The 72,089-nt window shown below is 44.6% G+C and overlaps 2 protein-coding genes and 5 gene segments (V, D, J or C); 5 read left to right on the top strand and 2 right to left on the bottom strand.

Moving 5' to 3' along the window:
- Positions 1–323, bottom strand: part of MYO18B (myosin XVIIIB) — a 220,840-nt gene extending 220,517 nt beyond the window's left edge. Inside the window, exon 1 of the mRNA XM_036823428.1 lies at positions 299–323. Within this exon, the coding sequence (XP_036679323.1) occupies positions 299–305 (7 nt within the window). The 5' untranslated portion in view covers positions 306–323. The remainder of the gene's footprint in view (positions 1–298) is intronic.
- Positions 324–27,907: 27,584 nt separating this feature from the next.
- On the top strand, positions 27,908–29,585 carry LOC118880064. The segment is given in 3 exon segments: positions 27,908–27,983; positions 28,112–28,411; positions 29,554–29,585. Coding segments are annotated over 3 exon segments (378 nt in total).
- A 1,326-nt stretch (positions 29,586–30,911) lies between these two features.
- On the top strand, positions 30,912–31,548 carry LOC118880065. The segment is given in 2 exon segments: positions 30,912–30,981; positions 31,079–31,548. Coding segments are annotated over 2 exon segments (540 nt in total).
- A 6,817-nt stretch (positions 31,549–38,365) lies between these two features.
- On the top strand, positions 38,366–40,881 carry LOC118880066. The segment is given in 3 exon segments: positions 38,366–38,443; positions 38,544–38,840; positions 40,574–40,881. Coding segments are annotated over 3 exon segments (651 nt in total).
- A 2,140-nt stretch (positions 40,882–43,021) lies between these two features.
- On the top strand, positions 43,022–44,563 carry LOC118880067. The segment is given in 3 exon segments: positions 43,022–43,091; positions 43,189–43,617; positions 44,490–44,563. Coding segments are annotated over 3 exon segments (573 nt in total).
- A 2,244-nt stretch (positions 44,564–46,807) lies between these two features.
- On the top strand, positions 46,808–47,283 carry LOC118880068. The segment is given in 2 exon segments: positions 46,808–46,853; positions 46,946–47,283. Coding segments are annotated over 2 exon segments (384 nt in total).
- An 18,995-nt stretch (positions 47,284–66,278) lies between these two features.
- The window catches only part of LOC118879868 (zinc finger protein 280B-like), a 15,988-nt gene continuing 10,177 nt past the window's right edge, over positions 66,279–72,089 (bottom strand). For all 3 annotated transcript variants that reach the window (XM_036823009.1, XM_036823006.1, XM_036823008.1), the window contains exon 3: positions 66,279–68,093. In XM_036823009.1, the coding sequence (XP_036678904.1) occupies positions 66,393–68,024 (1,632 nt within the window). In that variant the 5' untranslated portion in view covers positions 68,025–68,093 and the 3' untranslated portion in view covers positions 66,279–66,392. The remainder of the gene's footprint in view (positions 68,094–72,089) is intronic.

Here is a 72,089-nt window from a genome sequence, read left to right on the forward strand (position 1 = left end):
ATAGAAGTGAGAGCTAAAATGATCAAGGAGGTCAAGTGATAGTGGGGATTAAATGATATAGAAATGACATTCCTGGTGGGAATAACTGCTTTAGTGAAATCTCAGAGGTGGGGAATGATGTGACTGGAATGACCCAGGCAGAATGGGCCACACAGGGAAGGCCCTGAGGTTTATCAAGGGATGGGTTAAGAAAAGGAGAAACAGAAATCAAACGAAAGAGGAGTTTGTCCTATACAGACTCCCAGACAAGCATACCTAGAGTTCTGATTTAAAAGAAAAAGCTTATGATGCCACTTACATTCCATTCAAATGCTGCAATGGCAATTCCCGAATCCGCTCCCATCCCTGTCAGCCCCACGAAGTGGCACACTGCCGATATTACTGGCAAAGAGAGAGGCGACCATCTGGAATCCAAGAGAACAGACTAGGATCAGAGTTAAAAGTCCCAAATCAGACTTCATGAAAGCAGGTGAATGTTGAGATGTTTCCATCACTTCTCCTTAGGGCAGGAGTCAGCGAGCTAGAGCTCATGGCCTAAATTTAGCCAGTCACCAGTTTTTGCATGGTTGGTAGATAAGAATGTTTTCATACTTTTGAATAGTTTTTAAAATCTTAAGAAGAATGATATTTTGTGAAATGTGCAATTATATGAAATTCAAATCTCAGTGTCCATAGATAGTTTTATTGGAATACAGCCACACTCATTGGTTTTACATATTGACTAAGGTTGCTTCTGTGCTACAACAGTAGTTGTGTTGTTGCAGCACACTGTATGGCCCATAAGCTCTAAAATACTTACAATCTAGCACTTTATGGAAAAGCTTTCTTTATTTTTTTAAAAATAAATTTATTTATTTATTTATTTTTGGCTGCATTGGGTCTTTGTTGTTGGGTCTTTGTTGCTGCGTGCGGGCTTTCTCTAGTTGCGGCGAGCGGGGGCTACTCTTCGTTGCAGTGCGCGGGCTTCTCATTGTGGTGGCTTCTCTTGTTGCAGAGCTCGGGCTCTAGGCACGCAGGCTTCAGTAGTTGTGGAGAGCAGCCTTCAGTAGTTGTGGCACGTGGGCTCAGTAGTTGCGGCTCGCGGGCTCTAGAGTGCAGGCTCAGTAGTTGTGGCACAGGGCTTAGTTGCCCTATGGCATGTGGGATCTTCCCAGACCAGGGCTCAAACCCATGTCCCCTGCATTGGCAGGTGGATTCTCAAGCACTACAACCACCAGGGAAGTCCCTGGAAAAGCTTTCTGATCCCCTCCTTAGAGGAACATTAATCTATCTACTTGGATGCTCTGAGTTGAGCCTGTCCTTGGCCAAGAACTGCCAGACCTCCCATCGGACCCTTCAGTCAGCCTCAAGGACTCCAAAGCTGGGTAGGAGGGAATTCCTCTCCATCCTCCTGACCCTAAAGACCCTCTTCTCATCCACCTCCCTTTCTGTCGTGTTGTCTACTGTTCTTAAGTCTCAGCAATCAAGAGAGATCTCTTGAGTGAGCACGGGTGAGCACTAGTCCTGCCAGAACTGAATTGAGGTGTGGGACCCCTGCTGTGCTCTTTCTCCTGTTTTCACCTCTTCAGCCCTCTGTAAGATCACCGTTTCTCTTCAGGTATTTGGGGACAGGGGATGGGATTGAGCTTGTTTGTAGCTATGGGATTGGTTGAGCCTTGAATGTTTCATAAAAACAGTCCTAAGAAGGCACTGTCTGATTGGATACCATGATGAATACCCATTTTGAGCTTGCAGTCGGTCTGCTTCAACCACCTGGCCAGGTCATTTCCTAATCTCCACTTACCTTCATACTACCTAGTCAGCAGATCTGTGAAGGAAGCATGTGCTGAGCACCCACTGTACACCCATGTACCCAACCCACTGATGACACTGTATGGGTTCAGAGAAGAAGATGCACCCTTTGCTGCAATGGCACTCTTGCCAAGGAAGCCAGACATCAAAACCCAGCAAGGAAGACACCAACTGGGAAAGAATCAAAGAGGCATCACTGTTCGACCGCCCTCATAACTGCATAGAACACATATCCGCCATCATATATCTGCCATCATAACTGCATAGAACAAAGGACTAGACATGCCGGTGGTTGTACAGGGGGAAGCTTCTCAGAGAAAGCAGGGCTTGAGCTGGGTGTTGAAGGAGGGAAGCAGAGAGGGACACGCATCCAAACAAGAGGGCAGCAGTATTAGCTCAGGACTGGGACCAAGGAAGGAGTGTGCTGGGGATCATAAGGAGCCAAGGCAGAAGATTTTTGATGAGGACCTGGATTAGAGAATATGAAGCAGAGCCAAACTGACTCTTCCCAAATGCCGCTCTGCATCTGTTCTCATAATTGTTGACGTACTATTATTTACTGGAATGACAGGGCAGAGCTCTGAGGTCAGGGGTTTAGAAAAAGAGACACCAGCAAGTAGGCAACCAATGCACCTGATCAGTGATCAGTATTCCCCATGCTGATTTGCCCTTAAACACACACACTGGAAATTTTTCTCCAGGAAGCTCTGACCCACTCACCAGCCACCAGGTCGCATCTCAACCAGCCAGGAAGAAGCCTCCAGCAGTGCCCCGGTTAGTCCTCAGCATTGCCTGAGCAGAAGGGAAGACATGTAAGGGTCAAATGTCAGCAGGTGCCCCGAGATGCCCCAGATGCTCTGGCCAGGGTGCTGATGGAAGTGACCTTTTCCAGCACTCCTAAAGAGAAACATTATCCTGGAAACTGTGATATAGCACCAATTTTAAAAGGACTTCAAAATCACATCTTCATAGAAACCAAGGAACTTTAAGAAATCATATTCCTCAACTTCTGTCCTAATTGCTTTGTTTATTTTCGTTGATGAAAACAATGTGAGGTATCGCTAAAGCTGTGCTTGGAAGAAAATTTGCAGCCTCCAGGTCATGACTTAAAAGAAAGAATGAACATAAATGAATTAAGCATCTAACTCAACTAAGTTAGAAAGTGAGCAAAGGAACATAAAATAAATGAGGTAATAAAACAACATCTTTATTCATTATGCCAGGTGCTGGAGATGCCGAACAGAATAAGTCTGAAGTCCCACTGCTGGCCCCATTCACACGATGGGGTTGTTAGTAGAATAAATTAGCTCAGTGCAAGCATTACTGATGTCACACATGAGAAAATGACTGTGAGAGAAGGACAATGAAACATGTGACAGCTGGTAATGTCCTCTCAGCTTCATCACATCACACTTTTCCCTCCCTCAGACATTTTGCCCCCCAAGACTTGTGCCCACCCTGAACACCCCACTAAGCTCCTACATACCCACAGCCCAACAGCCATCACCACCGCGAAATAGACAACAATGACGGAGATGTCGGCAGCATTTCGGTTGCACTCTGATATCTCAGGAGGGTCCGGCGTCTCAGTCACAGTGCTGGGGCTGAACATGCTGGCCATGGCTGCAGGAACTGTTTTCCCCATCCCAGGGACGGCCGTTTTCTCATATGAGCTCTGGGTTAATGACCAGGCTTGAGCAGGTGGGGAGCATTATCAGAGCCATCTCCTGGCCAGGAGGACCTTTAAACCTCTTCTCTGAAGCTCTGAGACTCTGGCCCTCCAGCAGTCTTGTTGGACCAGGTGGAGTGTGGGAAGGAGGGGTGAGAGATGAGAAATGGGGTGAAATTGGAGGTGGGTAGTGTGGTGTACACTGAGTGGAAAGAAAGGGTCTTTAAGAAGATTTGACCAGGCTGAGTGAGGATTAGGGAGAGGTAAAGGGGACAGAAAGGGGGGAAGGAGAGAGGTGAAGTGTCCAGAAAAGAGTCACGAGGACAGGGGGTAAGGGTCCCTTACAGAGCAGATAAGATTCCTGACCAAGGAATTATATTCCTTGAAGGTGAAGTAATTTTGCATTTCCTAGGTTCCCAAGCTCTATGTTTCTTTGGAACAGGTAATCTAAATCAGGCTTTATATTACACATGAGGACAGAGGTGGCCCATGCAGGAAAGGGGAAGTGATTCTATGAGCACTGCATACTGAAGGGTCGGGGCAGGGCTGTGGAGTGGGCTGGGTCAGAGGTTTTGACAATGGGTGAATCAACCTAAAAGCATGTGATAGTGATTCTCAGGACTCAGATATATACCCAGATGTGGGCTTGCTTGATCATATGGTAGTTCTATTTTTAATTTTTTGAGGAAGGTCCATAATGTTTGCCATAATGACTATATCAATTTACATTCTCACCAGTGGTGCGTAGGGGTTCCCTTTTCTCCAGATTCTCACCAACACTTGTTAAGTGCTTGTCTTTTTGATAACAGTCATCCTAACAAGTATAAGCTGATGTCTCATTTTAGTTCTGATTTGCATTTCCCTAAAGTTTAGTGATGTTGAGCATCTTTTCATATACCTGTTGGCAATTCATACATCTTCTTTGGAAAATTTTCTATTTAGGTCCTTTGCCCATTTTATTTTTTAAAAGATTTATTATTTATTTATTTATTTATTTAATTTTTATTTTTGGCTGTGTCGGGTCTTAGTTGCAGCATGCAGGATCTTCGTTGAGGCACGTGGGATCTTTCCTGTGGCGCACAGGCTCTTTCCTGTGGTGCACGGGCTTCCCTCTAGTTGTGGCATGGGGGCTTTCTCTCTCTAGTTGTGGCGTGCAGGCTCCAGGGTGCATTGGCTCTGTAGTTGTGACGCACGGGCTCCAGAGCACGTGGGCTCTGTAGTTTGCAGCACGCGGGCTCTAGTTGAGGTGCGTGAGCTCAGTAGTTGTGGCACCCGGGCTTAGTTGCTCCGCAGCATGTGGGATCTTAATTCTCTGACCAGAGATTGAACCCACATCCCCTGCATTGTAAGACAGATTCTTTACCACTGGACCACCAGGGAAGTCCCATCTTTGCCCATGTTAAAATCAGGTTGTCTGTTTTTGCTTTTGAGTTGAAGAGTTCTCTGTATATTTTAGATATTAACCCCTTACCAGATGTATGGTTTGCAAATACTTTCTCCTATTCTGTAGGTTGCCTTTTCATTTTGTTGATTGTTCTCTTTGCTGTGCAGAAAATTTTTAGTTCGATGTAGTCTCAATCTAGTTTTTCTTTTCTTGCCTGGATTTTTGATGTCATGTCCAAAAAAATCACTGCCAAGACCAAGGTCAAGGAGATTTTCCCCTATATTTTCTTCTAGGAATTTACAGTTTCAGGTCTTACATTTAAGTCTTTAATCCATTTCAAGTTAATTTTTTGCATGTTGTAAGATAGGGATTCAATTTAATTCTTTTGCATATGGTATACACTTTTCCCAGCACCATTTATTGAAGAGACTATCCTTTTTCATTGTGTGTTCTTGGCATCTTTGTCAAAGATTAACTGACCATTTTCTGGGGTTTATTTCCGGGCTCTTCTTGATTCTTTTCCATTGGTCGATGTGTCTCTTTTTATCCCAGTATTATACTATTTTGATTACTATACTTTGTCATTTAGTTTGAAATCCCAAAGTGTGATGCCTCCAGTTTTGTTCTTTTTTCTCAAGATTTCTCTGTCTATTTGGAAACTTTTTTTTAAAAATTCATTTATTTTATTTTTGGCTGCGTTGTGTCTTTGTTGCTGCATGTGGGCTTTTCTCTAGTTGTGGCGACCGGGGGTTACTCTTTGTTGTGGTGCCCGGGATTCTCATTGTGGTGGCTTCTTTTATTGCAGAGCACGGGCTCTAGGTGCGCGGGCTTCAGTAGTTGTGGCACACGGGCTCAGTAGTTGTGGCTCACGGGCTCTAGAGCGCAGGCTCAGTAGTCGTGGCACATGGGCTTAGTTGCTCCATGGCATGTGGGATCTTCCTGGACCAGGGCTCGAACCCATGTCCCCTTCATTGGCAGGCAGATTCTTAACCAATGCACCACCAGGGAAGCCCCTGTCTATTTGGAAACTTTTGTGGCAGGATTTTTTCCCTATATCTGTGAAAAAATATCATTGGTGTTTTAATGGGGATTTCATTGAATCTACAGATTGCTTTGGGTAGTGTGGATATTTTGACAATATTAATTCTTCCAGTCCATGAACATGGGATATCGTCCCATTTATTTATATCTTCTTCAGTTTCTTTCATCAAGGTTTTACAGTTTTCAGTATACAGATTTTTCACTTCCTGGGTTAAATTTAAATTTATTCCTAAGTATTTTATTCTTTTTGATGCTATTGTAAATGAGACTGTTTCATTTATTTCTTTTTCAGATAGTTCATTGTTAGTGTATAGAAATGCAACTGATTTTTGTGTGTTGATTTTGTAGCCTCAACTTTACTGAATTTGTTTATTAGTTTGAACAGTTTTTTTGTGTGTGTGTGGAGTCTTTAGGATTTTCTAAATTTTAGGATTTCTTGCCTAATTGTTCTGGCTAGGACTATCAGTACTATGTTAAATAGGAGTGGTGAGAGTGGGCACCCTTGTTTGATTCCTGATCTTAGAAGAAAAGCTTTCAGGTTTTCACCATTGAGTATGATGTTAGCTGTGGACTTGTCAGATATGGCCTTTATTGCATTGAGGTAAGTTCCTTCCATACCTGAGAAGTATGAGAGTTGAGAGTTGTTGAGAGTTTTAATCATTAAAAGGTGTTGAATTTTGTTAAATGCTTTTTCTGCATCTGTTTTCACGTCTGTAGATGGGACTCCAACCAGTGAGTCAGCTACCTGGGCATGGGCTCACCTTCTAAAAATTTCCCTCCTTGGTCTTGGACTCCATCAGGGATTCACACAATTCCCAAAGGCACTTTTGCCCATGGAAGGTTACCAAATTATTGTTTCTGAGGAGGGATACTAGCCAGGGACCTCCTATTCCACCATCTTGCTGACGTCACCTCATGAACTCCCATACCATTTTGAAGATGTCTTTTTCTTTGTTGAACATTTGCTTGATTGTTGTCAACCATTGACTGTTTTCCATTGTTCCCACAATGTTCTGGTTGGTTTTTTGATGTTTCTGTTGGGGAATGAAATCTTGGAATGTCCTAGTCCACCATTTTGCTGGTCATCTCATGTTTATAATGGAGTTCTGTAGACTGAGACATCTCATCAGGTCATTACTGCTCCCTCCCACACTCTCCCAGAGATCCTATCCTGCGTAAGGCATTCGTGCACATCTGTCCTTTGCTCTGCAAGCAACATCTGTGTGCATTTCTGACCATTTAAATACAGGACAAGAAGTAAAATTGATGAAATAAGAGCCTCAATAGGAGCCGAGAGGAAAATCGAATGGGTCCCAATACAGGAAAATAGGTGTAGAGCTAAGTTAACTAAACCTTAATTTAACATAAAAGAAGTTTGCGGCACAGCTGTATCTCACTAGGAAAAAAATTTAAAGCTCGACCTTAGAATAAGGCAAGAAAAAGTCACTTTTTAGAGAGCTCTGTGAACCTGAGTCCAAGACCCTCATAAAGCATGAGGAAATCTGCACGAGAGAAAGGACTTGGTTAGCTCCCACCAAAGGACACATATTTATAACTTGCTTTTACCAAATAAATAAACACATCAAGCAGCAGGTCTCCTTTGGATCATTTTTCTTTCTGAGTAAGAAGTTTCTGTTGGGCATCACATTGTCTTCCACCTATAGGCCTGGAGTTTTGACCCTCTGAGCTCCTACCTCATCCTGTGGGCAGGATGGAGGCTCAAGGTGCTGCATCCCTGCCTTCTGAAGCCCTTGCTCTGCTAGGCTATGTGGCTTCAGCTTCTCTAGTTCCAGCAGCTGCACTCACATACTCTCATCTTACGCCCAGGGACAGGGAGAAGGAGGAGGAGGGAATCTGGGCACGAGGACACCTCAGAGACCTGTGGGTATACAATTCCTGAACATTGACCAGTCTGGAAAAATTGATAAAGTAACTTTATTAGTTTATTACTCCAGAAGAGGAACAAGCTCTACTGCCTTCTCTGGGATATCTATAGAGAAGAGCTGGTTTGAAAACTGTTTCTGCATATATATGAGTCTGGGTTAGTCCATGGGAATGGTTCCATCCACCTCCTGTGTCCTCATCTCCCTGCTGAAGTCACAACGCCTTCTGTCTGCTACCTGTCATATAAAGCACCCCTCCTCTCCCCCACCACAAGCCTCTCTTGTTCCTTTCCTCATCTGCCTAGGCTTTCCCCACCTCACCACCTTCGGCAGTTGGCACACACATCAGACTTCTGCCACCTCCTGGATGTCCCTTGACCTTAAATGCTGCAGAGGTTTTATGCCTTCTATTTCTCCTCCTTACAATGTCCTTTCTGCTATCCCTTTAGAACTAGAACAAGTTCTACCTTCTCCAGGAGACCCAGATATAAAGAGTCGTATGGTAAGGGGCTGTGTTAATTGTTGTAACATTAAGGCTAGGATAGCGTGTGAACATGTAGGTGTCATGAAAACGATGTGCATTGCAAACTCTCGTAACCCAGTTAGAACAAGAAAAGCCCCAGGATTAATCAGGTCTTTGGAGGAGAGGGAGTTCAACTTGAACCAGCAGGGGGTGCTGTGGGACTAATCGTGGGTAGTCTGCTCTCGGCTGCTCCCAGGAGGATGAACCCCAAGCTTGAGAGCAGGAGACTTTTGCTCACCATCGGGGACTTTGCAGCTGTGTCCCCCTGGGTGGGGCATCAGTGGAGTCATACGTGATGATCTATGAATTATTCAGCAGAAGCCTGGGAGCCCTACTCAATTTTTCTTGAGATTTACTGGTTCTAAATAGTTAGCTTGGTTCTGTGGTCTTCTGTGGTTCAGAATTTTATTTCTTTGGATCCCCAAAGGCATCATTTTTATATAATATTATATATATAATAAAATATATAATTTACATTATACCATATCATATTATATATAATATACAATTTATAATATGTAATCTATGTTATAGTATAGTATAGTATAATAGAACAGGGGTCTCAGAGTGGTTCTTGGGCTCCAGATCAGGCAGGTGGCCTTCCTGACCATCTCTGGGCTCCAACCTGAGGAGGAGGCCGATTATTACTGCTCAGTGTGGGACAGCAGCCTCAGAGCTCACACAGTGCTTCAGACACAAACCCTGAGCTCCCCCAGCCTCACCCAGCACCCGAGGGAACTCACAGAGCACAGTTTAACTGGCCCATGAAAAGACAAGGGCTGGGTTCCAACTGACAATAGCGTGTGCTATTCAGGAGCATTAAAAATAATATGAGACAGAAAAAAAATATGAGTTAAAATGACTGGACCTACACAATCGGTAAATGTATATTTATCATTGTGAATATATTTGTGGCAACTTAAAGATATATACATTCACACACAGTAAAAATTGGTAAAAAGGAATACAAGGTTTAACTAAGGGAATATATTTATTTCCAGATTTTTCTTTTCTATTCCAATTGGAGATGCTGGATTCACATGCTTAGAGGGTCCACCTCTCTGAGCTTGAGTGGCTGTTTACCAGGGTCATCAGCCACCAGCCTGCCTTCTTCTTCTGCCCTTGGCACATGCCCTGATATCTGACTCTAGGATCTTTCTTCCTTTCTGCCATGGAGACCGCTTGACATCCTACAGATCCAAACTTATGCATCAGACTTTTTTGAGGCTTCTTTGACCCAACTTCCCCGTGCTCCTCAACATGCATAAATTCCCATGTGTGTGTTCCTGTTGCACCCATTAACTGCCCTTTCACATATGTGTGCAGTGTCTGGAAACAGCAGGCAAAGTTGGAGCTGTAGGGGTACAGTTGACAGAGACTGACATTTTAAAAAATTGATATTTTTCCATCGAAATAAAAATCCAGATGTGAAAGCATCACTGTTCCAGTGGTGGATCTTCTGAGACATCTACTCACTCTGTTATCTGAGGTAATGACACCAGGAAAAAATTACAGTACAAAAAGGACATATGCTAAGTGTTACCACAGTGACCAGAGGATGTAGCCCCTGTGGCCAGCAGGCGGCGCTTGTGATGTCCAGAGAGCGCAGGTGTGCTAGACAGCTGATAAACCACTCAGCTTGCTCAAGAGTATTTGGGTAAACTGTGTCCTCACTGATGTGTGACTTTTCTCCACCTGTGATGCCTCCTTATCACCCTACGAGCTCCTAGGTCTGGCTCTCCCATTGCTTCAGATTTGAGTCAGATCCTTTTCTTCTGAGTCTTTGCCCAAATCTGGTCCAGGAAGAACTGATAGACAGTGAGGATCCAGAATGTGGATAGAGTAAGTCTGTTCCTAGGAGAGTCTGGCTAGAGAAGGAAACACAGCTTGTGGGCATAATCCCCACCATGGAGCTTCTGGAGACAGAGCTCTGAGGCGTCTCCAACATGCCCCAGAGCATTTTACCCTCAGTCTTTTATAAATGGGGCATTTTCCAGGGGTTTAGGTGAAGGGGCTCCCGGGGTCAGACAGGTTCTACCTTTATCTTCTGGTCTACAAGAAGCAGTCCTCTGATACTAGACTCACACCCCTCTGTCTCAGTGTATTGGTCACTTGGTTAGAAGGTCACCACCTTCTGCAATGGAAGCCTTAGAAATGTAGGCAATTTTGATGCAGTCTTGCATCAACAGTTGTCATTCTGAAGCACTGTAAATGTGATTGATGTTTGTTGTTCCCTGGACTATGGCCTGAGGGGAAAGACTGATTATTACTGCAGACCTGGAATAATAGATTTGCACTACAATCTTGGCCTTAGGAAAGTAGGCCAAGGCATCCCCTCTGCACCCTTTGCTCAGTCATTTACTTCCCTATCACAGCATGTGACCAACACTAGCTCACTGGGGATATTTCTGCTGTCACTTCTGCCACCAGCACCTGAAGAACTAAGGTATTTGGGTCTTTAGAAATGTCTACTTGTGTGGTCCCATCAAAGCTTAGACCTAATCTTTTTTTTTTTGGCCGTGCTGTGAGGCTTCCAGGATCTTAGTTACCCTGACCAGGGATTGAACCCGGGCCACGGCAGTGAAAATGCCAAGTTCTAACCACTGGACCGCCAGGGAATTCCTGATTACTCTTCTTAAATTGCATTGTCCATGGTTACAGAACAATGTTGAATAATAATGGGCAAGTTTACCTTTTCCTGATCTTAGCGGAAGGATTAAGTGAGATGCTGACTTTAAGACTAAATTATGCCGAGACTGAACCAGGAAGAAATAGAAAATATGAACAGACCAATCACAAGCACTGAAATTGAAACTGTGATTAAAAATCTTCCAACGAACAAAAGCCCAGGACCAGATGGCTTCACAGGCGAATTCTATCAAACATTTAGAGAAGAGCTAACACCTATCCTTCTCAAACTCTTCCAAAATATTGCAGAGGGAGGAACACTCCCCAACTCATTCTACGAGGCCACCATCACCCTGATACCAAAACCAGACAAAGATGTCACAAAGAAAGAAAACTACAGGGCAATATCACTGATGAACATAGATGCAAAAATCCTCAACAAAATACTAGCAAACAGAATCCAACAGCACCTTAAAAGGATTATACACCATGATCAAGTGGGATTTATTCCAGGAATGCAAGGATTCTTCAATATACACAAATCAATCAACATGATACATCATATTAACAAATTGAAGGAGAAAAACCATATGATCATCTCAATAGATGCAGAGAAAGCTTTTGACAAAATTCAACACCCATTTATGATAAAAGCCCTGCAGAAAGTAGGCATAGAGGGAACTTTCCTCAACATAATAAAGGCCATATATGACAAACCCACAGCCAACATTGTCCTCAATGGTGAAAAACTGAAACCATTTCCACTAAGATCAGGAACAAGACAAGGTTGCCCACTCTCACCACTATTATTCAACATTGTTTTGGAAGTGTTAGCCACAGCAATCAGAGAAGAAAAAGAAATAAAAGGAATCCAAATCGGAAAAGAAGAAGTAAAGCTGTCACTGTTTGCAGATGACATGATACTATACATAGAGAATCCTAAAGATGCTACCAGAAAACTACTAGAGCTAATCAATGAATTTGGTAAAGTAGCAGGATACAAAATTAATGCACAGAAATCTCTTGCATTTCTATACACTAATGATGAAAAATCTGAAAGTGAAATTAAGAAAACACTCCCGTTTACCACTGCAACAAAAAGAATAAAATATCTAGGAATAAACCTACCTAAGGAGACAAAAGACCTGTATGCAGAAAATTATAGGACACTGATGAAAGAAATTAAAGATGATACAAATAGATGGAGAGATATACCATGTTCTTGGATTAGAAGAATCAACATTGTGAAAATGACTCTACTACCCAAAGCAATCTACAGATTCAATGCAATCCCTATCAAACTACCACAGGCATTTTTCACAGAACTAGAACAAAAAATTTCACAATTTGTATGGAGACACAAAAGACCCCGAATAGCCAAAGCAATCTTGAGAACGAAAAATGGAGCTGGAGGAATCAGGCTCCCTGACTTCAGACTATATTACAAAGCTACAGTAATCAAGACAGTTTGGTACTGGCACAAAAACAGAAATATAGATCAATGGAACAGGATAGAAAGCCCAGAGATAAACCCACACACATATGGTCACCTTATCTTCGATAAAGGAGGCAAGCATATACAGGGGAGAAAAGACAGCCTCTTCAATAAGTGGTGCTGGGAAAATTGGACAGGTACATGTAAAAGTATGAAATTAGAACACTCCCTGACACCATACACAAAAATAAACTCAAAATGGATTAAAGACCTAAGTGTAAGGCCAGACACTATCAAACTCTTAGAGGAAAACATAGGCAGAACACTCTATGACATAAATCACAGCAAGATCCTTTTTGACCCAGCCCCTAGAGAAATGGAAATAAAAACACAAATAAACAAATGGGACCTAATGAAACTTAAAAGCTTTTGCACAGCAAAGGAAACCATAAACAAGACCAAAAGACAACCCTCAGAATGGGAGAAAATATTTGCAAATGAAGCAACTGGCAAAGGATTAATCTCCAAGATTTACAAGCAGCTCATGCAGCTCAATAACAAAAAAACAAACAACCCAATCCAAAAATGGGCAGAAGACCTAAATAGACATTTCTCCAAAGAAGATACACAGATGGCCAACAGACATATGAAAGAATGCTCAACATCATTAATCATTAGAGAAATGCAAATCAAAACTACAATGAGGTATCATCTCACACCGGTCAGAATGGCCATCATCAAAAAATCTAGAAACAATAAATGCTGGAGAGGGTGTGGAGAAAAGGGAACATTCTTGCACTGTTGGTGGGAATGTAAATTGATACAGCCACTATGGAGAACAGTATGGAGGTTCCTTAAAAAACTAAAAATAGAACTACCATATGACCCAGCAATCCCACTACTGGGCATATACCCTGAGAAAACCATAATTCAAAAAGAGTCATGTACCAAAATGTTCATTGCAGCTCTATTTACAATAGCCAGGACATGGAAGCAACCTAAGTGTCCATCATCGGATGAATGGATAAAGAAGATGTGGCACATCTATACAATGGAATATTACTCAGCCATAAAAAGAAATGAAATGGAGGTATTTGTAATGAGGTGGATGGAGTTAGAGTCTGTCATACAGAGCAAAGTAAGTCAGAAAGAGAAAAACAAATACAGTATGCTAACACATATATATGGAATCTAAGGGAAAAAAAAAAAAGGGTCATGAAGAACCTAGTGGCAAGACGGGACTAAAGACACAGACCTACTAGAGAATGGACTTGAGGATATGGGGAGGGGGAGGGGTGAGATGTGACAGGGTGAGAGAGTGTCATGGACATATATACACTACCAAATGTAAAATAGATAGCTAGTGGGAAGCAGCCGCATAGCACAGGGAGATCAGCTCAGTGCTTTGTGACCACCTAGAGGGGTGGGATAGGGAGGGTGGGAGGGAGGGAGATGCAAGAGGGAAGAGATATGGGAACATATGTATATGTATAACTGATTCACTTTTTTATAAAGCAGAAACTAACACACCATTGTAAAGCAATTATACTCCAATAAAGATGTTTAAAAAAAAAAAATAGCAATTAGCTATCAGTAGGAAAAAAAAAAAAAGACTAAATTATACATGTGTGAAAGAGACAGCGTATTACCATATTATAAATGTATCTGTCTGTTTTTATTTTCTTAACTGGTTTTTCTTAGGAAAAGTTGTTAAATTTGGTGAAAGGCTCTTTCAGTGTCTATTGAGACAATCTGATTTTATCTTTTGATCTATTATTATGGCATATTATATTAAAAGATTTCTTAATATTGACCCAAACTTGCATTTCTGGAATAAATTCCAGTTGGTAATGGCATTTCAATTTATTAATCTGGTATTACATTCCATTTGTTAATATTTTACTTAGAAATTTTATATCCATATTTAATGATATTGATCTGTAATTGTCCTCTTTTTGTATTTCTTTGTCAGGTTTAAGTAGCAGTGTTATAAAGCTTTCTATGAGAAGTAGGAAATTTTCCCTCTTTTCCAGTGCTTTGGAAAAAATTATGAAGCAAACAATTTGAAATCATCTGATCTTTGAAGATTTGTTAGAAGTTTTCTATTAAGCTACGTGGGCCTCATGTATTTCTGTGGAGTAGTTCCATAACAACATTCTCTATTTTTTTCCTAAGGAAAGTAGTCTGTTTAGATGTTTTATCTTTAATGGGACCAACTTTGCATTTTCTGAGGATGTATACATTTCATCTAGTTTTTTTTTTTTCAATGGAAGTTATCTCTTTAGGATTTTTTTCATTTTAATTTTTCAATATTTTCCACATATTTGACTTTATACATTTTCATTGAAAAAGTTAGTAAGTGGTTTTCCTATTCTGTCATTTTAAAAAAGATTTTGATGTGCCAGTTAGATTTACTATTTTTTATCCTCTACCACATAACCTGTTACTTTTCTTGTGATGGGGAGATGGGTTGTTTCTCACTTGTCTTTTTAATTTTCTTGTACTTGGCAGAACTCTAAATTTCTTCCTCTTGCTTGTTTTTTCCTTCACAAGATGGTTCCCACAGAGCTCTCCAGCCTTCCTTTTAAGGAGGAGATGGAATCAACCCAAATGTCCATTGACAGATGAATGATAAACTAAGTATGATATATATACATACATCAGAATATTATTCAGCCTTAAAAAGAAAGGAAATCCTGTCACATGCTACAACGTGGATGAGTAGAGGATATTATGATTAGTGATTTAGGCCAGTTATAAAAAGACAAAGACTGTGTGAATCTACTTATATGAAATATTTAAAGTAGTCAGATTCATAGAAACAGAAAGTAGAATTGCAGTTGGGGGAGTTGGGGGGATAGAGAGATGGAGAATTATTGTTTAATGAATATAGAGTTTCAGTTTTTTAAGATGAAAATTTCTGGAGATCTGTCATATAACAATGTCAATATACCCAACACTATTGAACTGCACGCTGAAAAATGGTTAAGACAGTGAGTTTTATATTATTTGTTTTTTAGCAAAATTTTTTAAAAAAGAAGCTGGGCCAGAGATGACGGGTGCTGCTGAAGCATTGGCATGGAGTATGTAATGGAAGTCAGGGTGTGTGAACACTGATAGGAGGTAATACCATCTACATTTTCACTCACCCTGTGTGGCAGAATAGCATCCATCCCCTCAGGGTATTGGCAACAAGCCACAGCTGTGGTGACACTGGCTGTGACCACGCCACCAAAGGAAGTCATAGGTGTTTTCATAAGACAACATAGTGGCCATAGAATCTCCAAATACCATTTAACCTCATCCTACTTCAGAATCACCAACTCTAATAATATAATTTCCTTAATAGAAAGGCCCAAATTGGGCTTAAACTCTTCAACATAAAAATAAAAGTAGTAATACCCAACTGGTCCACAAAATGAGAAACTAAAATGTATATGGACTCTTCTTTCTACCCTACCCAGATATCCAATTGATCACTAACTTCGTAGATTCTCTCTCCAAAGCTCTTTCAAATTCATCAGGTCCTGTTGACTTTCCATTCTAATGTCTTATTTCAAACCTTCATTGCACTTATGGATTATGGGCTATGATTGAACTGACCCCTGATTGACATCTGGCCCCTCCCCTCACTGCATCCTCAGATTCCTTCTCCTTTCTGGGTGTCTGGCATCTTCTGATGGTGAAGTCTGGTCCCAATTCCAGGATTCCTAGCTCTTCTTGCCTGAATAGCTGGGCTCCTTTCAGTGAATGGCTCAGAATCTCACCCCACATGGTCCCTCCTGGAGAGGGGAGTGTCCTTGCTTCCATTTCCTTCCAAACAGAGCTCATTCTGGTGATATTCATCACCTCCTTTAACACAAAGTGACTCTAAATGTCTGGATCAGAGTAGTGGCCCTTGGTGCATCTAGAGAGATGTGAAGGTTTAAATGTACTTTGATCGTAGCATGCTGCACAGACACACCCTGGACTCACCGCTGGAATTGTGAGGGGTGCAGATTGGGGAAGGCAGGAGTCCTGAGCAACAGCACCTGCCCAGGGTCGGCATGTGTCCTGCATCCACCAGAGGGCGCTGTGTCCTATGCACCTGCTTGATGCTCTCCAGTTTCTCAGCTGATTCCCTCCCCTCTTGCAGGTGTTCCTGTGACCTCACTGGGGTGAATAACACCTCCCTTCTACAGTCTCTCTTCTTATCAGGTGGAGCCAAGGCTAAGGTTGAAGGAGGGATTTGAACAGCCTCCAGAAAGGGGAATATTTTCATGGAGACCTCCTACCCTCAGGATCAGGGTGACATATAAGAAGGGTTGGTGGGCTCAGGCCTGGCTGTGAGGCTCAGAAAGCAGAGCCTGGGGGTGTCTTCACCATGGCCTGGGCTCCTCTCCTCCTCACTCTCTTCGCTCATTGCACAGGTGGACGCCTGCAGGGAATTCTGGGAGGGCTCCTGTTTGTCACCTGGGAGGATGACCTCTCCCCCCTCCCTGGGAATGGGATCTGTCTTGTCCTCACTGGGTCTTGGGCAGAGGTTGTGTTGACTCAGCCCCGCTCTGTGTTGGGGTCTCTGGAGCAGAAGGTCACTATCTCCTGCACCCGCAGCAGCGGTAACGTTGGGAGTTACTATGTGCACTGGTACCAGCAGCGCCCGGGCAGTGCCCCCACAACCGTAATCTACAAGGATGACCAAAGACCCTCCGGGGTTCCCAATCGTTTCTCTGGCTCCATTGACACCTCCTCCAGTGCTGCCTACCTGACCATCTCTGGGCTGCAGCCTGAGGACGAGGCCAACTACTACTGTCAGTCCGGTTATGACAGCAACAAGGACACAGTGCTCCAGACCCATGGAGAAGTGAGATCAAAATTCCCCAGAGCCTCCCTGTCCAGGGTCTGCCTTTGACCCATCCCCACCAGGGAGGGCTGATTTTTTCCCTGTGTTCTTCTTGAAGGCTCAAGCTGGAATTTTCATGAGTTCCTCTCTTTTCTTTCCAAAATATAATGTTTTCCTCTCATGTCTTGATAGATGATCTCATAATCCTTTGCAATCACTGCATGGAGGAGATTTAGCTCAAATCAGGGTTTCTGAACCTCAGTATTCCTTGTGGAGGGGCTGTTCTGTGTATCGAGGACATTTAGAAGCATCCTTGGGCCCCACACATCAGATGCCAGTAACAACCTACTCTCCATATTGTGACACACAAAAAACCTCCAGCTATTTTCAAATGTCCCTTAGGAGGGCAAAATCACCCCAGTTTCAGAACTACAGGTTTTAAAAGAGCATGGTCTCAGCTATTAGGAAGGCTTTGGCTTTGAATCCTGTTTACACCATCAGCTGGGTGTACGAATGTATCTTCGCCCTATCCTTCTGTTTTCCCAACTTAGGCAAAACAATAACACATAATTCAAATGATTATTTTGATGGATGAACAACATTCTAAGCATCATGAGATCAGAGAACCTATGACCCAATCGTATGGAATATCCTTCCAACTGGAGTGTGATTTTTGGCCAGATTAGGTGTGTGATTCATATTTTAAAACTTTATACAAAGCACATGAAAATCTCTCTTCATTTATTCCCACAGGGAGTATTTTTCAAGCATGGGATACAAAGATGAAGACATGAAAAGGTCCGGTACTCTAACAGTTTACATTTTAAGATGGGTATAAGAAAACAGACCAGAACAGCAGCAAAGATGAGTGTATTAAAATGTCCTTTCTTTTACCACAGTGTTTAGGTTCAAATTTTGGCTCTGGTTCTGTTCGGTTCTCTTCAAATTTTGGTCTTTGGACTTCCACTGTTCAGTACATATAGTCTCCACTAGCAGAATGTGGGTATTTATGTTTCAATTTAAATTAATTAAAATTAAGTAAAATTTTAAATTCTATTTCTCAGTCACACTTGCTGCACTTCAACTGCTCAATGGCTGCGTGTGCCTCATGGCTACCATTTTTGAGAGTGCAGGTATAGAACATTTCTACCATGGCAGGAAGTTCTACTGGACAGTGCTGACTTGAACAATTCACTTGTCACTCAGGGATAAAGGCAGCCCATTTAGTAAAAAGCATTCTTGTGAAAACTCTTCTGTGTGCTGTGAGGCATGGTGCTTTTGGATACAACTCTAGGGTATCATTTTTTATGTGCATGAATTTTAACCAGGGAGTGATGATAATAAAAAGAGTAAAAGAGAGATCTGGATATGCAGACTGAAAAGGCTCCCAACCATCCTGGCAAGTATCCTATGGGGGGCAGGTGGGATTTCTAATGCTCCTGCTGGCCTTTAGGGTTTGCTCCACTCTGTGTCAATGTGGGGCCTTTAAGATCCCAGACTTGTGTATCGTGTGGACTGATCTGGTGTTGGTAGCCGATCTCCAAGATGCTCTTAATGGTCACTGACTCCTGGTATTCTTGCCCTCGTACATACTGATTAGAGATGACCTGTGAAACTAATGGAATATTGAGGAAATGACCGTGTATGACTTCCGATGCTACATCATAAAGGACTTCCATTGTGCTGTCTTAGACCACTCACTCCGGGGAAGGCAGTTGCCATGATGTGAAGACTCTCAAGGAGCCCTATGGGGAGGTTCACGTGTCAAGGGACTGAGACCTTGTGCAACCAGCCTTGTGACTCAGCCAAACTGGAAGCTGGTCCATCAGCCCCAGTCAAGCCTTTCTATGACCATCACCTGGTCAAAATCTTGACTGTAACCTAACGAACAAACTTGAGCCAGAAACACCCTTCCAGGCTATTGCCAACTCCCTGATTCACGGAAACTGTGGAATCATACATGTTGTTGTTCTTAGCTTCTAATTTTGGAGAAATTTGATGTGAGGAAATAGATAATGAATACATTAAGAGATGGACGTGGCGATGTGGAGAGGGTGTATGCATTGGTGGGGTTAAGCCTTGATGTCTACCGTTAGTGAAATGTGATGAGACCACACTGGACTCCCTCGCTGCATATGATGTCAATGGATTGCCTAATGGCTTTTCCTTATAACCCATGGCTTCATTATAAATGTCCCATATGAATTATGCACAACCATTACGCCTTGTCAAGCTTCTTTGGGTAAATCTTTGACTATAAAATAATCGAAGGACATGGGCCTCTTCCACACTTTGATATTTCAGTATTGAATTCCTTAAAACAAGGTACCTGACCCTCTTTATTATCTTTATTTTTCACTCCCCCACCTTTATCAGATGTAAAGATTTATGTAGACAGTCACCTCATGTATTCCTTTGAATAATAAGAAGCATCTGTGTACATTTCTGCCCCTTAACTAAAAGATAGAGATGTTGCTTTAACAAGAGGGGTCACCCAATGGAAAAGATGAAAAAAATATATATAGCAGGTCCTAATTCAGTAGAGCTAGGGAGTGAAGTGAACTTCCCAAACTAGATTTTAGAAGAGACTCTCATCTTTTTGTCTAACTAATCAGGAGAGAGTCAAGTCCTGGATTTTGATGGAATATGTCCATAATAGGAGGAAAAAACAACACTTTAGAGCTCATCAGCCAATGTGGCATTGAAGACCCTCTTCAAGCCGGGAGAGAAAAGGAAGAGGAAGGAAGAGAGAGCCTCTTGTGTTGGCAATCTTACCACAAAGACAACGGTGAGTTTCAGCTCGTGAATATCCGGGGGCCTCATGAAGTGAACTGATGAAGAACATTCGTATCTTCTGTTGACAAAGGCTGGTGTTGCCCCTGGGAACATCTTCACCTCTCTGTTCTCTCTGTCTCTTGCCTCAGCCACAGCGGCCTTCTGTTTTCATCTTTCATCTCCCTCACGTCTGGCACACTACTGGCTTGTTCCATTCTTTTTATAAATATTTCTGGAACGGATGGAAGCATTTTTCTAAGTGAGAAGTAGCCGTTATGCTGATCTTTTAGGGTCCTTTGTCCAGACTGTGCTGACTCACCCATCCATGGTGTAGGAATGTTAGGAACAACATCTTCTGTAGCAGAGAAAGAGCAACAAAGAAACATGCTGTGGCCTGACAACAAAAGCATCCAAAAAATGTCAGACCCAGAAATATGAGACGTTTTGCCATTTCCCAATACCCTACACTATTTGGTGTCTCTGAATATTTGAACACTCTGCTACACCTTCTGAGAACCCTGCACCTTCTCTAGAAGTGTTGCTTGCTTTGTTGCTCCACAAACAAGACCACTACTCTCCACTCCATTCTGACCCAGATGACCAGTCACCTCCTTCCTGTTGCCCTCTTGAATGAGCTGCTCAAGGCTTTGTTCCCAAAGCCGTCTGCTTTCCCACCTCACTGCAGCCGTCATCACGTGGTATGGTGGTCATATTTCTTTCACCTTAAAATCTAGAAAGAACTCAGTTGAAAAGGATGTTTCTTAATATCAATTATCAATGGACACTGCAGGGTGTGGTCCACAGATATTTCTGGAATGACAGTGACCAGGCTTTCAGACCAACGCCCTTAACATAATTTCCACAGAGAAACTGAAGTTCGAATTCACTGCGCAGTAGGGGGTGCTGTGGGATTTCCCCAGGTCTGCACAGTGGGTGCCCTCTGCTGTGTAATCCCTCACACTCTCCAGGGCTGGGGCTGTGTTTGCTGGTGGAGACTCAGCCGCTGTGTCCTCTCTGGGCTGGGCAGGGTCTCCTGCTCAATGGTTTGTGTCAGGTCCCAGCAGCTGCTTCCTCCCTAGTCACTCCCATGGGGCAGACTCTCAGTCTCACCCATCAGCCCCTCTGTCTAAAGAACCAAGTGCAGACCTCAGCTGGTCCTCAGGGTGGAACAGAGGTCTCCAGTATGGGAAACAAATTTACATGAATAGCCCCTCCTCCCCGAGGCCACTGAAAGAGATAAGAGATGTCTGGGCAGCCCAGCTCCAGTTCAGGTGTCTCAGGAGGGCTGCATTCACCATGGCCTGGACTCCTCTCCTCCTCATGCTCCTGTCTCACTGCACGTGTGGGGACATTCCTCAGAGACACAGAGCAGCCCCACAGTCTATGTTTGCCTCTCTGGCTCAGAATCTCAGGCAACTCAACTCTGGTCCCTGCCCCGGCACCCACATGTATCTACGTTTGCAGGTTCCCTCTCCCAGCCTGTGCTGACTCAGCCATCCTCCCTCTCCGCGTATCCGGGAGCGTCAGCCAGACTCACCTGCACCCTGAGCAGTGGCTTCAATGTTGGTGATTTCTGGATATGTTGGTACCAGCAGAAGCCAGGGAACCCTCCCAGGTATCTTCTTACTTTCCACTCAGATTCAGACAAGTACCAGGGCTCCCGAGTCCCCAGCAGATTCTCTGGATTCAATGATGCATCAACTAATGCTGGGATTTTGCTCATCTCTGGACTCCAGCCTGAGGACGAGGCAGATGATTACTGTGCTACATATCACGGCAACTCAGAGGCTTTCACAGTGCTCTGGACCCATGGGGAAGTGAGACAAAACCCTCCCCACTGCTCTGCTCTGCTCTGCTCACAAAGGAAGCCTGGAAGTTTCTTCCACCTCCCCCAGCATCGGGTGGGCCCTCAGAACTGCACAGACAGAACCTCTCAGACATCCCTCAGTCCTGGGGCAGAGACCCTCAGGTTGTGGCCACATCAGGGTCAGAAGAGACCTTGGCCCACAGTTCCTATCCCCTTGATTCCCCCGGTTCACTTCCTAGCTCCAAAAAGGCCTTAATCTTTGAGTCCTCACCTGTGAAAAGGGAGATCAGGACATTGTCTACTTCACAGGGTTGGGGGAGGATTAAATGAAGTCACAGATATGAACTCATTGCAGTGTGTGGCCCAGACCAGCTGCTGTGATCACCGTCACCACTAATTCAGCCTAGTCTAGGACCAGATGCTCCCAGAATGTTCTCTTCCTATTCCCATACTCCTGCTCCTCCCCTGCTCCCCATTCTCAAGACTCACCCATCAAGAGAGGGAATTTAAAGAGAACTTGTTTTTCACTTGGAAAAATCTGGATCTTTCAAATACTGGACATGCATCGTGGACCTGCTTCTGAATTTCCCAGTGTGTCAGTGTCATTGTCTGTAGCGTGGACACAAAGTACCCACCTGATCAACGTGGTGGGTAGAGTGCATGGGATGAGGTACACAGAGTAGTGACAAGAATGGTCAGTGCTGTCTTCCCTTCGTGACCTCAAATGTCCACTGAACAGTGCTCTTAACTTGAGCCAGCCCTGGCTCCACTATCCAGAGAGCCTGGAAGAGACACCTCCTAATCATACAGACACTTTGGACTCAAGGAAAGAGTCCCAGACCAGGTGGGAGAGGGCGGCAGAGTATGGGTGCAGCAGGTTGGGGCGGGTGCTGCTGGGCGTTCCCTGTGCTTCACCTGCAGTGTGCACCTGGGGTGACGGGTTTCTCACCCCCAAGAACGACTGTGGGAACTGCAACCTGCTGATGAGAATTATGACCCAGAGGCTCTAAAGAGAAGAGGGCACCAGTGTGATTTCAGGGTTCCCGGCAGTATTTCCAAAGCTTAGAAATGGAACCTACAATGGTGAATCCTGAATAGAAAATCCAAAGACCCACCCCCCCTCCAAATTATAGATTTTCTCAACAGCTGCACTGGCCTGTCCCAGAAAGAGTGTGAAGATGCCCTGCAACAAACGGAGTGCTGATAGCCTGGTCTTGTGGGGTTATGTGGAGTGGGCAATTATGCACAGGGGAAAATCTTGTTCCCTGACCTTCACTTCCTTGTGACTGTGACCTCTCAAGGTCTTTGTGGGAACAGAGTACAGGCTTCCCTTGGGCCACCATTTATCACAGATTGCTCCACAGAATAGAACACTGCAAAGGGCCAGAAAAAGGAGAGAGTAGGACAGAGATTTGGGTAAAGGGCTGTGTATGATTTAGGGTTCTCTTGAGAGACAGAACCAATGGGATGCAACTCTATCTATCTATCTATCCATCCATCCTCAAGTGGGTTGGGCTGTGGACGAAGTGAGCAGGGATCCCAAATCTCACCTCCCCCTATTTTTTATATCTTTTAGGTTTCTGTTTCTTTCTAGGCTCTGCTGACACATCCGTCCATGATGTTGGAGTGAGATCTCAAAAACAAGGTCATTTATAACAGAAAATCAGCAACATATAAATGAACAAGAAAAGCTTGCTATGGCCTGGCAAAAAAAGCATCAAGGCAAGAGTCCTGAACATGTGGACTGGGGAGATCTCGACTCAGTGCCATCTGAGATGGAAACTCTGGCTTCAGGTTGGCCAATGGATGGTTCCTAAGGGTCCCTTAGACCCTGTCCTACAAAAAGGCTGATCATTAGGACCAGACATGGGATGATCTTGACACAGAGTTCCAGACCCTGGAGGATTGGAGACTCAGCCATCCCCTGTCCTCCCACCGTCAGGCTATAAACGTTGGCTGCCTGTGTCTAACATTACATCAAGGGTGACCTTGCTCCTAACTATGCCACCACCACCTGAGGACCTGAAGACTTTTCAAGGACTTGTGGCTTTGAGGGTGGCTGGACCATTTCTCACCCTCATCACTGCTCCACAGGCAGAAACTTTATCTTTAGGACACAGAGTCCTTCAGGGCAATTGCTAGAAGGGCCAGAGGGAGGCTGACACCGGCCGTGCCCAGCACAGGAGTTAAAAACCTACTGGAATTGACCATAGGTCATCCATTCATCCAGTCCCCGGTCTTCATCTGTCAAGAACCCAAAGCTATAACTACTTTTTCTTGTCTGTACTCAAACCCTTCCTGGTGGCCCTCTTCCTGCCCTCCTGAGGCCACAAGACTTCACCTACTATCCTGGTCTCCTGGGCCTGACCCTCACGTCTGGGTTAACATGTTCCTTGTCAGTTCCCCGCCCTTAGATGCCAGGCTTCCTTGTGAAGACTGGCCCTCCTGCAGACACAGGAAACCAGGGGTGAGGCTACTCTGAGAGTCAGCTGGAGGGAAAGGAGGGAATTGTGACGGCTGTGGATCCACATCCTTAGTACTGTGTGTCCCTGATCTCTGGGCTGCCAGGATTGCAGATGTGTGGTTCTTTAACTAGGTCAGGAGAACTATGCAATGGTTCATGAGGGCAAAAAGGAGACAACAGTCCCCATTTTCTTATCATTCAACCAAGGCACTGGCCTCAGGGCTTTCAGTTCCCAGGAAGATTCTAGAAATGGAAGATGAAGGCTGTATAGCAGGAGTTGGGAATCAAACGTGAGAATCAGTAAATGTTAAGTTTTATAATAAATCAAAGAGAAATAAAAGGGAGGATCAGTCATGGGGGCAAAATGAATTTGTTTCAAAAACCACCTTTTTTGGGCTCCTTTCTCAATGCATAAGATCTGAATAGAAAAACACACTTTCCATTTTCAATAAATGCTTCAGAAGCTGCCAATTAAATTCTATCACCATTTCTGCCTTTATAAAAATAAACATAGAAATGAAGAAATACAGGAAACTTCCTTAATGGCTTAATGATTATGTATCTTTAAACTGGAGAAAAGCATTGTTCCTCCAGGCGAAATGCTAGAACTGCTTCCGTTTTAATCTGACCACACATAATGGCTGCTGGCCTCTCCTGTGAAAGATTTTAACCTGGGATTTGCATCAAATCAATAATAGAAGTAAAAAAATATGAACATATTTTAAAACAAAGAATCAATTTACATAGAAGCCTAGAGATTGTACCGAAAATTCATTGGAATGCATATAAACATTTTCAAATTCTCAATTAATAAAAATACTATATAATTTTAAAATTATATAAATTTAAAAGTACTTCAAAGTGTATGTTGTTCCGGTCCCAGTATTAAAAAAAAAAAGTAGAAACTTTGACCATATATGCAGGAAAACAAATAGAAATTCAGGAAGGAACATAAAGGAAAATTTGAACAAGGGGTACAATATTTTCTTACAGGAAAGCACTGAGTAAAAATGTCAGAAGTGAGTAGATAGGTTATACAAGCACTTTTATTATTTATATTATTGCTTATTTATACATGTTTTCCCTTGAGAAGGTACATGGGTGGGTGTAAGCAGAGGTGACGGTGCAGAGCCCTCCGACGTCAGAAGGAGGGATGGTAAGTGATCAATGTCAGTAACTGACACCACACAGGGGTTACTGTACCTTCTGGAATGTAAGTCCTAATAAAATTTTAAAATTTATATTTTGTATGAATAATTATTGATTATCATCTTGTGTACAGAAAATCTTTTCAAACATAATAACTGTTTATCAAATTCAAAAACTGTAAGTTTAACTTAGAGGGAAGATCCACCCTCATTACTCAGGACTGAAGGGTGTCCTGGAACATGGGACTTCCAGTGGTGAAACCAGGAACATCCAGGGTAAACAGGGATGAGTTATTTATCATATTATAGTTGAACATGTGTAATAGGTCTTCAAAATGCTTTTCCAGAAATTTCACTTCTGGATGGTAGAATAATTTATCTGCTGAGAATGATAAGGTAGGTGACATATTACAAGTTACACTTAGTTATAATTCAAATTACATGATCATCTTTATAGGACATGAGAAAGATGCCAATATAACGCAAACTGAATTGGGCTAGCGCTCTGTGGGGAGAGCTATTGCACTCATCTCTGCAGGTGCTTATGCACGATGAGAATTTCCTGAATGAAAACTTTGCAGCATCAGAGAGCCACTGTCCAGGTCTGAGAAAAAAGCAGAGATGTGGTGGCGTAGATGGCTTATGGAAGCCAAGTGAGTAACTAGAATAGACCTTAGGAATTTTATTAAAAAATGTGTAGGATGCCTGAGTTTTAACCTGGCAGAGTGGAGAGACCCTGTATAGCACATGGACTAAACTAGTAATAGAGCTAAACTAGTCATTTAGTAACTCTCATTCATTTCTGGTAGTCATGGAAAATGGTGTTGGCCAACTATGGAAGACAGACGAGGAGAGTTTTAGAAAGCTAAGCATACTCTCACTGTACGATCCAGCAGTTGAATTAGGTGTTTATCTACATGAGTTGAAAAGGTGTGTCCACACAAGAAGCTGCACACAAATGTTTATAGCAGCTTTATTCATAGTTGTTACAATCTGGAATCAAGCAAAATGGCCTCCAATAGCTGAATGGATAAACAAACTGTGGTACATCCACCCAATGGGGCATTATTCAGTGATTAAAAATAAATGAGCTATTGGGTCACAAAAAGAAAGGGCGATACAAAAAGTAAATGCATATTACTAAGTGAAAGAAGCTAAATCTGTAAAAAGTAATATACAGTTACTGTGTGATTCCAACAATATGATACTATGGAAAAGGCACATTTACTGTCTAGAGACAGTAAAATGATCTAGAGTTGCCAGGAGTTCGGGGATAGGAAAAGAGGGCTGAACAGGTGGAGCAAAACGGATGTTTAGCGCAGCGAAAATATTCTGTATGTTATTGGGACGGTGGGTAGGTGACATTACGCACTTGGTAAAACCCATAAAACTGTGTGACACCAAGAGCGAACTCCAATGGAGTTTAGTTGATAATAATGTATCAGTATTGGTTTATGCAGTTTTACCAGTTGCCCGAAACCAATGCAAGATGTTAAAATGGTGGAAATGTGGGGAGGAGTAGGAGGAATATGTGGGAATGCTCTATAGAACTGGATTTTTATCTGAAGGAATTACACATCTCTTTGTAATTAAAACCCAGACCAAAATTATGTCAACTGTGTATTTACAGCTCTAACCCTGCTCATGGTTTCCAGCCCCGGAAGAGGTGAAAAACTAAAGAGTGAGGCGGCCGGGTAGGGTGGGGGGGGTTAGATTGGTCCAAAGAGGCCTAATCAACAGGAGCTGCATCTCATTTGGGATTTTCAAAATCCCGAAGGACTGAGACAGATGAGATGGTAGAAGTAGGAGGGAGGGCGTGTAAGAGGTAAGAATTCAAAGAAGAAGATATTGGCCATTCAAGTAACTGAGAACAGTTGCTTTTAGCCTGTGCTGTGGGTTGCTGGGGTAGGGAAGGCTCCTAGGAGGAGCTCCTTGGAAAGTGGCCAGAGAGCAGGAGAGGCAGGTAGAGACCAGACCATTGTAGTGACCTCAGGGGACGTAGGGTCATTGTCGGACTGTAAGGTGGGGGTAACACGCTCCCGTTGGCGTTTCTACACTAACTCTCCAGCTGCAACGGGGATAAAACGCACAAGTCAGGGAGGTGGGTCTGTGGGTCTCATCCTGGGAGGAGAAGGTGGTGGCAAGATCCAGTTAGTTTGGGTGGAGACCGGGGTGTGTGAGGTGGGGCTAAAGGCGGTCTCACCCGCTGGGCTCAGCTCGGGAATGTCCATCCCAGTCCTAAGGGAGCCTGGGTGTGGACCGCAGGGGACGCTGTGCGCCTGTCCCTGAGGGTCTGTGGGGGGACTCTCAGCTGGGAATCCAGGCCCTGGAGCCCTGCCTTGTGCCCTCTGCTCTGTGTTCATCGGTCCAGCCTGGGTCCACCCAGGGCCCAGGGGAGGCTCCCCAGCCCCACCCCGTGCTCAGCTCTCACCCAATTTAGGGCCAGGGTCACCGGGGGAGGGGTCATTTGCATGGAGGGGTCCTCTGCTCTCCCATGAGGGACAAGGTAAGAGAGACTCTGTGCAGGTCCCCTGTGGGCTCAGAAGCAGAGCTGGGGCGTCTCCACCATGGCCTGGACCCTTCTCCTCCTCGGCCTCCTCGCTCACTGCACAGGTGAGAGGTGGTGGAAGGTGGGAGAAGGGATTCGGGGACACCTGGGCCGCTTTATTCCTTCCTGTGGAGAACATGCTGTGGACAATGGCCCAGACTCAGTTCTCTGTGTGTCCCCTCCTCTGTTCCAGGGTCCTGGGCGCAGTCCGGGCTGACGCAGGAAGGCTCCGTGTCAGGTTCTGTGGGACAGGAGGTCACCCTCTCCTGCACCGGAAATGGCAACAATGTTGGAGCTAATACCGTTAACTGGTACCAACAGATTTCTCACGGGGCCCCCAAAACCGCGATGCTCACAGATTCTCTGCCCTCAGGGATCCCAGACCGGTCCTCTGGCTCCACGTCTGTCAACACGGCCTCTCTGACCATCTTGGGGCTCCAGCCTGAGGACAAGGCTGATTATTACTGTTCAACGTGGGATGACAGCATCAGTGGTAACACAGCGCATCTGACCCACGGGGAACTGAGACAAAAACCCACCCCCTCTCCCCGTGATCACCCCCGTGACTGCCTGTGACAAATAAGGAGGGTGACTGTGGCCCACCTTACAGTGTGAGGGTCTGACTGTCCAGCACCCACCCACTTTAAAGGGTCAGTGACACAGGCTTCTTCTCATACTGTTTTCAACATAGTTTCATTGAGATATACTGCGCATGCCAACAGGTTCACTGGTTTAATGTGCACAGTACAAGGGTGTTTAGCATATTCACAGAGTTGTGTAACTATCACTATATTATATATTCTTTTTTTTGGCCTTGCAGCGGGGCATGCAGGATCTCAGTTCCCAAAGCAGGGACTGAACCCGTGCCCCCTGCAGTGGAAGCTCAGAGTCCTAACCTTTGGACCACCAAGGAAGTCCCGGATCACCATATTCTAATTTTAGAAGCTGCCCACATTCCTCAGAGAACGTCCCCACCCATTTGTGATCACACCTCATCACACCTCTGCTCAGTCCTAGGGAACCACTGCTCCACTTTCTGTCTTTACAGATTTGCCTATTCTGGACATTTCATATAGATGGAACCAGAAAATAGGTGTCCTTTGTGACTGTCTTAGTTCAGTTAATTCTTTTGCATAACATTTTGAAGTTCCATCCGTGTGGGTCAATATCCATTTTTTATTGCCAAATAATACTCCATTGTATGAGCTGACCACCGTTTGTTTACCCTTCAAGGACATTTGAGTTGTTTTTGTTTCTTCTCTTGGCTATTATGCAAAATGCTGCCAGAAATATTTGTGTACAAGTAGTTAGGTGTTGTTTTGTTTTTGGTGGAAGTATGCTTTCACTTCTCTTGGGTAGATACCTAGGAGTGGCATAGCTGAGTCTTATGGTAACTATGCTAACAGTATATTTTGAGATTTGAGGAACTGTCCGATGTTTTCCAACACGGCTGCCCTGGTTCGCATCTCTACCAGCAATGTATGTGGGTTCCAATTTCTCCCCGTCTTCACCAGCAACTGTTACTATCTCTCACTTTATTTTACAGCCCTTCTAGTCTGGGTGAAGCAATATGTCATTGTAGTTTGCATTTCCCTAATGACCCCCTGATGCTGAGCCCCTTTTCATGCTCTGTAGGAGGCTCTGAGGCCCTCCCCGTGGATCACTGACTTTAAGAACCTTTAAAATGAGTCAGTGCTGAAATCACACACTCAGCCTGTTCCCCTGGACTCAGCAGAAAGCCCTTGTTCAGGGACAGAATCGCTCTCAGAGACGAGGGAATGGGCGGCATGAGGCTCCCTCCCATGTGAGGACCACTAGGCAGGAGTGTTCTGGGATCTGCCTGGGGGGCACTGCAACTTCAGGCTCACACCTTCCACAGGGCTGTTCTGGAGCCTCCCCTCTGAGCACGACTCTCCCTGTCACCACTTCAGGAAAACACCAGCCCAGCAGGCGACTCCCTGATGCCTCAGCAGAGGCTGCTCCCCTGGGAACCAGGACTTGGACGCAGCTTGGATGCCCTTCACCTCCCCCACGCAAGACCGTTGTCAGTAACCACTCAGTCTACACGGACTCCGACAACCTCCTGACGAAGAAAACGTACAGACATCCCAGGAAAGATGAACATTCCATACAGGGGGTAAAACAAGACTTGCATACACGTAGAAACAGATCCATTGATGCTCAGGATGGATTGCAATGAAGAAATCTGAAAATTATGCTTATTTAGCTTATCAATAGTTTCTATTTATTTTTAAAAATACCTGTCAGAATTTTGGAGAAATGAGACCTTTTTTCTAACATTTGTGTGAAAAAATTTAAATCCAGGAATAGCCTAGGACATTTTACATATGAACAAAAATGAAGAGGGATATACATGACTAGGTAGTGACACATACATACAGCAAAAATAATTTAAAGATTGTGAGTCTACTATAGAAACCACACAGAACAAACAGACAAACAAAAATCAATGTACACTGTGTGGGAATCCCAGGAACTGGGAACCACCCTGGATGTGCGAAAGGAGACAGGGACCGGGTGAGCTGCAGAACCTGCTGAGCCCACAGGTCCTCAGGTCACCGTGAAGTTGTGCTCTGTGACCCGCAGGGGGCGCCATGGGACTGCCCTGGGGTCCCTGCACGGCTGCTCAGGGAGGACCATTCACTCCAGGAGCTGGACCTGGGGGCGGGGCCTGTGCTCCCTGGTGGGGACTCAGCAGTGTGTCCTCTCTGGCTGGCAGAGGCCCCTGAGCAGGGACCTGCGTGGTCTCAGCAGGTGCTTCCTCCCAGGGGGTCCCAAGGGGGAAGCCGCCCTCCATCCCCTTGAGTCTGGGCTGTGAGCTGAGCTCCAGCACCAGGGCTCAGGGAGGGGCTGGGCGGGCCCTGGGTGGACACCCATTTGCATGGGAGCCCCTCCTCTGGCAGAGGCTGGGGGAGAAAAGGAGGCCTGGGGCAGCCCAGCCCCACTGTGGGGACCAGGGGGCTGTGAGCACCATGGCCTGGACTCCTCTCCTGCTCGTGCTCCTGTCTCACTGCACAGGGAGGGACCGGCCCCGGGGACCAGGTCTCAGTCCCCAGCCTGCATCAGCCCCTATGGCTCAGACTCCTGGAATCTTTCCTCCAGCTCCTGCCCCATCCCCCACCTGTGTCTGTGTCTGCAGGTTCCCTCTCCCAGCCTGTGCCGACTCAGCCGCCCTCGCTCTCTACATCTCCTGGAGCATCAGCCAGACTCACCTGCACCCTGAGCAGTGGGTACAGTGTTGGCAGCTACCACATATTCTGGTACCAGCAGAAGCCAGGGAGCCCTCCCCGGTACCTCCTGAGGTTCAGGTCAGACTCTGATAAGCACCAGGGCTCCGGGATCCCCAGCCGCTTCTCTGGATCCAAAGATGCCTCGGCCAATGCAGGGCTCCTGCTCATCTCTGGGCTGCAGCCCGAGGACGAGGACGACTACTCCTGTGGTGTAGGTCATAGCAGTGGGAGCAGCTATCATTCCCACAGTGTCTCAGATGAGGAGGAAGTGAGACAAAAACCCCTGGGCCCACAGACCTTGGCTCTGAGCCTCTTTTCAGTGAGAAGCTTCTGTGGAGGGATCTGCAAGGGAGGCTTCTCTGCACCGAGATCTCTGTGAATGGAGGGAGGAGAAACACAGGGTCGTGCCTGTGACCCGAGACAGCGCAGGTGTCCCAGGAACCCGCACAGGTGAGGACAGAGCCCACCTGCCCCTCCTTCAGCGTCTGGAGTAAATTCACCAGAGTAGGTGCTGTGTCTGACCCAGAAATGCTCCCAGCACAGCCACGTCCCTCCTCATTTCCTTCATCTCATCCCACAGATTGTGAGTCCCGGGCTGTACAGATGTCCCCACAGCTCAAATACTGACACGAGCTCTGCTTTCTGCTCCCTCCTCCCTCCTCAACCTCTTTACTGTGCTGTAAACAGGGCTGCATTTTCCTAAAACTCAGGGGTCATCCAGCCTCTGAGTAATTGCGCGGGGAAGCTATGGATTATTTCTTCCTTCAGAATTAACTGAGACCCCACACGAGGTGAGTCCTGAGGATTTAGCAGAGGAAGCCCTGGCTCCATGTCTCAAGATGGGCTGTGTTTTCTTCTGCCCCAGGTGATGTTTCTATGAATTCTCCGAAAGCACCTCAACTGCAGAAACATTTTCCTCAGGTCCCTAAAGTCCGAATCCTCCTCTCTTTTCCAAAATCAAACTAGACAATCTCCTCTGGTCCCCTAGCTGCAGACACCTGGACCCAGCAGGGCCTGCGAGCCTCGGCTCTGGTGAGGGCGCAGGACGATGGGGCTGTGGCCCCCACTGCCCTGTGCTTCCTGGGCCTGCAGACCCGCAGCTGTGGTGACAGGGCTCCGTCCTTCCCAGTCCTGCAGGGAGGACAGGGGACAGGCGTCTCCACTCCACGTGACCCGGGCTTCTGTTCTGTGGAGTTGCTAACAGAAGTGTCACCCTGATTCCTCCTTCCATCTGAAGGAGATCCTGCTCCAGGGACGTGGCTTCCTGCCCACGGCCTTCCTCAGCCCCAGCCCCAGAGCCTGGAGGCTCGTACCGAGAAGCCACCCCAGGGATGGGTTTGCTTGGAGAAGCCACCTCAGGGGTGGAGAAGCCACAAGAGGGACAGGGGCCACTGGGGCTCAGGGTGGACTTTGAGGGAATGGCTTCTTGAGGACACACGGGCACAGCCTCTGTCACACACACACACACACACACACACACACACACACACACTGTCCTGGACTCTGCAGGTTCCAGGCTTCTCTGTCCCTCCAGGAATCAGGGGTCAGTCTGTGCTCACCCAGCCGTCCTCAGAGTCAGGCTCCCCAGGAGGCAGGATGTCCCTCCGCAGAGCACACCAGTGACAGTGACAGAACTGGGTCCTGGGTCAGGGATGGCCAGGATGCCAGACCCCCTTCTCTGCTGGGATGAGTCTGACCCTCAGGATCCCAGGGCGAGTCTCTGCTCCCTGTCGGCCACTCACCCCCCTGGACAGTCTCTGGGGTTCAGACGGTGCCTGAGGCTGGTTGGGACAATTATTCTGGGACGGCGGCCTCAGAGCTGTGCTTCAGGCCCGTGGGGACATGAGGCACAACCTCCGCACCCTGTGCTGTCCGGGCTGGACTGTCACTCAGTCACCACCCCTGACACTCCCACCCAGGTGGGACCTCTGCTCACAAGGCTCCTGTCCCAGCCCAGAGTCACAGGGCCTGTCACCTCAGAGACATTGTCCACATTGTCTCCACTCCCCACGACTCAGACCTGGGACATCTGACAGAAATTCCTGGGTCCAGTGGGAGTGGGAAATAGAAATTCGTTCCTCTAGTGATCGGGTGTTTGGAGGAGGGAGCTCTGTCTCCCTTCTGACAGAGCTGGACACAGGGAGCAGATGTCACAGATAAGAACAAACACAGCTCCATGCTGGATCTGATCCTTTAGCTCCAAGGTCTGTGCTCTGTGGCCTGAGCTTAGTCAGGCTGGCTCTGCATCTTGAAAAGGAATGCCACCTGCGGCCTAAAATATGCAGAATAGCCCTTTGTCAGGGCTCTGCCTCCCAGGCTTGACATGGGAGGTCAAGGTCTAACACTCTTCATTCATATATATACAGAAAGGTGCAGAACCGAGAATAACCTTTGTCTTGTTGGAGGTTTCCAGGAACATCCTGACCGGACCTGCGCGGACAGCTGCACAAACAAAGGGTCATCGCATCGCCTCCGGGGTCTGGTCTCCACCAAGAAGTTTGCAAGAAGCAGCCACACTCTCTCCCCTTTCAGTTTAAAAGAAGCCTGAATTTTAACTTGGGTAAATGTCTTTGGGACACTAGACTGCCATCTCCTCTGTCTGCTGGCTTTCCAAGGAAAGTCATTATTCCTGGTCCCAAGACCTCGTCTCTCCATTCATTGGCCTGTCGTGGGGTGAGCAGTATGAGTTGGACTGGGCACCAGTGCAAACAGAATCACCAGGTGCCCAGCTACGAACTATCCCTTGCGTGGTTGGTGGGATGACAGGGAAGTGGACATCCAGCACCTGTGACTGGGAGGCCCGCTGGTCCTCCAACTGCTCCCTGCAGGCCTCCTGCCCCTGGTCCAGAGTCTCTGCTCTGTCCCTGATCCTGAAGGCTTAAGCGAGCTGAGCTGCTCTGTTTCTCTTGAGCTCTTGAGAAGCTCCTGATCTCCAGGCCCAGGAGACCCTCCTCAGTAAGGACGTGGCCTTCAGACCCTTCACCTGCTACTTTCTCCAGTTTAACCCCACGACTTCAAATGCCTTTCCCACTATGTTTCTCTGTTGGGGATGATATTGGATAAATACCAGTTGTCCTGGCCTTGGACCTTATAAATCCAAACCACCATTAAATCCACGAAGCTCTTAACAAAAATCATTGATCAGGGACTTCCCTGGTGGTCCAGTGGTTAAGAATACACCTTCCAATGCCAGGGACACGAGTTCGATCCCTAGCTGGGGAACTAAGATCCCCCATGCCGCGGGGCAACCAAGCCCGCGCACCGCAACTACTGAGCAGGTGGGCCACAACCAGAGAGCCGCGCGCTACAACTAAGACCTGATGCAGCCAAAAATAATATAAATAAATGAATAAACATTAAAAAAAATCATTGATCAGAGGATGACGCAGATTAGGGAGCGGGTCATGAGGGTTCCTTAGGTCAGAAATGCAGGAAGAACTTCTTAAAAAGGGTGAGAGTTGCATTTACAATAATATTCTTTTTATGTCAACCTCTTATTGACAGCAATTGTAAATAAGTGTCTATAAATTGGAAATGTATACATTTAGTACATTAGAGAGTCAAAAGAAATTAAGTACTGCCAGAATAACATTCACAGGCAAAAGAGAACCCACAGATGCAATAAAGAACAATAGACATTGTTCCCCTAACATTTTGATATTCTCTGGGCAAAGACATAAATAAAAGTCAAAGAATGTACAATGGAGACTGGGTGATCAAAACAGGGAGCTGTATAACAGCAACAAATAAACAAACATGCAATTGTGACCCACGTAGATTTCCTACCAGGTAGCTCCAGGCCTGCGGGAACTGAGACCAGGACTCCTTTCTCATCTGCGGGAGGTGGGGCCACCCAGCAGCTTCCTGCTCAGGGTCTGGCTGGAGCTTCTGCTGCCACCCTGGGTCCAGGTTCATCCCTGGGGGCCTGCCAGGGTGTGGAGGCTCCTCTCTCCCCTCTGTCCTCAAAGTCCCTCCAGCAGCCCATTCCTAGGAGAGGGTCTCAAAGACAGAAAGTCCATGCGCCCATCGCTGGGGACACAGAGACTCTTTGCCCTGAAGCTCAGGGGCTGAGGTGGGGGTCGGTGGAGGTCATCTCAGACCTGAACTCTGACTCGGGAACCCTGAGCCTCCATCATTGGGGTCATCTGCCAATTCCCAGGAGTTTCTAGAGCTATGACCCCCTCTTATCAGCCCTCAGGATGAACGCCTGTGCTTTGCTCACAGGGGAGATTTCTTTGGACACTTTTGCACTGACACCAGAGCATCTAAGGTGCATCATACATTTGGGTCTTTTGGAACAACTACCTCTCCATGCCCCTCAATGATCCAACCATTGATTCTTCCTGTTTAATTGCGGTATCTAACACTTGCTGTATGGTGCTGAATAATAAATGGAGCTAAAAGTCACATTGGCTGCTCCTGATTTGTGGCGTTTCCACAGATTATTGTCACCAGGCACCAATCAGAGAATAGTGGGTGCTTTTACCATATATGTTTCACAAACCACTACATAAGTTCTTGATACATTAATGACATTTTTCTCAAACTGAAAAGAAAAAGTGTTTTGCCTTTCCTTTCCCCTATAATTAGTGGAGGCAGTGCTGGGCCATTTCAGTTCCTTAGATGGTCACACGTCCAGGGCTGCCCCTTTGTGTGGCTCATCTTACTGTCCACGGACGGCAGACCCCACCTCAATATTCCCACCTCTCCATTGTTTGTTACCTGCCCTACAAAAAGGAGAAGAAACACTTATCACAAACCCTAACCGGACTCTATCTAGGGTCTCCCACGGGATTAAGAGGAGTAATGCCCTACAAAAAGCCATTGGCTTTCTAGTTACTAAAAATGAAGAAGCACAAAGGATATTTTTTAAAATTCCATTCATGAGAGCATCAGAAAGAATAAAATACTTAGGACTAGGATTAGCTGAGTAGGTGAGAGGCTTATAAACTGAAAACTACAAAACATTGCTGAGAAAAATTAAAGCAGATGTAAATAAGTGAAAGGAGACCTGGGTTCATGGATTGGAGGACTTCATCCTGTGAAGGTGTTGATCAATCCTGCCCAACTGATCTGCACGTTCAAAGCAACCCCGTCACGTGCTCACTTCTCCCAGCTTAATCCCCAGAGGTCCACAGATCACCCTGCTCTGGTTCTTTGGGAGGAAGGTGGAAAAATATCTGTTCTTTTGGACCTAGATATTAGATACCCAACCCCTGGAATTCTACTCCATGGCGAAGACAGGCATCAAAAGGCCTGTGCCGCCCTACAAATGACAGAATATAGAGATCCATAGGCAGACACACTCCCAGTAGGGTGAAGAGCAGTCCTGTCAAATTGGAGTAGCTGGTAGCCCTCCACCTCTGCACACACTTGGTGAGAGAAAGAGTTACCATGCTCACCCAGCCACATCTCCAGACCCCACCCATCCCCTTGGAGAAGTAAGTGTCCCAGGTGACTGACTACATTCACGAGGAACAGAAAGCCCCCAGACCCAGAAGACAAACAGGTATACTCCCCCCAGCAACACAGCCTAGCCTCTCACAATCGCTGGGGTCTGGCTGCAGTAAAACACTTCAGCATTCACATAATATTAACAGCTAGTATTTATTAATAACAAACACTTCATTATTCTCATAACATTAAAAGCTAATACTCATCGAGTGCTAGGGATGGGTAATATGGTAGGCTGCATTCCAAAACTTGGCACATGTTAGCCATTTAAAAAAAAAAAAAGGCCTGTGCCGGGTGGGCTGAGGGGACCCGACAGGAGAATCTAAAACAACCACCACAGTGACAACGTCAAACTGTAAGAGAACCACGGAGAATTAGGATGAGGTCTGAGCCACTTTGATACTCACAACCTTACACCTTTTACATGTCTGAAGGTGAAGGTGGACCCATAATGACCCCAGACCCCTGGTAGGGGCAAACTCACCTGTCAGGTGATCCTGAAATATCTGAGAACAATCACTGTGCAATTATTCCTTCTAATTCTCCCTTTTTCTCTTAAGTGTTAAATCCTCCTTATCTTCAAATTTGATGCACACAAAATTGCATATTTTTCCCACTGTAGCAGAGGAACTTTGTTTAATAGGCACCAAAGCATCTAGTGTGGATCTCTGTCTGACAGGATTTGAGGCCTCAGACACAGATAATGAGAAAGGAACACAACTACCACGCACATTGTGTGAAACAGACACTGTAGCAGCAACTCTGAAATGAATATAAAATCACATTTCATATCACACTGTGAGAACAAGAATTTTGTGGCCGTACTTCAAAACTTCCTGGAGAAGTTTCCTCTCCCCACACTCGTCTTCCATCCTAACCGCCCTCGCCTGCTCTTCCCAGTCCTTCTGCTCCAGATCAGACCGTTTAGGGAAATTCGGATAAAAAACGCTCCATGATGTTCACACCAACGTGCTCAGATACAGTATAATTTTAATTTCTGATTATGAGTCACATGTTTTCCTATTTTTATCTGATGTTTTGGAAGAATCTCAAAATTTCATGGTTGTATTATTACTTTTCTTCTAAAAAACTGCAGGTACATTGAAGCCACCCTAGTTTCTTGATGGCTTCTCAGAGAAAAGGGGAGCTGCCCCCCACGTCTGGTGCTGGTCTGGGTGTCAGCATGCCCAGCCCGGATGCACTGGACTGTTGTGACCAGCAATGTTGTCAAAGACTGTGTCGGCGGAGACCCCGGTCCCTCCACAGACCACACAGGACTCTGTGGGTCTGTACTGGGTTTCCTGCTGGAGGAAGCAGTGCCCACTGATCCTCCACAAGGAGCAAGAAGTGATTCCACTGGGGAGGGAGTGAGGGTCATAGTCATGGGATGAATGTGATGTTTGGGATGAACTAGACCCCTGGGGCCAGAAGGTGGAGAGTACATCCATTTATAACTCAGCCTTCAGGCTCTGCAGAGAAGAATTCAGGTTTGAGAAACGTAGGACGTGGGGGAGCTGATTAGGGGAAGGATGCCACCCCCATCACTCAGTGTCTCATCCCCATGCTGTCCCCGGTCTGTGTGAAGTCCCAGCATCTGCCTCCTTTGAGACCTCCCCCAGGGGACATCAGGTGACACTGGGCACAGAGAGACAGGAAGCTGATTTGCATGAGGCCCCTCCTCCTCCTAATGGGTCTGGGAGGCGTGAAAAGGCCCGAGGACCCCACACTCCAGCCCAGGAGGCTGAGGAGGACGTGTCCTGGGAGTGTCCCCACCATGGCCTGGATGGCGCTTCTGCTCGGGCTCCTCACTTATGGCTTAGGTCAGGCGCTGGGACTCTGCATCCTTGGGGGCACCTACAAACAGGGCCTCAGGGGATCTTATCTCCATAACAAGCCCTGTCTCTCTCCTGTCGGTTTTAGGGGTGGATTCTCAGACTGTGGTCCAGGAGCCATCCGTGTCAGTGTCTTCAGGAGGGACGATCAGCCTCACCTGTGGCCTTAGCTCTGGGTCAGTCACTACCGGTTACTACCCCAGCTGGTACCAGCAGACCCCAGCCCAGGCTCCCAAAACTGTCATCTACCACACAAGCAGCCGCCCCTCTGGGGTCCCTGGTCGCTTCTCTGGATCCATCATTGGGAACAAAGCCGCCCTCACCATCAGGGGGGCCCAGCCTGAGGACGAGGCTGACTATTACTGTAGTCTCTACGTGAGTAGTGGTAATTACTATTGCACAGTGATATAAGCCCATGGGGAAGTGCTACCAAAACCTACTCATGTGCTCAGAGGGCTCAGCCCTGAGAGGCAGGAGAGGCAGAGAGAGGGTGGAAATGGTCAGCACCCCGTGGGGAGTGAGGCTCCGGGGCCCCATCTCCTGTCCAGTGGTTCATGGCCACGTGCCTCCTCCAGTCTCTCCCAGGTGTGTCCATCTCTCCAAGGGGACCCCTCTCTGACTATAGATGGGGAGGGGGCCCAGCTCCCAATCATATCAACCAACAATGACACTGAGGGACCCCAGTATGACCAGCACAACTATTCTTGTCCAAAGAGGATTAACAGACATACCCAACTTCATTAATTTGATGATGGAGAATAAATTAATATTTATGATTTTTTCATATACGCACAACAGCTAGATCCATAGCACATTTGCTGATCTGTTTATATACCACATGCTTATAGTCATTGCATCGTGAAGCTAATGATGGAAAATAAGCATTTAAAAAATTCCATGTTCGATGGTGTCCTAGAGACAGTTCCTGCTCTTTTATAGCCTTTTCCCACACTTTTTAGCTTTTCTGATTTTGAGCATCACTTAATTAAAGCTGACATAGTTTTATATGTAATTTTATATATAGTTTTATATTTTGTAATGTAATATTAAAATTCTTTTACATTTTACTGATGACTACATTGGTAGATTTTTAAATATGTGTACGTTTCATTTTGGAAAGTGTTGCTTTCTGAGAAATTGAACAATTAGTGTCTATCACTAACGGTTCTCACAGTACAGGGCGTGGCCGTGGATGTTCATGGACTGACAGTGACCAGCCATCAGCCCAGGCCCCCAGCATCACTTCCACCCAGAGCTGGACTTGACCAGGAGCAGCAGGGGGCGCTGTGGGTCTCCCCAGGGTCTGCAAAATGGGCGCCCCCTGCTGTGTGACCCCCCAAACTCCCAGGTCTGGGGCGTTGGGGCCTGTGTGTGTCATGGGGACTCAGCAGTGTGTCCTCTCTGCGCTGGGCAGGGTTCCTGCTCACAGGTCACTGTGGGTTCCGGCCGCTGCTTCCTCCTGCTTCCTCCCAGGGGTCAAACTCTGAGTCTCACCCATCTCACTCCAATTTCCTAAACTCACCCATCTCATCCCAATTCCCTAAACTCACCCATCAAAGGAAGGGAGTTGAAAGAGACCTTGTCTGCACTTTAGAAAAACAATGACCACAACACAACAGGACTGAAAACGGGGCTCTGAGGCCATGAGGGACAGTGTGGGACAGTCCTGAGATGGCCCCTCCCCACTGGGAAACCGCTCAGGACTCCAGGGGGTCCAGCCATCCGTCTGCTCACTGGGCCACGCTGACCTGCCAGGACCCGGGGGTCACCAGGAGCCAGGCACCTCCCCCCGGGTCCCTCCTTCTCCCTGTGGGCACCCAGGGCAGGGAGGCCAGGAGCACAGACAGCAGGTCTATGTGCAGATGTGACTCTGCCCCATGTGGATCTGGGGGGATAGAAAGGGACTTCGGGGAGCACGGTCCCCACACCAGCGCTGAGGGCTCCGTGTCTGAGGCTCCACCGTGACCTGGGCGCCCCTCCTGCTCACCTCCTCTCTCCCCACATGGGGGGACGACCTCACCTGGGCGTGGGCCGGGGACCCCCAGCTCTGCTCCTCAGCCCTCTCTCCTGCACAGGGAGCAGGGTCCTGCTCTCAGCCTCCTCTCTGTCCCCTCACAGCGACCGCGTCCCCGGGACAGACGGCCACACTCTCCTGCCCTGGAAACAGCAACAACGTTGGCAGCGAGGGGGCAGCTTGTGCAGCAACACCCTGGCTGGGTCCCCAAACTCCTGACCCACAGGAGTCACAACCGTCCCCCAGGGTCTCAGGGAGGTCCTTGGGCTCCAGGTCAGGCGGCGGGGCCTCCCTGAGCATCTCTGGGCTCCAGGCCGAGGCCGAGGCTGATTATTCCTGCTCAGCCTGGGACGGCAGCCTGGCTCCTCACCCGGTGCTTCACGCCAGGGGGCTGGTGAGCCCCGAACCCTGAGCTCCCGGCTTCACCAGGCACGTGGGGCTCACAGAGCACCGGTTACTGTCCCTGGACAAGACCGGGCTGGGTTCCCACTGACACTGATGGGTGCGATGCCGGTTATTAAAAGTAATAATGTCAGTGAACGGAGCTGAGGCTGTATAAACATATGCACCTTCATATGCACTAAGACTTAGTAAAAACAGGATTTCAGGGTTTAATTAAGGGGATCATCTTTTCCCTGACTTTTCTTTCTGTTCCATTTGAAGGAGCTGGAGTCACAAGTTCAGAGGGTCCACTTCCCTGACCTCGAGTGAGCGTTCACCAGCCTCACCAGCAGCCACCCTCTCCCTTCTTCTGACCTTGGCACGTGCCCTGACCTCTGGCCTGAGGGCTCTGCCTGTCTCTGCAGGGGGATCACCTGACTCCTCCCTCACATTCCTGCTGACTCATCACAGCTTTGTTCAGGCTCCTTTGTCGCCACCCCTGAGCACACCCCAACCTGCACACAGGACACGTCACCACATGTGTGGCCTGCTGCTCCCTGTCACTGTCCTTTCATACACACGTGCAGTGTTTGCACAGCGGGCAGGGCTGGGCTGTGGGGCTACAGTTCACAGAGATGCACATTTTGGAAATATGGTCAGTTTCCATGGAGACGAGAGTCCCAGGGTGAGAGTATTCCTGTCTCCAGGGTGGACCTGGAAAGGCCCCGTCACCCGACTCTCCTGGGAGTAACATCAGCAAAGCCTGCTGTACAATGGGACTCTCTGCAAGGGGGCTGGGACATCCCAGTGGCTGGAGGAGGCGCCTGTGGCCAGCAGGGGGCGCAGTGCAGAGTCCCAGAGAGGGAGCTGGGCCAGACAGCGGGGAAACCACAGTTTGCCCTGGCTCCAGGGCGCTGGGCAAACTGTCCTCCCTGATGTGGGACCCTCCCTCCTGTGAGGCCCGGTCACCCAGGAGCTCCTGGTGGCCTCCCTGACCACAGGGTTCAGATTCGGGTCACCTCCTCCGAGTCCTCTGTGTGGTCTTTGCCACGTCTGGGTCAGGGAGGGGCTGTTAGAAGGTGAGGAGTCAGAAGGTGTCTCCAAGGAGGAGCGAGGCTCCTGGGAGCATCTGTGCGGACGGTGAGACACAGCTTGGGGGCAGAGGCCCCACAGGGTAACCTGTGTGCACTTAGGCGTGTGTGAAGAGTGTGTATTAGCATATTACAAATGTGTCATTTGTTTCTATTTTATGTGGGTTTTGCTATTATTGGTGTTAAATTTATTTTTTTAATGTCTTAATATAAAACACAAGTTGTATATTTGAAAAAATGACATTTAGATTCAGTATCGATTTATTAAACCGGTATAAATATTTCTTTGTTGACATTTTTTGGGGAACATTTGGATCAATATTCATTGATAGTAGTTTGTCAGTGTTCCTCTTTGGTGTTCAATTTATCCGGTGTATGTATAACTGTTTTAACTGCTGTCTCAAAAGAACTAAGAAATTTTACATCTTTTTCAATGTTTTGTAATAAATACACAAAGCAAATCTATTGGAACCATATGATTGCTGAATGTTTCTTAGCTATTCCCAATAAAATGTATATATCATATCTTTCGGGAGAAATTCAATAATAAATTTTTTTACTTTAGAAAGTAGTGCATTTACGTATTTTTTCAAATAGAGCCAATGTTGTATCTTCGTTGAAAAGCATGCATTTTAATCTTTTTTTTTCTACCAGTTATCTGTTATTTTTTCCATTTTCCACATGTTACCAGCTGGCGGCACTGTGGGACTGCCCTGGGGTCCCTGCACAGCTGCTCAGGAAGGACCTTTCACTCCAGGAGCTGGGCCTGGGGGTGGGGCCTGTGCTCTCTGGTGGGGACTCAGCAGTGTGTCCTCTCTGGCTGGCAGAGGCCCCTGAGCAGGGACCTGTGTGGTCTCAGCAGGTGCTTCCTCCCAGGGGGTCCCAAGGGGGAAGCCGCCCTCCATCCCCTTGAGTCTGGGCTGTGAGCTGAGCTCCAGCACCAGGGCTCAGGGAGGGGCTGGGCGGGCCCTGGGTGGACACCCATTTGCATGGGAGCCCCTCCTCTGGCAGAGGCTGGGGGAGAAAAAGAGGCCTGGGGCAGCCCAGCCCCACTGTGGGGACCAGGGGTCTGTGAGCACCATGGCCTGGACTCCTCTCCTGCTCGTGCTCCTGTCTCACTGCACAGGGAGGGACCGGCCCTGGGGACCAGGTCTCAGTCCCCAGCCTGCATCAGCCCCTATGGCTCAGACTCCTGGAATCTTTCCTCCAGCTCCTGCCCCATCCCCCACCTGTGTCTGTGTCTGCAGGTTCCCTCTCCCAGCCTGTGCCGACTCAGCCGCCCTCGCTCTCTACATCTCCTGGAGCATCAGCCAGACTCACCTGCACCCTGAGCAGTGGGTACAGTGTTGGCAGCTACCACATATTCTGGTACCAGCAGAAGCCAGGGAGCCCTCCCCGGTACCTCCTGAGGTTCAGGTCAGACTCTGATAAGCACCAGGGCTCCGGGATCCCCAGCCGCTTCTCTGGATCCAAAGATGCCTCGGCCAACGCAGGGCTCCTGCTCATCTCTGGGCTGCAGCCCGAGGACGAGGCTGACTATTACTGTGCTACAGTTCACAGCAACACTGGTACTTACACGGTGCTCCAGACCAACAGGAAAGTGAGACTAAAAGCTCCCCTGTGCCCTCCCCCTGAGACAGTCACTGCTGCTCTGCCTGGACCATGTCTAACTCAGGGTGACCTTCTGTTGTCACTTCTGAATTTCCTGAGAACGACAAATCTGACCCTGTCATATGCTTTTCCTCCCCTCAAATCTGAGACTGACCCATTGCTCTGATACCTCAGCCTGCTCATGTTTTCACAGACAAAACTTCCATGCTCAGAGATAAAAATCTCCAAGTGGGGACTTCCCTGGTGGCGCAGTGGTTGAGAATCTGCCTGCCAATGCAGGGGACACGGGTTTGAGCCCTGGTCTTGGTAGATCCCACATGCCGCAAAGCAACTAAGCCCGTGTGCCACAACTATTGAGCCTGCGCTCTAGAGCCTGTGAGCCACAACTACTGAGCCCACGGGCCACAACTACTGAGGCCCGCGTGCCTAGAGCCCATGCTCTGCAACAAGAGAAGCCACCGCAATGAGAAGCCCGTGCACCGCAACGAAGAGTAGCCCCCGCTCGCCGCAAATAGAGAAAGCCCTCGCACAGAAACGAAGACCAAACACAGTTAAAATAAATAAATAAATAAATAGCGTTCCCTTTAAAAAAAAAAAAATTACTAGGAGAAATATAATGGAACCTCAAATCAATATGATATAATATTCATAAAGTTCCAAATACAATCTCAAATTATTTAGCAGCAAAGAAATATGAAAACATGCCTATTTCCTATGAGACAAGATACTCAGGAGATAAATCTTGAGATGACCCAGAGGTTGGAATTAGCAAACAAAAATTTTAAAGAAGCTCTTATAATTACATCAAATGAAATAATGTTCCTTAATTATAAGAAGACGTCTGTGCATTGCAGAATTTCCCTATAGCCCCTTCTTGTTTTTACCTAGTTACAATCTGTCCTCCAGCAACTCTGACGCTCTGCCCCATCTCCTCCAGATACCCTGTTGTTCCTTCTGCCTCTGGCTGCCGGAGCCCCTGAGATGTGGAGCTACTGCTCTGTCTACTCGTGACTCACTTTCCAGACCTGGGGCTCCTTGAGCAATGGTCATTTTGAGCATGGTGGGAGGTCCAGGATTCCTGACCATGGGGGTCAGCAGTGATTGAGCTGTCAGGCAGTGCCCTGTTGAGCCCAGGCAGAAGCCTCTGGACCACCTGGACTCCTCTGCTGCACATGCAGAAGCTCAAAGAGCCTCAGAGGGGTGACGGGCTCAGCCCCACCTCTGGTGTTTCCTCCCATGCCATGGGGACCAAGAGATCTACCACAGCCTTCCTCGTGGAGAGGAGAGGGGTCCATCAACACATACAAAATTTGCAAGGAGCTCCCATTTTCTGATACTCATTCTTTTATGGATTCTGCCTGTCCCCAAGTGCCCTTGTACTTGGAAGGAAAAGAGCTCTGCCCTATGCTCTTCCTCCAGGAACCCGATGTATGGGCATGTGTCACCCAGTGCCCTCCTTCAGAACCAAGACTCTCTTCCCTCCAACTTCCAGGAGTATTTGCTGCTGATAGCTAACAGCCACGTCTCTCTCTGGTAATTCCCTGGCATTAAATGAGCTGACCTGCAAGAAATTACACCCCTCACCCAGGGGCGGCCACATCAAATGATTGCTTGTTGCAGGAGCACAGAGGCCCAGCCACCTGCCACAATTTGCAATAAGTCTGAAGGACCCTCCCACCTACAAAAATCCACACGGCACCAGTTGAGGCCTCTACTGCTACTCCAGTGCAGATCAGTTTCTTCTGCTGTGCCATCCCCTTCCCTCACTCCTTTATAGGTCATTTACAATAAAACCCCTGCAGGAAAATCTCCAGCTCACAGATATTTTCCTGAGGAATCCACCATAGAAGAGTTACATTTTACATTGCCATTGATCTGGTGAATGCATACTTTTCCATTTCTATCGAGAAAAAAGATTGAAAGTAATCCATAGTCATAGGATGGACTAACAATATAACATTGATGTTTTGTCCCAGAGCTACACTAATTCTTCAGCTCTAAGTATCCCCAAGGGACTGGGCCATCTGGACATTCCACAGACCATCAGGCCAATCCGTTCTATTGAAGACATGGTATAAGATATGGCAAATACAGTAAAAACCTTGGTATAATAACTGCTCTAGACAAACCCTGTAAATTTTAGAGGTCCATCATATCGATGAGCTCCCTAGGGGAACATTAGTCTGTGACATGACAGGACATGCCCTCCAGAGTAAGACCAATTACTGCATCTCACAGTTGCCACCCTTAAAAAAGAAGTACACACTTAGTTGGCCACTTCAGCTTCTGGAAGTCTGTATTCCACTGTTGGGAATACTGCTCCATCAGCTTACCGGGTTATACAGAGGCTACTAGGTTTAAGGTGGCCCAGAGCAGACAAGTGCTCTGAAGCCATGAGGCACACAGCCCTGCCATTCGAGTCCTATGACCCAGCCCCAAACACACGAAGTATTTGGCAAGCCTAAAAGAAAAATCATAATGTAGCCATCCAGTTTTCTGAAGCAGCAGAGAACTAAACACCATTCAGAAATCAATCCTGTCAACTCTACCTCAATTTTTAAAATTTTAATGTTTTTAAATTAAAAAATAATTTAAAAAAGAAATTGAAAATTCTGGTAAGAGAAAGAAAGAAAGAAGAAAGAAAGAAATCAGTTCTGAAATGCTACCAGGCCCTGGTAGAGACCAAGCATCTGACCACGGGACAGTCAGCTGCCTATGTACCCACGTTCCTGAGTGGGTCCCTGAGGAGCTGAGACAGCAGGAGAATCCAGGACCGCGTTTCCTCTATTCCACAAGCAAGTCTAATGTGTGTGAATTGGAGTAAAGAAGAAACAGAGGTGGTGATTCATTCAGGCCTCCTCTTCCTGAAATTCCTCCATCTAGTTAGTTCCTGCCTGGGGCATCCCAGGCACTGACCTCAGAGAGACCTAAAAACTCCAGACCTGACGGAAGAGGGGCTGCGGAGAGGAGCGCATCCGTCAGTGATAGTCTCAATATGGCCACTAGAGGGGGCTGTGAGCCAGAGCCTGGGAAAGCCGACGGCTGTAAACCGGTCCTCCAGGCTCCCACTAACTCATGGTCACAGGTGGGGAACAGATCAGCAGCTGTGAGCTGGCCGCCTTGCTGACTGTTCCCAGGAAGAAAGTGCATCTGCACGAAGGCCCCGCCCCACAGGCTGGTGGGAGTTATAACAAGAGCTGTGGAGGCTGACTCTGCTGAGGGCTCTGGAGAAGCACAGCCCGGGGCATCTACACCATGGCCTGGGCTCTTCTCCTGTTCACACTTCTGGCTCACTGCACACGTCAGGGGGACATTGGGCTTGGAGGAGGGGGGGAGGTTCACCTCCATGCCCCTGTCCCGTCTCCTGACCTTTGGTCTCTCACCACTTTTCAGGGGCCACTTCCCAGGTGGTGACTCGGGAAACTTCACTGTCCACAACTCCTGGAGGGACAGTCACACTCATTTGTGTTTCCAGTTCTGGGGCCATCACCACCAGTAACTATGCCAGCTGGGTCCAACAGAAGCCGTGTCAGGCCTCCCAGGGTCTAATAGGTGGTAGCAGCACCCGGGTTCCGGGGGTCCCTGCCCAATTCTCCGGCTCCCTGCTTGGAGACAAGGCCGCCCTCACCATCTTGGAGGCCCAGTCCAAGGATGAGGCTGAGTATTACTGTGTTCTGTGGTTCAGCAACCATTTCCACAGTGACAGATGCAGGTGGGGAAGGGAGACATAAACCCCCGGGCTCAGCCTCACCTTCTGCTGTGTGCAAAGCTGAACACGGGAAATGTGTCTGGTGTGTGAGAGGGACGTGAATCTTTGGCGGCCAGGGGGCAGACTGTGGGGGGCATCCACTGAGATGGCTGCAGTGACCTCCCACTTCCTGGTATTCCTGCCCTGTGTGATCCCCTCCCTCGAGTTGGGGCGTACCAAGTACTGGGCAGTGAGTTTGAGGATTTCAGGCTGATCAAGGAAAAAGACAAAAAGTACGGTTACAAGACGGCAGTAACACATAGAGAGCTCTGTTTGGGTGACACAGAGAGGTGGACTTTTCAGAAACAGTAAACCTTCCAGAAACAGTGGTGCAGGGCCAAAACTAGAAGAGGGCAAAGAACTCCCAAGTAGGAAAGGAATCAGAGAGGGACTTACAAGTCTAGGATGAATCATTCAGCAGCACAGCCAGGAATCTCCTGGTCAGACAGCTACAAAGGGCAGAGCAGTTTGTGATCCTTATAGCCCAAGGACTTCTCTCATTTATGACAAGCAAATGTTAAGTGCAATTTCATGGGGTATGCAAAGCAGGCAGGCTCTAAATGGCTATACATATGCTTATTGGGTCTATATTTAAAGCAAATGGACAGGTGAAAATTTTATTTTGGTGCAGGCAGGCTTAAACTCATGGCCACAGGCTTCCGTGAAGAAGTAAACAACACAGGGACCAATATACAGAGGCCATCTTTAACTGCTATGTATAACAACTGGATTCTAGCAAGTAGAACACAGAAATGATGGACATCAGCTCTGACACTAGGTTACAAAAAGGGGTCTGTCTTGGTTGCCCTCTCTTGCTTTCTCTTGGATCGCTGCCCCTGGGGGAGCCTAATACAACCCCATGGAGAGGCCCACGTGGTGAGGAACCAAGGCTGCTCCAACCAAGCCTTCAGGTGTATGTAGCCCCTTACAGACAGCTCACCTGCAACTAAACACTAAGCGCTGTAGCAAGCTCTCAATCCTTTTTGGTCCCACTCCCAGTGCCCACTCCCCAGCACCCTCACTCCATCAGTATCATTTATTATTTTAAGTCCAAGTTGATACGAATATGTTATTTTATTCTTCCTTTCTTCCCTCCTTTCCTTCTTCCTTTCCTCTCTCTCCTCGTTCCTTCCTTTTTACTGTTTGTCCTTGCTTCTTTAGATAATAAATCTATAGGTTAATTCCTTATCCATAATTCCCATATCTCTTGTACTTCTTCATTTATTGATCTAGTTCAACAAGTACTGATTCAATACCCACTAAGAGTTAGGCCTCATTCTAGGTGCTGAGGTTACAGACAAATGACCTCACAGAGAACTCATTGTAAGTGGGAGAAACAGACTGGAAAGATAAATTGTGTGGTGTGTTAGGTGATAAGTGCTGTGGATAAAAATAAAGCAGAGAGTAGCAATAAGGATTGGCATGGGGATACAATTTTAAATTATCTAGTCTGTTGGCCACATGAAGAAGATATTTGTGCAAATATTTGAGGAGGTGAGGGAGCAAGCTATGCAGGGCACTGAGGATGACTGTAACTCGTTTGGTGCAAAAAATTCTCTTAATAGTTTATTACTGGATTGGCCAAAAGGTTCGTTCGGTTTTTTCTGTACAATGGCTCTAGTAGCACTTAGTTGTCTTTAACTTCATTTGAAACAATTTTGTTAGATTGTATGTGACAGCTGTCATATCAGAGTGCATTTAAAAAAAGACATCAAAATTGGTGAATTTTTGTGTAGCCATTTTAATACTGAAGATGGAAGGGAAAAAGCAACATTTTTGGCATATTATGCTTTATTATTTCAAGGAAGGTAAAAACGCAACTGAAATGCACAAAAAGATTTGTGCAGTGTACGGAGAAGGCGCTGTGACTGATCAAATGTGTCAAAAGGGGTTTGCGAAGTTTCGTGCTGGAGATTTCTCGCTGGATGATGCTCCACGGTCAGGTAGACCAGTTGAAGTTGATAGTGATCAAATTGAGACATTAATTGAGAACAATCAACGTTATACCACGTGGGAGATAGCTGACATACTCAAAATATCCAAATCAAGCATTGAAAGTCATTTGCACCATCTTGGTTATGTGAATCACTTTGATGTTTGGGTTCCACATAAGTTAAGTGAAAAAAACCTTCTTGACCATATTTCCACATGCGATTCTCTACTGAAATGTAATGAAAACGTTCCGTTTTTAAAACAAATTGTGACGGGCAATGAAAAGTGGATACTGTACAATAATGTGTGGAACAGAAGAGATCGTGGGGCAAGCGAAATGAACCACCATCAACCACACCAAAGGCTGGTCTTCATCCAAAGAATGTGATGTGTATATGGTGGGATTGGAAGGGAGTCCTCTATTATGAGCTCCCCGGAAAACCAAATGATTGATTCCAACACATACTGCTCCCAATTAGACCAACCGAAAGTGGCACTTGACGAAATGAGTCCAGAATTAGTCAACAGGAAATGCATAATCTTCCACCAGGATAACGCCAGACCGCATGTTTCTTTGATGACCAGGCAAAAACTGTTACAGATTGGCTGGGAAGTTCTGATTCATATGCTGTATTCACCAGATATTGCACCTTCGGACTTCCATTTATTTCGGTCTTTACTAAATTCTCTTAATGGAAAAAATTTCAATTCCCTGGAAGACTGTAAAAGGCACCTGGAACAGTTCTTTGCTCAAAAAGATAAAAAGTTTTGGGAAGATGGAATTATGAAGTTGCCTGAAAAATGACAGAAGATAGTGGAACAAAACGGTGAATACGTTGTTCAATAAAGTTCTTGGTGAAAATGAAAAATGTGTCTTTTATTTTTACTTTAAAAACAAAGCCACTTTTTGGCCAACCAAATACCATTATTCTTCCTTATATCTTTGATAACATTACACTTATTTAAATATTCATGTTCTGTCTCGTTGATTCTAATTCCTGTTGCTATAACGTTGAGTTGATGCCTTCTTACAGTGTGTGCTTCTCTATGGGTACCTGTTCACTGTCACCATCCCACTGGTGTATCAGCTATTCAGACTAGAAAGCCACAAGGAGAGGGCATTAAACTCTGAGGCTTAGCCTGTGTTACTCCCACTGAATTTAAATGGGGAGGTGTGATCTGCCCAGGCTTTATAGTGCGGTTGAGCCCATGCTCTTCTGTTGCTTCTCCCCTGCTAGGTGACTACAGCCCCCCACTTTATCTTCTCCTGAGATTGATTTTATCTTTTTTTTCCTGTAAATTTAGGGCCTAGAGGGGGTTGAGGAGTGAGGAAACACTCCCGCAGTGGCCTGCTGTGCTGTTGATCCCTGCTGCCCTATTGTTAGGCTGCAAAATTCAGTTTGGCGTGAGCTAGGTTTGTTTTGTTTTGTTTTTCAGTCTCTCAGTGGTGATAGCACAGGCAGCAATCCAGCCAGGGCAGCAAGGGAGAGAGAAAAGAGCCAAACTCAAAAGCTCTTTGGCCAACTCTGGCCTCACAAAGAAGACTCTAGCCCTCCACCCCAGGATGCTGCTTTCCACACATAAACAAGGTCTCTTCTGTGCTGCTTCCCCACCTGGCCCCCCTTCCCTTTTTTTAAACATAATTTGCACAGATCAGTTGCTTGCCTCTCTCCTCGGAGGATCTTCCACAGATGAGCTGGGGGTGTGGTTTGCTGCCCTAACCTGGGCTCTCCCATTAGCCCCTCCAGCTCTGCAGGAGGACTTCCCTTTCCATCACCTCCTGAGGTGCTCTGCTTAATGTCAGGAAGGATCTTCCAATTGACAACTTCATAGGTGCACAGTACCTTTCAAATAACTCTCCCCTCCCCATTAGTTCAAAGTACTGACATCTTCCTTCTTGAAAATATATTTTCATTAAGGCCCATGAGAGGCCCCTCCCCAGTTTCTCCCTGAACTATCGGCTCCACTTTCCTTTGCCTTTCCTTCTTTCCAGGCCCCTCCAATCCTATGTCATCTAGAGTGTTTTCCTAAACTACAAGTATGCTCCTGATCCTTTCCCCTTCAGAAGTCACACACACCATCTAAAACATCAAGTCCAAACTCCTAACTGACACATTCTCAGCCCTTTCAGTCTCAGCCCCACCCTGTGGCCCAGTCAAGTCAAGTTACTTTTAGTTATCAGACAACACTTTTCTTTCTTGTCTCTAATCTTTTATGTAGGGTGATCTCTCGTCCAGAAATCACCATCTGACCAACTTCCTTCCCAGCATCCCCACTATGTCTATCTCCATTCTGGTCTTTCTCAAAGGTCACATTTCAGATATTCTGTCCTCTGGAAAGCTTTCCTTGACCTCTCCAGGCAGATTTACCCCCTGCTTATTCATGTGTTACATTAACATATTTTCTGACCTATATATTTTTTTTCAAGTCTCTTTTTTCAAATAGACTGTAAATTCTAAGAGGGTAGAATGTTTTCAATTCATCTTGTGTTTGATAAGTAATAATAATTTTATAAAGTTGAATGCATAGATGAATGAATATTTAAATCCTTTAGTTTCCAAAGGCTCTATCAAATCGGCGTCTCCATGCCTGGAATCACCCTGAGGTACCCCAGGAAAATCCACACAATCATAACCTCTCGTCTCAGAGATATGCAGAGGCGGGTGGTTGTGCTGCTAGACAGTGAACCCCGTCATGGAAGGCTCTGCTGCCATTCTGGTCTGATGCATCCTCCCTGGCACCTGGAAGGATGCCTCCAACACAGCTGAGGAGTTTTCATGGAGTGAGTGGCCTCGGGCATGAACATCCGCTTGACCGGCAGGTTCCGCCCTCAGGGTATACCCATCAATCGTTCCATTTCAGTGGGCAGTTCTGCCCAAGAGGGTGAAGAAAGAGTCCAGGACTAGGTGTGTGAATCCTGGGCCTAGGGAAGAACATTCGTTTTGTGCCACCCTCAAAACATCTTACACCACCCAAGTCTTAAAAAGGCCTTATCAGACGTGACAGTAGTCAGGGCCCATGAGTAGTTCCAAGTGTTTATTTCATTCCTTTAATCTTTCTGTATTTCTGTCACTGCCAGCAATAACAGTGTCAGCAATTTCTTTCATGATAAAAATTTTTTGACAAAACTTTTTGTCAAAACAGAGATGGAGAGCACATTAGGGTTGCCAGGGGACAAAGATGGGAAGGGTGTGCAAATATAAAGGGGTAGCATGAGGTGATTCCCTTGTTATGCTGGAACAGTATCTTGACAGTGGGGATGGTTACACAAATGTAGACATGGGATAAAATTGCATAGAACTATACACATGCATACACACACACACACACAAATGAATACATGTAAAATAGAGTGAAAACTGGATAAGGTCTGTAGTCTAGTTAACAATACTGTACCAATATCAATTTTGATATTGTTCTATAGATATAAGAGGTCACCATTGTGGGAAGCTGGATGAAGGGTACACAGGACTCTATGTACTATCTTTGCAAATTCCTGTGAGTCTGATTGTTTTAAAATAATTTTTAAATAAGTATTTTTCAGGAAAATATAATCCAAAATTTGGAAATGCAACAAAATATAATTGGATGATCCTGGAACATCACACTAGAGATTTTTTTAAATAGTCCCATCTGACCTTATCAGAATTTGTGACTTTATTTGTCTAAGAATTGATTAGGGTCCAGATATTTTATAATGGGTGAATTTAGGTTAACATGTAGACAACAGATTAGAAGTAAGTAGAAAAGATAAGACCAAGGATTATAATTTTAGAATTTTTAACCAGCTTTGTACTTAATTTAGCAATCTACTTTACCTATCTTATTTCAACATAAGATAGCTGACTACATAAATCCTACTTCTTTACATCCTTATTGAATCAGCTTTGCCAACCTGGTTTCTCAGGAACCTGGTTTAATGGGATACTTAAATTTGGCATGTGCCACTATTTATATGATAATTAGTTTTCAATAATATGGGAATTATGATTTCACAGTACTTGGAGGTACCACTGAAATGCGCTCAACTCATGAAGAACCACTGGAATAGGCTCTATGTCAAGGAACAACATGACAAGCATACTTTCAGGATCCTTTATGTTTCCCTGAACATAAAAAATTCATGAAGTTTTTACTGAAACATAAAGAATAGTTTTCATTTTCAGAGCTTGTACATGTCAAAGACTTATGCCCTAACATATACCTACTATTCACACAGAAATGTATTTATATATGCTCTCCCAGAAAGTGCCAGCTTCTGTTGTCACAGTTTAATGGCTTATTGCTACATAAAAAGTATAATTTATGTTACTAGAAATTTCCATCTTGAAAAACCATTAACATGTTACCAAGGAAAATCTATGAAATATTTTTATGTAAGGGACTAATTTCACCTAATATTCTTCAAGTTAAATTCTGAATTAAATCAGAGATTTAATTTTGGTTCTAAAAAATAGGGGGAGGGAGCATAAAAAATTGGAAAGGAAGAAATAAAAACTGTCTCAATACTTTTAAGATATTAAATATCTCCAAATTGGTATAGATATTCAAACCAATCCCAATCAAAATTCCAGTGGGTTGGCAGAAATTACTAAATGATTTAAAGTTACTTAGAAATGTAATGCACCTAGAATAGCCCTAGTAATCTTGAAACTTTCTACAAAGCCACAGTAATTAAGACCATGTGGTACTGGTGTAAGGATAGAAAAATAAATCAGTGGAATATAATAAAGAGTTCAAAAATAAACCAACATTTTATACTGTATATTTTAAATTTTCTAAGAGAGTAGATAAGTATTTTCACCACATACACACACACACACACACAAAGGACACTATGTGAGATGATGGATGTGTTAATGAACTTAATTCTGGTAATCATTTCACAGTGTATACATACAGCAAGTCATCATGAATGCTGTACAATTTATTTTCTTGTTTTTTTTGTTTTTGTACGTTTTAAATATATACAATTTTATTTGTCAATTGTACCTCAATAAAGCTGGAAAAAAACCAAACACATTTATAGTCATTTGATTTTCAGCAAAGGTACCAATGAAAATCAACAGAGGAAAAAGTGCTTTTGATAAATGGTACTAGGACAACTGAATATTTATATGGGGCGGGGGGGGGGCCTCTGACTCCCTACCTCACACCACACACAAAATTAATTCAAGATGGTTATAGAATCAGTGAAACCAAAACAATAAAGCTTCTAGAAAAAAATAGCAATGAGAATAAAAATTAATAATAGAATATTTTTATAATATTTGCATAGAAAAGGCACAAAGATACCAAGAATACAAGAAAAAAATTGATGAATTGGACTTCATAAAATGTAAAAGCTTCTACTCATCAAAAGATACCAGTAAGAATGTGAAAGGCAAGCTACAAGTTGTAGAAAAAAATCAAAGGAATTAAAACAATACTTGTTAGTTGAATGAATGAATGGATGACCACTCATTCTCACTATCTCCCATTACCATTCACATTCTCTTGAAGAAGCCCCCACGAGGCACTATGCATTCCCTCAGAGGTGAGCACGGCCCGAAACAAACTCAACACTTCAAATTTAAGGGGCTCTGGACCCACTTGCTTCACCAGACAAACTTGTCTCCTAGCAAGGGAGCTGCTTTGAGAGCTGAGGACACGGTTGGGAGGAGAGTAAAGGGAGCAGATTTGCACAATGCACCACACACAGGAACTAAAGAGCCAACAGAGAGCTCAGCATCAGCTGTGGAGCCAGCGGATCCTTGGAGCACCTGCACCATGGCCTGGACTCCTCTCCTCCCACTACTCACTCGCTACCCAGGTTCATGGAGATTTCAGAGACTGGTCTTTGGAGTGATTCCTCTGCTTTTGTTCCTCATTCCTAAAATGGGTCTGTTTTTGGTTTCAGGGGCTAGTTCTCAGCCTCTGGTGACTCAGGAGCCCTCACTCTGGACAGTCACTCTCACCTGTGCCTCCAGCACTGGAGTGGTCCCCGGTGGTCACTATCCATCCTGGTTCCAGCAGAAACCTGGCCAAGTTCCCAGAACACTGATTTAGGACACAAACAACAAACATAGATTCCCACCCGGTTCTCAGGCTCCCTCCGTGGGGGCAAAGCTGCTCTCACCCTCTCGGGGGCCCAGCCTATGGATGAGGTTGAGTACTACTGATGGCTGTACTAGTAAGTAGGTTTTTTATTATAAGTAGTACGAGTTAACAATTCTGAATCTATGTAATGTGCTTTCTAGAACTGAGCAAATAAGAAAATATACTGTAGTTAATAGGAGCTAGTGTTCTCACTAAAACAGAAGGGAGATATAATATGGAAAGTAGCCTAGACTGAATCTAGGAGTGCTGGAATTAAACAGGAGGTATCAGTATAAACTCTTCCAATAGACAGGTATGGAAATACCATATGTATAGTATAACTAAAATATTGAATACAATTTAAATTTTAAAGATTAAAAATGTATATTATTCTCCAAAGTTCTATCAGTCAAAGAAGATTGAAGAAAATTATAGGTGAGAGTTGAACTGTTATAAAAAGGAAAACTTTAAGAGCAAAAGAAATAAATGAATAATTCACAAACATTGCATATGTTTTCTCTACTCTCATTCTGCTATTTTGCCAAATTTTAAAGATGCCTCCTATTTATTTGCTTTCTTATCTCATTTCCTTTTGCTTTCAAGTTCTAGATCTCATTATCACATGAAGCCCCTATCTTTAAATATTTTAACCTCAAAGTAGTAGGGGAAAACTAATAATTGTTTAATCTAAAACCCTCATTTTACAAATATATGTCTTGGGCTCAAACTTTCATCCATCTATCCATCTGCCCATGCATCAATTCATTTACTCAACCATTTATTAAGGGCTAATCCTTATAAGGGCTAAACCAATGTATTAGGTTGGTCTGGGAGGGTGTAAATACAAAGACAAATAAGACAGGTTTCCTTCTGTCAAGAAGATCACCCTCAAAGATATTAGAAATAAATTATAAACTCATATGCTAATTAATATTACAGAGAATTAGCTAGGATCTTTGAAACTCAACTGATAAAGCAACTACCCTTTTTCTGGACAAATCAAGGAAGAGTCCACTTAGGTAAGACATGTACGCAGGGTCTTAGAAGAGGAGGGGTAAGTGAATGTCGAGAGAGTAAGGGAATCTCCAGCAGAGGGACTGTGTGATGGTCATAGAATGTATCTCTCCAAAAATCCCTATGTTGAACCCTAACCCCTAATGTGGTGGTATTTGGAGATGGGGCCTTCGGTAAATAATTAGGTTTAGATGAGGGTAGAATCCCTATGATGGGATTAGTGTCCTTATAAGAAGAGAAAGTGACTAGAGCAAGTGCTCTCTCTCGCTCCCTCTGCCGTGAGAGGATCCAGCCATGTGAGGCAGGCAGCCATCTATAAGCAAGGAAGAGTGCCCTCACCAAGAACCAAATCTGCTGGCACCTTGATCTTGGAATTCCTAACCACCAGAACTGTGAGAAATAAATGTCTGTTGTTTAAATCACTCATTCTATGGTAATCTGTTATAAGCAGCCCAAGTTAAGACAGAAATTGGTACCAAGAACTGGGTGCTGCTCTAACAAAGACCTAAAAATGTGTAAGTGGCTTTGGAACTAGGTTATGAGTAGAGGCTGGAAGAGCTTTTAAATGCATGCTAGATGAAACAAATATTGACATGAAGGGACTGTTAAAAGTGATTTTAGTGAGGGCTCAGAAAAAAAAAAAATAGAGCAGCTATAGAGGAGGCTTCCATCTTCTTAGAAAATACATAAATAACCATATACAGAATGTTGGTAGAAACATGACAGTAAAGGTCGTTCTGATGAGGTCTCAGGGGGAAATGAGGAACATGTTAGTGGACAATGGAGAAAAGACGATCCTTGTTATCAAGTGACAAAGAACTTGGCTGAATTGTGTTTGTGTTCTAGTATTTTGTGGAAGATAAAACTTTCAAGTGATGAAATTGGATATTTAGCTGAGGAGATTTCCAAGCACAGTACTGAAGGTTTCTCCTGACTGCTTAAAGTAAAATGAGAGAAAAGAGAAATAATTTTTTTTGTTTTGGCCACACCATGCGGCATGCGGGATCTTAGTTCCGTGACCAGGGATCAAACCCGCACACCCTGCAGTGTCTTAACCACTGGACCACCAGGGAAGCCCTGAAAAGAGAAATAATTGAACAAAGAATTGTTAAGCAGAAAGGAACAAGAACTTAAAGATTTGGAGAATTCTCAGTCTATCTATGTTGCAGAAAATGAGAAAGCATACTCCAGAGAACACTAAGGGTGTGGCTGAGCAAACATTTGATAAAGTTGGTTATCACTGACTTAATCAGCCACCCCAGCAGGAACACTGAAGGGTACAGAGATGGGACAGAATGAAGGTGCAGAAAACTTGTAACAGAAATCAGTTATATTAAAAAGAGAGAGAAAAACACTAGAAATTATATAGAAGGCTAAAAAAGAACCTGAGAATGGTTGTTATAGTTTTTGATGTTTGAACAATGTGAATATATTATGTATTCCGAGTTTTAAAAATAATGTACTTACTTTCAAAAAAAAATCTCATCTCAGATTGACCAGTGTCAGCCACAATGGCAAAGTGGAGAGTGGGAAAGTAACAGCATGACCATTAACTCATTTTTATCTGCATTCCTTGTAGATTCCATGTCATATATATTTCTCTGTTCCATTCTCCCTGTAGTAGCCTCAAGATGGCCTGCAAGGATTCCCCACCCTCTGGCATTCCTGCCCATATATGGTCAACTTCCATATTATATCAAGGTTGGTGTGTGTCACCGACAGTAAACAACAGAAGTGGTGGTATTTCACCTCTAAGGCGAGATTACAGCTTCTCCCATGCTCTCTCTTGGATTAGTCACTCTGCCACAGCCAGCTGACATGTCATGAGGAGCATGTGACAAGGAACTGAGGCCTCCTGCCAACAGCCATGTAAATTTAGAAGTTGATCGTCCTATTCTGTTCAAGCTATTATAACAAAACACCACAGACTTGGTAGCTTGTAAACAACAGAAATTTATTGCTCTGGAGGTTGGAAGTCCAAGATCAGGGTGCCAGCATGGTCGGGTGAGGGCCTTCTCCCAGGTCACAGACTTCTTGTTGTATCCTTACATGGTGGAAGGAGCTAGGGAACTCTGTAGGAACTCTTTTATAAGAGCATTAATCCCTCTCATGAGGGCTCCCCCCTCACAACCTAATCACCTCTCAAAGCCCCCACCTACTCAATACTATCACTTCTGGGAGATAGGATTTCAAAATGAATCTGGGGGGACAAAACACTCAGACCACAGCACTGATCCTCAGCCCCAGTCAAGCCTTCAGATGACTGGAGCTCCATCTTAACATCTTAACTGTGACCTTATGAAAGAAGCTGAGCCAGAACCACTCAACTAAGCTAATTCCAAATTCCTGACTCTTGGAAACCATAAGATAATAAATGTTTGTAGTTTTAAACTGATAAGTTTGGGGTAAAATTTTATACAGCAATAGGTTACTTACACTTGGAAGGGGAGCACTGCTGTAACAAATACCTAAAGTATGAGAGTGGCTTTGAAACTGGGCAGCGGACAAAAGCTGGAAGGACTTTGAGGAGAGTGTTAGTGCAAGCCTTAGTAAAAAAGCAAAACAATAAAACAAAAACCAAACAAAAAACCCTGGACTTTGAGAAGGCATGGGTTAAAAGGAAGTGAGGCACATGTTATTAGAAAACTGAGAAAGGGGGTACGTAGCAGCAGAAAGTTTAGTAACACTACACATGCAGTTCTATGACAAGTAGAAAATGTACCTACTGAGCTGAAAGGAGAAATTGTACCTAATTAACTGAGTCATCTAGCTAAGGAGATTTCCAGCCAAACGGCTGAAAGTGCTGCCTGGTTTCTTCTTGCTGACTATAGTATAATATGAAGGGAAATAAAAAAGCTAAGGGAAAGACTATTAAACAAAAAAGGAGACAGAACTTGCTGATTTTGAAATGTTCCAGTCTTTTAAGATGGTAAAAGATGCTAAAATTAATGGCTACCAAGCAAAGATCATATCCAGGGCACTGAAGAAAGGTAGTCTAAATATAATATTGTACATCAACTGTACTTCAAATTTTTTAAATTTAAAAATTAAGGGCTTCCCTGGTGGTGCAGTGGTTGAGAATCTACCTGCCAATGCAGGGGACACGGGTTCGAGCCCTGGTCTGGGAAGATCCCACATGCCGCGGAGCAACTAGGTCCGTGAGCCACAACTACTGAGCCTGCGCGTCTGGAGCCTGTGCTCCGCAACAAGAGAGGCCGCGATAGTGAGAGGCCCGCGCACCGCGATGAAGAGTGGCCCCCGCTTGCCACAACAAGAGAAAGCCCTCGCACAGAAACAAAGACCCAACACAGCCAAAAATAAATAAATAAATAAAATAAATTAAATAAAATAAAAAAGAACCACCTTAACAACTAATGCTTCCATTAAAAAAAAAAATTTTTTTTAAAAAAGGTGGCCTAAAGATGAGTGTGACTGTAAAATTCTTCTTTTTTTTTTAAAATTTATTTTATTTATTTGGCTTCTACTTGGCAGATGGAGAAACGGATGCTCAGAGAAGGGACTGACCTGCCCTGATCTAGAGGCAGACTTGGAACCTGGGTATCCAGGCTCCCACTGGCTTCACTTCCCACTGCCCACATTTGGGTTGTTTTAGGTCTTCGTTGCTGCACGCGGGCTTTCTCTAGTTGTGGTGAGCGGGGGCTACTCTTCGTTGCGGAGCGCGGGCTTCTCATTGCGGTGGCTTCTCTTGTTGCAGAGCACGGGCTCTAGGTGCGTGGGCTTCAGTAGTTGCGGCACGTGGGCTTCAGTATTTGCGGCGCACGGGCTCTAGAGCGCAGGCTCAGTAGTTGTGGCGCATGGGCTTAGTAGTTGTGGCGCATGGGCTTAGTTGCTCAGCAGCATGTGGGATCTTCCAGGACCAGGGATTGAACCCATGTCCCCTGCATTGGCAGGAGGTTTCTTAACCACTGCGCCACCAGGGAAGCCCGAAAATAGCTTTTAACCAGAGGGAAGGGAGCCTGGCCTTCTTGGAGGAATGGAAAGAGAAGCAGATGGCTGGAACAGAGGCTCAAGGGAGAAGGTGGATTCTAAAATTCTTTGTTAAGCCTCAGAAAGATTGAAGGTGATGTTTCACAGCATCATTTAGTCAGGCCAAGGCCCTCCAAAGAGTTAGGGGTGTGACTCAGCAGTCATCTCAATCACACAATAGGACTTCTACAAAGCTTAAGGGTGTTATCCCTCAGCTATCTCAGCAGAAAACTAAGATAGAGTAGGCCTTATCTTGAAGAGATGTGTGGTTGTGGCTTTGGAGTGGAGTTCTTTGGCATGAACACCAATAAGATTAACAGGAGAAACACCAAGTTTTTAAGAGAATATATTTAAGAAATGCCTCTAGCTTGGACTGAAAGGACCAGAAATAGTACAAAATAGAGAGCTTTGGACTTCTGCCTTCTACAAGCAGGAACCAGGCTAGGCAAAGACTATTTCACTGTAACCATGTACTACCTACCTTTCATAAAATGGAAGTATGTCAGAGGGCAGAATCAAGAATCCAGAGATTGAAGCCCAGAAAGTTTCCAGGTCTTGAATCCTAGTCAATGAACTGCCAACATGTACCTGGTGGGATTTCAGAATTGCTACTGACTATTGACTCCCATCTCCCCTCCCCTTTTGGAACAGGTGTGTCTATGAAGGTTATCTATGCCATCCCACCACTGTATGTTGGCTGTGGAAGTGGACAGATTAACTCATCTCTTTTGTTCACAGGTCTTCAGATCTAGAGGAACTATACTTGAGATGCTGCACAACTGGACCTTGATCCATATCTGGACCTGATTTAGATGATAAGATTTTGGACTTCAAGTTAATGCTGTAATGGATAAAACTTTCAGAGGCTTTGGGGGGAAAATGCATTTTGCACATAGGAGGTATGTAAACAGTTTGTGGCCAAGTGTGTACCCTGGTGGTTTTAAATTATGTCCACAAATTCTTTCCTTCAAGGGTGGGCTGGATTTAGTGGCTCACTTCTAATGAATAGAATATTGTAGAAATGACAGTGAAATGTCTGAGACTAGGTCATAAAAGGCATTGCAGCCTCCTTGCTCACTCTCTCTAGAAGCCAGCTTACTCATATCTTGAGAACACTCAGGTAGCCCAGTAGAGAGGCCCACATGAAATTATGGGGGCTTTCTCCCAACCGCCAGCAAGGAAACTGGAGTTTCAACAGCTATGTAAGTAAGCCATCTTGGGGGGAAATCCACCAGCCCCTGTCAAGCCTTCAGATGACTGCAACCTCATGAAACCCTGAGCCAGAACCACCCAGCTGAATTGCTCCTGGATTCCCAACTCTCAGAACCAGTGTGAGATAATATTTTTTAAGCTGTTAGTTCTGTGGTAATCTGTTATGCACCAATAGTTAATTAACACACTGCCAACTTTGGGCTATGTCTTCATCCAGGGGCTCTGCCCATTTAGTCCAATTTTAGCAAGAATCCTGCTGAGTTAGTTCAGGAGAAATCCCCCACCCTTGATCTGACCACCATTGATATCAGATCAAATTCCTCTCCCCTCACCTCAATATCTCATCACCCTGGCCTGGCCTCAGCAATGATCCCATCAGTGGGTTTAGCTAGAATCCACCCTTACCCCTGATGCTTCCTCTCAGTAAGTTTCCATGCACTGACACCCACCCTGATCCTTGGCTATAAATCCCAACTTTGTCCTTGCTGGAGTCAGAGTTAAGCTCAATCTCTCTCCCCTATTACAAAACCCCATTGTAGTAGTCTTCCCTTGAATAAAGGTTTTCTTACCACCTTTAATAGGTGTTATGAATAATTTTTAACATTTCCAAGTTTTGTTACTAGGAATTACTCTCAAATGAATATTTTCATACCTTTACCTTTTATACTATATTCATTTAGGGGGAATAGATTTCTAGAATTAAAACATTTCACGTTTTTCCCATACAAACAGAAAATATCTTTTTAAAAAATAACCCATGTAGTAATCTGAAAAGGATGTGTATATAGACATGTCAGTGTACATACACACATACCCTCAGAGCTCCAAGGAAAACTTAATTCTCAGTAAACTATAAATTAAGACTAAAACATTCAGCCTGCAAATTCTGAAATCTTTGGAATTAACTTACAAAAAAAGTACAGAGAATGAAAATTTTAATTAAAAAAAAATATATATATGCATCAAAATATTTGGGATTCAGACAAAACTGTTATTTAAATAAAGGTAGGTAAAGTCCTAATCCTTTATTAAATAAAAAAATACTCAATATCTTGTAATAACCTATAATGAAAAACTAAAAAAGGATATATATGCATAACTGAATCACTTTGATGCACACCTGAAACTAACGCAACATTGTAAATCAACTCTATTTTCATAAAAATTTTTAAAAAGAAAAAAAGAAAGCTTTTAAAATACAAGGTTATAAAAAAGAACAATCATAAAGAAAGTAGAAGGTATATAATGAATTGAGACAAAAATAGATTACAGATAAAACTTGTTCGGATAATAAAGCAAGGGTTGCTTCTTGGAAAAAGTAAATCAGAAACATTGATAAAACTGTGGCAAATCTAGTAAGGGGGAGAGGAAATTAATTCCAATACTAGAAATGAGAAATGAAATGAGATTCTGAGAGGATAATATTCAACCCCAAGTGGAATTATTTTTGTTTCACGAAAGGAAGGTTTCTAATAGAAAAGCTGTGAATCCAGCCAAGCAAAACCTTGGGTTAGTGAAAGAAAGGAAAGAAAGGAAGGGAAGGGAAGGGGAGGAGAGGGGAGGGAAGGAAGGAAGGAAGGAAAATGACTGTCTCAACGGATGTTGTAAACTATCCAATAAAACAATTCTCTTTAAATTTTAAAGATAGAAATAGAAATTCATTAAGCCATATACTCATTACCTCTGATGGTAAAGCATTTCTAATTAAACCAAGAATAAGAAAGCCCATTTACACATCATTGTTTAGAAGTCCTGGCCAATGCAATAAGATTACAAATAAAACTAAAAATATGCCATGTTATTGGTGAAAAGACAACATAGTGAAAACACTTTTTCAAAAAAAACATTTTATTTCTATAATTGCTAATTTTACTTGCAATTTTTGGCAACATTAATAAAATAAATTTTATCTGAAAGAACAAGCAAAATAGACAAGGAAATTCACAAAGGGCAATAACAAAATAGTAATCTTGACAGATATTCAATATATTTGTAAACAAAACAAAGTGACATTGCCTTAAAAAAATATAGAGGTATCAATAGAAAAACAGAGAAAGCTCTCGAAAGAACTCAACTCACTATTGTCTTCTATTTGCAGGCACAGAAACTGACTCAAGCAAACTCAATTCGAAGAGAGAAGCAAAGCCCTTGATAATTATCTCTTCCCAGCTTTTTGTGAAAACCTAGGAAATTTAGACTGGTAGGGAAGAAGAGTGTGGAGACTTAAAGTGCGTTTAAGAGGAGGAAAAAAAGGGGGGTGGGTTGGAGATTTCACTGTGTGATTTTAACAACACTGGTGAAGCTCAATATACCAAAGGAAGTGTCAAACAATTAAGCGAGGTAGCAAGCCATGCAGGCCTAGGGGAAGAGCATTCCAAGAAGGAGAACAGCAGTTACAAAGTCTTTGGATTGGGAAGAAATGGAATTTGCTTGAGGAAAAGCAAGGCCAGTGTGTCAAAAATAGTGCACCAGTGGGGAAAATGGCAGAGTAAGTAGCACGACAGAGAATGGAAGAGAGGAGGTAGTCAGGGGCCATATCACTGGAACCTTAGTTGGCAATAAATAACAATTTGTACTCCTTAGGAGCATACTTTAGAGCAAACAACAGTAACAGGGTTGATAATACTAAGCAACCACAAACACAAAGAACTAAAACATTTCATATTTTTACCATAGAAACAGAATAAGGGAGATAAGTATGCAAAAGTCTGCACATCTATTTATATACAGAAGTTTCCACCTGAGACCAGAACACACACACACACACACACACACACACACACACACACTCTTTCTACACCTAAAGGGGTTCAAGCTGAAATTTTACCAAAGTGCTTTGGCCCAAGCAAACTAACTGGAAAGGCCTAGTAAAATATTCAAAGTGCAAATCAATCAATCAAGCATTGAGCAAATAAATATAATGGAATCTACACTCAGGGAATTATCTAAAATATGGACGATATACTCACAACAACTTTGTTATCTGTAGTCCTTCCTCCTCAATTCTATGAGGGATGCTAACCCCTTGATGATTATACCTTTCCAGCATTTTGTGAAAGCTTAGAAAATTTAACTAGATTGAGGAGGGGGAAAAAGGAGTGGGGAGAGATAAAGTACCTTTAAAGAGGAGGAGAAAGCAACAGCAAAAGGGAGAGATTTCTCCTGGCACAGGTCTACAGCCAGGATCCCAGATTCCTTGAGTGGTGCACAGAGGCTGCTAGGTACCTGGGCTGGAGGTGGAGTGAGAAGGGATGGCACTAAAACATGCCTAGGGAGACTCAACTCCAGGAACCCACAGAGGCAACCAAGGCTGCTGATGTTCAGGAACCAATACTTAGAGGGTACCCCAGTTCTGTGAAAGAGCCCTTGGAGATGGCAAGGAAAAAGGTTCCGGCAAGTATAATCACAGATTAGACAGTTGATAGATCAAATAAAGGATAATAACCCTATGACCTGATAATTACTGAAATAAATGAGACATTTCTGGCACATTGGAGTGTGTCAAGTAAGACCCAAACTCAGTATTAGTCTGATAAAATGGGAAATTATACACACAAAGAATTAACTGTTAACTGTAATACATTCATGTCCAAGGCAAGATACAAAATTGCAAACTTCACATGTTCAATTAGGGTAAGATACATGTAATTGGAAATGTGTTAGGAAAAGTCCTATAATGGGTTTAATCACTCTAAACTATTTTTATCCACTATTTCTACTTTTCTTGGACAACCCCATTCCAGCTTAAGGGTAAGAGAACTAAACTTAGCCCTATTCATAAACTGGACAGATTCCATGTGTTTGGCCCTTTTCAGTTAACCTATGGGTCCAATACAGATCAAACTATGGATGTCAGGGATTTTTTTCCTTGGGAACCTTTACTTGCTTTACTGCTGTGACTGAGAGAGATATGGCTAGTTCATTCTGACTAAAGGCCAGCCAGATGGGAGAGGTGAGAGAACAAATCAAATTCCCCTTTTGATCACTCAAAAGGAGGTCCCCTGGCACCAGGTCCCATTCTATTAATTATCTCTGCTTCCCCATCTGAAGCCAATGATACACAGTACCTGCTTGATGCCTGCAGGGGCCCCTCACCAAACATAGGCATTTTATTTTAATGGTTTGGCTTCCTTGGATGTCCTTGGGCTAGGTAAAGACAGTCTGAGACAGTGTTCCTTCTGCCTTGGCTCCAAGCCTGGAGTGAATGTGTGCTCCTTCCTCAACTGGGACAAGGAGCCACTGCTCTCCACTTACTGAATTCCCTGTTTCTGGTCCCCATTCACACCACAGGGTCTCCATCAACTTCTCCACACCAAGGCTTTCAGAGTCAGGTTATTTTAGATCAGCACAACAGAGGCACTTCTGAGAATTCAGCAGCAAACGGGACCACACCATAACAAAGCCATTTCTATAGTTAGCCTAACTATAGCCTAACTATAGGCTATAGTTAATATTGAAATCTTCAAGGCATGGAAAAAGTTGAAAATAAAATTAAGTTGTTAAAAAATTCTACAGATTATATGTATAGCAGAGCTTTCAAACTTACAAATAACATGAAATACCAAAATAATAAATAGGTTTTCACTTTTCTCTTTCTCTCTCTTCCCCCTCCCATTCACACACACACACACCTTTTATGTGTTAAGCCAGATAGTTATATGAAAATCAGGTAATATGTTTTAAAATAATATCTCAAAATTCAGATCAAACAATATTGTACTTCATGAATTTTTAGAAAAACCTCATAAATGATCTATTGGTTTCACTATATTTGATGCTATTGAATAATGTTATGATTTGGATTTTTTGTTTTTAGTGGGGTTTTTAACTTTGATTGAAGTATTTGCTTCAGATTTACTGAAAGTAGAATTAATGGGGTTTTTTTGAAATTCTACTTTTAGACCTGGGGGGTGAAGGTTCAGAATCAGATGTGTTCACAGTAATGGATGCTAATTCCACTGATCCTGGTTCAAGAGGTCCCAGTGACACTTGTATAACAACTTTTGTTTCAGGAGGCAATCCTTCTAGTTGCTTAGGCTTCTTAAACATTTGATGACACTGGGTCTTGTGCTCCATTTTCTCCTTGAAAGTTAAAAACTGTAGCCGGCATTTGGAACACTGGTGAACACTCTTTTCCCAGTGTCCTCTATAATGACACATGTATGGTGTTGCAGTTTTGAAAATTTTGAGACAAAATGGGCAAAGCAAATTCTTAGTGTTTTCGTGGTATGTTCTGAAATGTGTTTCTACATCAGCAAAGGCTGATGACCTGTAATTGCAGACCTGGCACACATAGGGCATTTCACCAGGCTTATGATTGTCCTTCATGTGCTGTAAGAGAATCTGATCTGTTTCAAAAGACAACTCACAGATTTTACAGACTGCAGAGGGCTCCTGGAAAGTATGGACACTTTCAATGTGACATTGCAGCTGGAAGGGAGTGGGAAACTGGCGGTAGCAGTGCTGGCAGGTAGTATGGTTTTTCCAGCTGTCACCCCTCTGCTTTTCAAGTTCCAAATGGTGCTTCATGTGATTCATAAACTTGACATTTTTTAGAACTTTCAAGCAGCTGAGGCATTTAAAGGCTGTGTGAGTCTTCTGTTCTGGCTGCCCATCTCCTGTATGCTGTCCATAGTAAAAGTCACGAAGTAACACGATCAGATTTCCTTTCGTGGGATCAACAGTCTTGTTTTGACTTGCTAGACTTGAAAAGTCTGTTTTTGCCAGTCCATTTTCCCCAGAAGGACTTATAGGCTTGCAATGAACACTGTCCTTTGGAAAAGCTGTTGGACAAGGTTCTCTGTTCTGAACATGGCTTAATGAGGTATGAACACTGTCTGAGGGTGTGCTTTGCTGAGCTGTCATTGTATGAAAGATACCTGAAGGGGCCAGAGCTAAAGAGTGTCCCCCTATGATTCCATTGAGTTTAGGCCTTTTGGGATTTGTGCTATTTGTTTCAGAAGTGGAAAGTCGCTTTGTTACACGAGGACTTTTATTCATACCTCCTGTAGAAAGTGCTGCTCCTACTGGATGCTGCAATGAACTTGTGAAGGTAATCAAAGGAGGAGAACATAACTCTGAAGAGCTAATAGGCACGACTTGTGGTGAATTATTTTTATAATCAGGTTTAGACAAAGGCTCAATAATAATAGGACTATCTGTTGATCTTGATTCAGAGTCAGAAACTGGTAAGACAGTCATTGTTTCTGATGTAGGCATCACATGACTTACAGGCTGCAATTTGTGAGCATTATCTTTTCTGAAGTGACCAGACTGTTTTCTCCTTGAACACGAACCTGGGGTAACTCTGTTCAATATGTTTGAAACAACTGGTTTTGAATTTGAGGTCATCCCAACAAAGATCAGCTCAGCATCTTCATTTACATGTTCCACCCCAACAAAGATCAGTTCATCATCTTCATCGTCTACTTGTTTGGTTTCTTCTATGCTTTTCTGTGGTTCTGGCTCTTGTTCTTCACATAACATACATGGTGGTTCCATTTTCTAAATTTTTTTATTCTTGAAGGGTGTGGCCACAGGTCCCAGTGCTTCCTTTATATAAACTGCCACCTAAGTATAAACATACTACACATCAGTTAAGTACAGAAAAATACGTTATTTAATTCTCTCCAAAACTCTAGGGTATTTATAAACATCCTTATTTTACAGATAAGGACACTGAGAGTCAAAGAGGATAAATGACAGCTTAAAAACCTATGATTACAAGTCTATACAACTCTAGAATCATAGCTTTGCCTTATGCTGATTTTGATCTCTTCTATTAAAAAAAGAAAAAAAACCCAGAACTCCAACAACTAATCACTAGGTGAAATCACATGTAAAGGATGAGTATTTTTACAAAAGCACCATTGTGCAGTGTTTAGAAACATGGGGTCTGGAGTCAAAGAAGATTAAGCTGGAATTCTAACCAGCTACATCTGTTTTGGAAAATTTATAACTTTTAAATGTGTTTCTGTATCTTAAAGGCAAAAATCCTTATTTCTTAGACTTAAAGTAACAGCTCTTTTTAAAAAGCATCGGGACTTCCCTGGTGGCGCAGTGGTTAAGAATCTGCTTGCCAACGCAGGGGACACGGGTTCAAGCCCTGGTCCGGAAAGATCCCACAGGCCGCGGAGCAACTAAGCCCGCAAGCCACAACTACTGAGCCCACGTGTCACAATGATTGAAGCCCGTGTGCCTAGAGCCCATGCTCCGCAACAAGCTAAGTTACTGCATTGAGAAGGCTGCGCACCGCAACAAAGAGTAGCCCCCCCTCGACGCAACTAGAGAAAGCCGCGCAACAACAAAGACCCAACGTAGCCAAAAATAAATAAATAAATAAATTTATTTGAAAAAAAGAAAAAGCATCAAATATTCAATGGCATCTTGTTTTGTAGTAGAATTGGAAGAAAATTTATATTAAATGCACATATCTAAATTGATTCACACATACTGATTTCATATATGTTAATATAGAAAAGAAGTGTCAACTTCAAAGAATAGAGTAAGAGTACCTACATATGGTCAACAAATAGCATAATTCAATGTCAAGCGCTTAGCACAGGCTAGCAAATTGGGAATGAACTCTCTTGATAATCTCACCCCAACTCAACACTGATGTCTCCTAAACTTCTCCCTCTAATCCTGACTTCCCCACTAAACTTAAATCCAACAGTGCTTTGTCCCTCACTCCACCTGTCTCTTCACATAGTAGGCAAAGTAATGCTGTTCAAACAAATTAGACTGCATCACTGCTCAGCTCAAAACCTTCCAATGCCTTTCTCGTTCACTCAGTAAAAGGCCAAGTCCTTCCAATGCTTATAAGACCACACTTCCAACCCTACATACTGTCCCCTGCAATTATCTCATACTCCTCTCCCCCATCCACTTCACTCTAACCACACTAACCTCCTTGCTATTTCTTGAACAAACTAAACACCTTACCTTACTTAGAGTCCTTATATTTGTTGTCCCTCTATTATGAATGCTCATCATCCAGATGCCTACATGGCTGGCCCCTCACCGCCTTCAGGGCTCTGTTCCAAGCCTTCTTCTCAGAGAGGTTCTCAAATACTCCAACCAACCTCTAATTCACATTCCCAATTTCTCTTCCCTTCTCTTCCACCTATAAGCCTTTATCACCACCTAATATATTATAAACATTATTTATCTTGATTATTTTCTATTGTCTATCCAGTAAAATGTAAACTCCAAAGGGCAGGAATTGTCTTTTGTTGACTGCTGGATCACCAGCACAACGACCATTGCCTAGCATAGCATGGGAGCTCAACAAATACAAAATTTGTTAAATGAATTAATAAATAGTAACTCTCATCAATATGAACTTTTATTTGTAGAGCAGAGTGTGCTCCATTAATTCCATGTTTTCTATCAATTTACTCTGAGAACCTTGTCCGCATCAGAAATTCACATGTTGAAGCCCTAACCCCCAAAGTGATGGTATTTGAAGATGGGGTCTTTGGGGGATAATTAGGTTTAGATAAGGTCATGAGGGCCCTCGTGATTGGATTAGTGCCAAGAAGAGACATCACAGAGCTTGCTTCCTCTCTATCTCCCCCAACACCCCCCCAAATGTGAAGACACAGGAAGAAGGTGAAAGAGAGCCCTCAGTGGGGAACCAAATCATCCAGCACCTTGATCTTGGACTTTCCAGCCTTCAAAACTGTGGGAATAAATTCTGTTGTTTTTAAAAAATAAAAATAAACTGGGTTCCAATAACATTGCTGAACTTTCACCTAACTGATCTTAGTAGAATTTTTAGCTGTTGACCATACTGATTAACTTTTCATCCAACCAATCATCCGAGATGAAAAATTAATTAAGAGTGGAGAAAGAATGATACATAAAACAAATAAGTTAATGAATGTGTTCATTTAGGACAAGAGTAACAACAAACCATGGGAATTTTCTTATCACTTCTCCTCTAGTGTCCTTATTTTCTACAATTACCAGAATCTTGAGAATTCGGGGTAGGGAGGTTGGACATGCCAAGACCTGCTAGATCTAAGGGATGAGTCCTCAAAAATCACTTCATTTCCCCCACCAAGAAAGTTGCCAAGGGCTGTGGAAGGAGCCAATGAGAGGTTTCACTCCAAAAATAGCTGAGAGAACAGTGGGTGATGACCCACCTCCCAGGTTATTCCTCTGCATTTCAACAACGGCCCTTTATATGGGTTTTGTTATAGCCACACACCAGATTTTTTCAGGCAACAGTCCCTCTTAAGTAACTTCCTGAGATTACGCCACTAGGACTCCTCTGGTACCTACCCTCACCATCTTCCCTTGCCCCTGACTCTTTTGACCCATTACTGCTCCTCCAGATTCTTGTCCCAACCCCGTCACTCTCTCCCCACCACAGCACTCAAGTCCCTTCTCCACCACTCCTTCTTCCCTCTACTCCATTAACCCCATACAGTTGCTGCCTTAGAATTCAACATCCATTAAACACAGACCCTTGGGGGAAATGGGAGTTTCACGGGATCCTTAAAACTGCCATAAACATTTGGATTCTATCCTAGGGCAACTGAGCAAAACAAAAGTAATTTTTTCATAAATATTTTTTAACAAATATTTTTTCACAAATAAGCTCAGGATGATAAAGGAACGCAAAAATAGAGTCTAATCTAGCCTGGGAGTCTAGGAGGAGAACAACTATTAAGCCAAGGTTGTTCATTGTCAAAAAACATGACTACTTCTATAGAATGGACTGAGAGAAAAAGTAAGGATTTACAGACCCTCACCACCATTTCCACTCTTCTTTTTTTATTTTATTTTTGAGGTCGCCCTGACGTAAACCCCCTTCCATCACCTGAGGGCTTCTCTCTTCTAAAAAATTTATTTATTTATGGCTGTGTTGGGTCTTCATTGCTGCGCACAGGCTTTCTCTAGTTGCCGTGAGCAGGGGCTACTCTTCCTTGCAGTGCACGTGCTTTTCATTGCAGTGCCTTCTCTTGTTGCGGAGCATGGGCTCTAGGCGCGCGGGCTTCAGTAGTTGTGGCACGCGGGCTCAGTAGTTGTGGCTCACGGGCTCTAGAGCGCAGGCTCAGTAGTTGTGGCGCACGGGCTTAGTTGCTCCGCGGCATGTGGGATCTTCCCGAACCAGGGTTCGAACCCATGTCCCCTGCATCGGCAGGTGGATTCTTAACCATTGTGCCACCAGGAAAGTCCCACCATTTCCACTATTGCTACCTCTCTGACCTCTCCTCTCTCTACTCTAACATTCATTCACTCCAGTCCAGCTACAGTGGCTTCCTTGCTGCTCCCTTCAAAGTCTCCACCTGAAATTCTTGTCTTCCAGATATCCCCATGGCTAACACTTCTATCTCCTTCAAGTCCATGTCCAAACCTACCTATTCCAAGAGACTTACTCTGACCACCTTATCTAAAATCACAACACTCCTACCTACCCAACATTCAATCCTATGACCCTACTCTTATTATATTTTTCCTAGTTTCATAACATCACCTTTTACTTCACAAGAGAATGTACATATTTATTATATTGACTATCTTTCTTCCTCCACTGAACTGTTAGTTCCTTCCACA

This window comes from Balaenoptera musculus, chromosome 14 (genome assembly GCF_009873245.2).
Source record: "Balaenoptera musculus isolate JJ_BM4_2016_0621 chromosome 14, mBalMus1.pri.v3, whole genome shotgun sequence".
Lineage (NCBI taxonomy): Eukaryota > Metazoa > Chordata > Mammalia > Artiodactyla > Balaenopteridae > Balaenoptera > Balaenoptera musculus.